This window comes from Blennius ocellaris (assembly GCF_963422515.1).
Source record: "Blennius ocellaris genome assembly, chromosome: 2".
Lineage (NCBI taxonomy): Eukaryota > Metazoa > Chordata > Actinopteri > Blenniiformes > Blenniidae > Blennius > Blennius ocellaris.
Window position 1 is genome coordinate 13,895,473 of NC_137651.1, and position 60,948 is coordinate 13,956,420.

General features: G+C 42.0%; 3 protein-coding genes across 4 annotated transcripts in view; 1 reads left to right on the forward strand and 2 right to left on the reverse strand.

Moving 5' to 3' along the window:
* Positions 1–8,528, reverse strand: part of LOC308140411 (programmed cell death protein 10-like) — a 9,152-nt gene extending 624 nt beyond the window's left edge. Inside the window, exons 1-9 of one of the 2 annotated variants that reach the window (XM_080510186.1) lie at positions 8,471–8,528; positions 8,253–8,299; positions 5,990–6,185; positions 4,074–4,127; positions 3,668–3,785; positions 2,825–2,951; positions 1,175–1,253; positions 997–1,079; positions 1–667 (exon numbers count right to left, since the gene is read on the reverse strand). The exon at positions 1–667 is cut by the window's left edge and continues 624 nt beyond it. In XM_080510186.1, coding sequence (XP_080366312.1) covers positions 586–667; positions 997–1,079; positions 1,175–1,253; positions 2,825–2,951; positions 3,668–3,785; positions 4,074–4,127; positions 5,990–6,079 — 633 coding nt within the window. In that variant the 5' untranslated portion in view covers positions 6,080–6,185; positions 8,253–8,299; positions 8,471–8,528 and the 3' untranslated portion in view covers positions 1–585. The other variant, XM_080510185.1, reaches the window with a different exon arrangement.
* Positions 8,529–20,860: 12,332 nt separating this feature from the next.
* Positions 20,861–29,548, forward strand: serpini1 (serpin peptidase inhibitor, clade I (neuroserpin), member 1; the record flags this gene model as incomplete). The annotated part of the gene is made up of 8 exons (XM_080510160.1): positions 20,861–21,128; positions 21,892–22,122; positions 23,208–23,402; positions 25,213–25,417; positions 26,243–26,340; positions 28,747–28,833; positions 28,979–29,068; positions 29,371–29,548. The coding sequence occupies 8 exons, from the start codon at positions 20,861–20,863 to the stop codon at positions 29,445–29,447; spliced, it is 1,251 nt and encodes a 416-aa protein (XP_080366286.1). The 3' UTR covers positions 29,448–29,548.
* An 11,975-nt stretch (positions 29,549–41,523) lies between these two features.
* golim4a (golgi integral membrane protein 4a) lies at positions 41,524–60,314 on the reverse strand. The gene is made up of 16 exons (XM_080510123.1): positions 59,782–60,314; positions 53,080–53,154; positions 51,870–51,919; positions 51,571–51,624; positions 51,227–51,377; positions 50,827–50,909; positions 50,557–50,640; positions 48,199–48,420; positions 47,839–48,099; positions 47,414–47,727; positions 46,269–46,345; positions 46,070–46,140; positions 44,882–45,091; positions 44,665–44,733; positions 44,486–44,584; positions 41,524–42,889 (listed from the first exon to the last, which is right to left on the reverse strand). Exons 1-16 carry the CDS (start codon positions 59,966–59,968, stop codon positions 42,734–42,736), a joined length of 2,163 nt encoding a protein of 720 aa, XP_080366249.1. The 5' UTR covers positions 59,969–60,314; the 3' UTR covers positions 41,524–42,733.
* Between the last annotated feature and the right edge of the window lie 634 nt (positions 60,315–60,948).

The following is a 60,948-nucleotide window of genomic DNA, read 5'->3' on the forward strand; positions in this document are numbered from 1 at the left end:
ATAAATAAACAAAATTTTCACATATCTGCAATTCCTCTGTCCAGCTTTCTCAGCCATGTTTATTTTATTGGGAAACAAAATTGTACAATTTTCTCAGCAAAGAAAAAAAAACAATATATCTAAAGATGACCCTCCACTTCTTTTGCATAATTTTTTTTCTTTTAGAAGACCATTGATTGAGTCAGAGTGACAATATATCAACTCCAACAACTGTACTTCACAAGACTTTTGCAATTACCCAAACTTTTAACTTCATGGGAAATGATCACTTTTATATAATAGGGTTTTTTCTTTTCTTTTTTGACCAACAGAGTGAAGAGGGAAATGTATGAAAGAATGAAGAAAATATCGACTTAGGAATCTGATAAAAGGAAAACATAAAAGAGAGTTTAAAAATCCCTGGCAATTACTGTCAACCTGACTTTCTTTGAAACTCGAGGTACCTGATCTTCCCTCAAAGCCACAGAATTATAAATTATACAGCCCCAAAATAATAAAACGTCTTTAAAAATTAGAAAGCCTTACATCATGTATTCTCTAATGGAAACGCGTGTGCGTGTGATGTGTGTGTGTCTTCTCAGGCAGCTACACCATGGTCTTGAAGGCCTGCTGGATCATGTTGGTTTGGTGGATGAGCTGGTTGGCGCTGACAAACACGCTTATCGCCCTGCAAACAATCGTGACAGAGACACAAGGACACACACATGTCAATCACAGGGCAAAGAAACTGTGGCAGCAATATTGGGATTGATATCCAGGAAACACTTTGATCTGGCTGGAATGGGGAAAACCAGGCTTCAGAAAAACACAAGCCAGCGTGATTCCACAGGAAATGGGTCGAGGGAATTATTCAGCGATAGGCAGACTTGATCAAACAATCACCATCTACATGATGGCGTGTGTGTGTGTGTGTGTGTGTGATATGAAACACAGAGAGGTGAGAAACAAGAGGGAAAACTTTCACCGGAACAGAATAAACCAGAAACGGTGTCATACTTTCCATCTTTGAAGTAGACTTTGAGAGTGTCGCTGAAGCTCTTGGAGTATTTCACAAACTCTTTCTTCTGCTGTTCCAGTGCCTAACCAATAAATACAGACAGGCTTTCAGCTCCACTTATTTCACAGCAAGTGTGTTTGTGCGTAGGCATTTTTTCATCCTAATGTATCTACTTACCCGTCTGTTCTGATATTGGTATTTCCTGATGGTAGCATTAACTGTGTCTAGCAGCTCCTTGATGGCACTGGCAATGTCTCTGCGGATGGCACGTGCAAGTAGAAGCCCATTAGAAAGAAACTGTATCACTAAATCCGTCTGTTCTTGCTGGGCAGTGGTATCCTGAAGCCGCAGTCCTTTCATCCTGCTCATTGTCTCCCTTTCTCGCACAAACACACACTTTCACCTTCAACTCCTTCTCCCCTCGCATGCACTCGAAACCGGCCATTTCATAACTTTAATTTCTTAGCATTCCCTTTGAATTGATTTTATTTCTAAGCCCTTCGCTGGGTAAGTAACTTAAGCAGTGACTCACTAAGAGTATTGAATTCGATCAAAATAATGGCAAAGTGGGCCAAGAAGATGAAACATCTCTCACTTTCTCTCTTAAGAGTGTGTGTGTGTGTGTGTGTGTGTGTGTGTGTGTGTGTGTGTGTGTGTGTGTGTGTGTGTGTGTCAAGGACAGAAAACAGCACATGGGGGAGCGCAAAGTTTTGCCTTGACTGTTGCACCAAATTTTTTTTACATTTCAAGTCAACCTGGGTTAAAAACTATACGAATGCAGCATCTGTCAGACTGCAAACAAAAACTCAAAATTGAAAGGCTCCTTTAAGTAAGTGAACATTTGAACGTTTGCGACCATGTTTGACAGTGATGCATTGTGGGCGCACCTCACATGCTGCCACTATTGATGAAAGCAACAACTTTTGAAAGTCATTGTGATTCCCTGAGATACAAGAAAGGTATAAACGCTAAAGCAGAAGTAGCCCACACACCCTCACTCGCTCATCAGGGGCTTTACAACTTGTCCTGAAGACATCTTCGATCAATAGTGGTCAGTACGAACAATATGTAACAATTTGAGATTACTGCCTTTCTGAAAAAATGCCACAAAAGTGATGCGAAGAGTGTGATTTGGAACACAATTGACAAAATGATCACAGGTGCCATCAAACAGTGACACATTAAAAACAAATTGAGATACACATTTAGATATATGCGTTTCCTTCCCATGTAAATCACTATTAACACTGAGAAAAGAGGAAACAGGGGGGAGAAACTGAAAAAATTTAAAGAAGAAAGAAAAGAAAAGGGAAAAGAAAAACATTTTGAAAAAAGAAAGGAGAGGATAGGAAACAAGAAAAATGTAGAAAAAAGGAAAAAAGATCACATTATGTTTTTCTTTAAGCCTCCTCATATTGATTATTCACTGGCATTCGGGATCAGAAGCATTCAGTTTCTAAAACTCTAAAGTTTCTCAAGGCTCAAACCATAAACATTCCACAGAAGTGTTGCATCAAAATTCTAAAGTGTCACAAAAAAAACCCCCAAACATAATAAACTTGATGGAAACGCTTACTGACCAGCTGAACAAAACAAAAAAAATCCCCTCCCCTTGTACACAATTAAAAAGTAATTAGAGCACAGTTACAACAAGCAGTGAATCTTAAGTCATTAATCAGCATTTGTAAAGGTTGGTTAAAGTCCCCTTAAGACAATTTGGCTGGCACTATATTAAATTAATACAAGAAGTCTGATTGAAACTTTTATGAAGCATTGAACTCGACTTTGACGCACACACTGGCTCTCACACACAGCCAACTGTCTTACTTGATGGTTTGCAGCAAGCCCACTCTGTCATTGATCTCATCGGGTATGGTGCTCAAAATGTGTTTCAGAGCTCGGGCCCTCTCGTTCAGCTCCTGGAACTCCGGCTCTCGCCTGTCAATCCTGAAGTCTGGAGACAGAGAGTGTGAAAGAGCTGCAGACGTCAAATTCATTGGTAATGAGTGTGTCGACACACAAGCAAATAGGTACAGGGGAGCCCAAAATGAAGCAATTAATGACTGTGGCACGTGTGTGTGTGTGTGTGTGTGTGTGTGTGTGTGTGTGTGTGTGTGTGTGTGTGTGTGTGTGTGTGTGTGTGTGTGTGTGTGTGTTGCACATGTATAAAAGTGAAGGCAGGAGCAAGTGCCCACACTTTAAAGTGACAGCGCTGACTTTGTTAAGTGAAGGCAGGATTAAGGGAGAACTTGGGATGTGCCATGCAGGAGGTACATTTAAAATTCATCCAGGGTGTGTGTGCGTGTGTGTATGTGTGTACGTGTGTATGTGTGTGTGAATTCATTACTACCATCAATCACTGTGCCCGGCACAAAGAATTCAATTACAGACAGAAACGGGGAACATCTGAGAGCAGGAGGAGGAGGAGGAGATGATTTGTGATGAAACAGCTCCCCCTAGTGGATAGTTGGGCTGACGTACTATTGTCCGGGCGTTAGAAACCAAAATGAACAAAAATGAGAGATGATGATCCAGTCCGCTGAAACGTGACGGTTCTGCTTTCCAGCTCGTCTTCTGTATTCCCACAACGTTTTTATTGGCCCTCTGTTCATGGATCTGATGTGAATGTCATAATGCAACATATGATCTCTGAATTATGGAGAAACCTACCATCTACATCCTCCGCAGCCATACGGAGTAAAGACTCGCAGTAGTTAATCTTTAGGTTCCTCTTCTCCAGTATTTTCATGACAATGTCCTGAGTCAGACCCGGGTTCCCCTTCTCCGCCTTCACACACACACACACACACACACACACACACACACACACACACACACACACACACACACACACACACACACACACACACACACACACACACACACACACACACACACACACACACACACACACACACACACACACACACACACACACACACACACACACACACATTACCACTGCAAACCACTCGGCCATTTTTATCCAGGTGATGCTCAAAGAAAAAGCTATCACAAGTGAGATGGCAGCTTGCTCCTATGAAAAGTTAAACCAACAAAAGAAAAAAAACTTTACCTTCACAAACGCTGCTCTCAAGGTTTGTGCTGCTGCTGAATTGACTTTCTCCAACTGAAAGTGAGAATACACAGACACACAAAGGTAAACCAGCAGCACAGACCAAGGCACACATCCAGCTTAGGCCTTATCACAGCACCTCGGGTCTGGCCTCAAATGTAATTCATCGAAAAGTACATACAAGCCAAAGGATCGAACCATATCAAAGAGGGACACTGTGGCGCTGTGAAAAGCTGCGTTGAGTCCCCTTGATCTGTATTATCCTTGTTAACTCCAGGAGAAGTAAAGCCCATTCAGCTCCACCGAGCTGAAATTTGTTATTAGACGTTGCATCACTAGTTCAACTTCAGAGTTCCGTCCGTTGGTTTGCACACAGCAAAACCAGGAGGCTTAAATAACTTATTTCATACCACTGATAACACAATAAAAAAAAACACAGCTGACCCTTTGTTTTTTTTAAACCAGCTGGAGCTCAGATGTCATATATGTTTGATTAGTTTGTAGTGCATAAATGTCCCACTAGAAAGCAAAGGAAGCTACTTTGTAATACACAAATAGAAGCGCAATTAAAGCACAACATATAGGTTTGGCACAGTCATTACATGAGTGACTAATCACATTGATTATGCTTGATTGTTCGATTATTTATATTCATCCATCTTCTATAGCGCTTGATCCAACTACATCATAATCGCATTCACAGCATAGGAACAATTTAAATTCACAAATGAACTTCAAAAGCACTTTTTTTTTGGGGGGGGGGGGGGGGGGTTATTAGAAGAAACTGTTTTCCATAGATCATGTCCAGAATCAAACTAGGGATTTTCTCATCATTGTTTCTAATCACCCTTCTCCATATTACAAGCTTCATTCCATGTCAATTTCATTCCCTGCTCCTCGTCGCGTCGTCTCGCTCTACCTTCTGCTGAGGTTTAATGGCACAGGTGGGAATTTAGAACCGATAGCTGTTTACCTCGAGACACTAAACTTTTCAAATCCAACTAACGATATTTTGATGAGCAGCCATTCACGTTAATGTCACAAATTTAGTTGTAAATCCAAACAGAGGCGTTTGGCTGTGAGAGCAATTCGAAACAATTGGAAATGAAAAAGGGCGATCTTTTAAAAAGGGCGATCTTTTAAAAAGAGGCGATTTGAAGCATGGCAATAAATAAGGAAAAAAGTGGAAATAAAATGATTTGTAGAACCCTTAATTGTCAGCTAAATTAGATGATTGCGGCAGGACTCATGTATGCCCATTCTAATTGTTGGGCAGTTGTTTGAATACATTGGTAACACAGGAAAACTGCCATACTGCCATGATTATTTTCTCATTGAGAGAGGAGCTCTGGGGGACATCCTTGTGCTCTGTTTTAGAGTTTAATGGTTCAAATGGCGAAAAAAATAGTGCCATCAAGCACTTATCTAATCTAATCTAATCTAATGAGTCAGAAGCAACCTGAAAATAACCCCAGTGCACAAACAAGCTTCCATGCATTGAGACGTTTTGGGTTTTTTCATCGCATGAAGGAGAGTCAAATAAGTTGGATTCAGTTTGTTGAGCTGGCCATGCGCAAGGCATACAACTAATGGGAAAAGGCAGTTAAACCCTTAATCACAATTACTTGTATAACCTATTAATCATCACGTACAATTTTATGGTTGCAATAGCTCTGACAGTAGTGGCAAAATACCAAAAGCATAAACTCGCTTATTTGGCAAAAGTGTAAAAGGAAAAATTTTCTATTTTTCAAAAGCTGCTCACATGTATGTGTTTTACTTAGACTAACTTTATTTGAAAGACAAGCTTTTCATATGACAACAGTAACACTAAATAAAGACTATAGCTTCGCAATTACATGACTACTGACTATCCCCTTACTATTTTTCTCCACTTCTGAAACTTCTTTACGAACCTCATTAAAGACAGGATACATGATGGTGTACAGAGCCATAGAGACGACTGAGGCAGCATCGGCTTCATTCTTCATGTCTTCCATGGTCATCCTTGACCAATCAATGGCCCTTTGTGCATGTGCTTGTCCACTGAAGCTCGTTCCACTGCATTCAATCACTCACACAGCGTGTGACGGAATGGGATCAGATGAGAACCTGATGGAGAAAGCAGCACGGCAGGTGAGCAAGCTGAGAGAGATAGATGGCGGTGGATAGGCCCGTTTGAGAAAGAAATACCCCCGCACAATGTTTACTGCGAGGTTAAGTCACACTTAACTTCAAACTGTTTAAACTGCACCAGAAAGCTTTATTTGTCAAAGAAGCATCAATTCATTATACAAATCTCCGTGACAATTCCTCCAGAGCACTCTTCATTTTCTACCAATTACATGTATTCCATCCTGTGCTCGTTACTTCCAAGAAAGCCCTTTAGTCACAGACACGATGGCCCCAGAGCAGCCACAGTGTGTGTTTTACCGGTCCTCTGGGTGCAATAGTGACAAATGGGCAAGAGTCCCACCTGAAAAAGAAACAACCTCTCTAAAATTATTGCTGCAATAAAAAAAAAAAAAAAAAAGAAATCAGTGTGATAAAGACTAAGCTTAGGCACAAGGGTTTGTGGTTATTACTGCCCCAGTCTCATCATAAAGCAGCAGTGAACTCTTGCTTTTAAAACAAGAATCAAAATATTCAACATGTCCTCTGTGACACACCACAGTGTGACACCACCAGGACTAGTTCTTCCTCACCCATTGTTCTTTGTGTGGCCGATTTACAGGCCGACATGACGTCAGTCCTCACTCTACAGATCACACAACTTATTATTCAGAGGGTGGGGACGCATACGCGCATACCAGCCCTTTGTTCACATGTGTGACGAGTCATCAACTTCTCGTCGGTCAGCTGCAACAGGGAGGACTCTGACATTTATTATGTGTATTATCATGCCATTGGTTACCCTCCACAACATAAACGCCAAAGATCATAAATGGGTCCAATGTGGTAATCAGTAACTGATTGAGATAAGAGAAATGCAGTCTTCAAATGCAGTGATTGAGACATAATAATCTTTAAAGACACTCTCATAGCTGGAAGGTTGGGGTTCGAGTCGAGTCCAGGGTTTGCATTTTCACTTTGGGCATACATGGGTTTTTTTTTTTTTTTTTTCCAAGATACTCTGGTTTCCTTCCATAGTACAAAAACATGTTTTTGAAGCTAATGTATGACCCTAAATGGCCCAAAGGTGTGTGTGTCTGTGATGGCCTTGCACACAGAGCTGTATGTAGCAGTATAGAGGATGAAAGGGTGAATGGTGCACTTTAAGTCTCAAAAATCAATAAATACTATTCTACTCCAATCTAAATATCAAACAAATAGAGTCATTATCGTGTGAAACCAACTCTTGATCAGACAGTTTGGAGTGAATCTTTCAGAAATTCACGTGTCAAATTTACCAATACCTTTTTTCCATAACAATCTGTGAGCACTGCAAGTTTCCCCCACAGTGTATAAGAGCCATAACAATACATTAGGGTATAAATAATATATATTTTCATAGATAAACATACATATTGACAAACAGAGGGCTAACAAATAATCATAACAACAGCATTATGTTTGGGTGCGCCCGCTAATATAGATCCTGGTATTGTTGGTCTCACTTAATGGCAACACATAAATGGAATAACAAATAAAAGAGCTTTATGGAAAGTGAAATGCATTTCAGGACAAAGGTCTCAGACTACATTTTGAGTCATTTGTGCAGCCAGATATTATTCTAACGGAACTAAATGGTCTATAAAAGCCCCCCCACCCACCCCAAAAAACCACCACAGCAAATAGCTTGTGTGACAGACCACCCTCCAACCGCGTTCAAAGCCATCATGGCACTTTCATCCGCGCGGCGGCGACCCTCGCATCCAAACTGTCAATTATACCAAAACCGCCGTGATCATAGCTAACAGAGGCATTTACGACTAGAATATCATTACCTTCCTGAGGTGGTCAATTTGACAATATTATGTTTGCTGCGATTGCGTTTAGGAAGCAGAGTGGCCCGTTTTCCGACTGTCCTAAACACATCATTTACCAATCGCTGCGGTAATTAGCAGGCGAGTGACACCGACGAGAGGTGATGAATCATACAGTGAAAACAAGTCAGTGTTTCACCTTCACTGAGCAATAACACATTCAAAGCGGTAGTGGTAGCCACACGGATCTTACCTGCTGTAAATGAGGGGAAGAAACGCGGCGTGTAGGTCGTGGGTAACCTTTAAAAGGAGAACAATAAGTTACCTCGAAAGGTAACAAGCTAATGTCAGATTAGCAGTTTAAAGCAGGTGACCGACTTCGCTCTCTCGCACGTATCTTTAGCCCTATATCCAGCAATAAACACAGCAACGACAAGAAGATGTACGAGAAACACACACACACACACACACACTCAAGACAGACGCCTTCGTTGTTTGCCCCGCTTGTTGTGGTTTGTGTGTTATTCAGGAAGTTTCTGACAGGCAGAAGTGTCGCCGGTGTGGGCGGTGTTGCGAGCTTGCTGTTGGTATCGAACCAGAGATTGGTTGTAGTTCTTTCTGTTTCTCTCCTCCGTGATTTATGGCTGTGGCGGCCGCCGCAATGGACTACATATCCCAGACAGGTGCAGGTCAACCGTCTTTGAACCCGTTCGACCTTTCTGTTGTTTGGGTGGAGATGGAGAATTTAAACTTAAAGCAGGTACACACAAGTCAAAAGTATATTTATATTTAAACTCAAATCGAAACATATACGTGCAACCTTTAGAGTTTCAATGTAGGTCAAGATAGTTCACTACCTTCTTTTTTTTATCAAATAAAAATAAACTGCACAATGTAGTTCAGTTTTATATTTAAATTTTTTTCCTTTTTAACCAAATATTACATTAGGTGACATGATGAATTACAAAGAGGTGTGTGCATTTTCTTTGGACATAGTTTTAAACGCTGATAGAAGCGAACAGCGAAACGATGGGCAGGTGTCTATCTTGCTTTCGCGCAACACTCTTTTGGTGAGCGTTGATTGGACCAATCGGTGCGGAGGGGGCGGGGTCTACGGCAAACAACCAGGCAGCGAGCTGCGGAGGAGAGCAGCAGAGAGAGACTGCCGCACTTATCCATCCCTCCATCCATCCTCACCGCACAACGTTTATCGGTAAGACCCGCTTTATGCAATAACCTACAGCTGGTTCAGGCACAACGCCTGCTCTGATTTCACCGTCTATCATCGAATAACACGGCAGGGTAACAAACCTTTTCGTGGTCTTGGTTTTTGCGAGATATAAATAAGTATATCACAGGCTATTTTTGAGTTTTTTTCTACAGAATTACTTTTTATGACCACGGTGTGGGACTGTGAAGATGTTACAGGGAATTTAATGGCATAGCATTTTAGGATTATGACGCCGTAATCAACATGTGTGGGCTTTTAATAAGAGGGCGGGTGGAGGCGCACATTGGAGCCAAACGTATTGGTTATTGTCTTTTTTCCAGTGTGTCCAACACCCGGGGTTATTTATTTCTGTTTGGTGGTCAGGGATTGTTGTTGTCCTTCTTTGTTAAAAAAAAAAAAAAAAATGCCCCAACCCGTTACACGTTGGTTCATGTCCTTGAAACACAAGCAAAGGCGCATTGGAGTGTATGTGAGTGCATTAACGAGGCAGATTGTAGTAGCCTGGACCTACCTTATCATCCCCACCCCGTACGTACACACACACACACACACACACACACACACACACACACACACACACACACACACACACACACACACACACACACACACACACACACACACACACACACACACACACACACACACACACACACACCTCTAAACGAATGAATAACAAGTGATGTGTGTGTTCAAGGTTGTTTTGATTAAAAAATAAATAGACACACAGTTTGAAATGCTGCACATTCCTTTTCAGAAATTATATCAAAAAGGTATCTAATAATAAATTTCTATTATGAATTCTACATTTACACTAATGTTTTAAAGTTATTGTCCTTAAACGAAAGGTAAACTGTGTGGGTCAAGCATTTAACGAAGAAAACAGGAAACTGGAAAAGACATTTTTCTGATGGAGCTGAGATCACTTTGCTCTCAAACACAGATATACCTTTGCAATTAGAAAGCTATTGCATTATTTCAAATACCAGACAAATTACATAAATCACTGTTTCTCTCTTGTCTCATTCTCTCAGTCCATGCCTCATCTGTTAATCTCTCCCTTAAAGATAATGCCTTTTTAAATCCTCATTTAGGCCCATAGTTGCAGTTCCACATTCAGTGAAACAGAGCGTCCTTTTAAATCCTAATCTCAATCCCATATGCATCTGCATCACACGGTAATCTGCTGATATCCTACCGTTTATTCCCCGTGCCTGCCCATGGTGTGTTTGTTTGACTGTGTGCATGTGTGTGTTGTGTCGACTCCCTCAAATGCTGCATTAATCGCATTTCAATAATTAAATGTCTTACAAATCATCCTTGCGGAACACAACAAGCCATGAAGGGAAGAAGCAAGGGCCTGGTTTTGAAAACACAAAACAAACAAAAAACACACAAATACTGCCCTGCACACCCACCAAGGCTGTGTGACACTGTCTGTTGCAAGAGTAAGGGGATATCTGCAAAGAACGGCAGGTTTCCTTTCTAGATTACGTAGATATTTTCTCGAGCCTGTTAAGTGCTTCAGTGTAAACTGGAGGTAAATCTGTCTTTGTTCTGAAATACTGCTCCCTATTGCCCATGGGCTTTTTTGTTGTTGTTTTTTTTGTATGTGTGTGTGTTTTTAATGCAGTGGAGAAAAAGGCTGGTTGTGATCCGCATGGAGAACTGTGAATAAGTTTCAGCTTCCAGACACATTTAAAACATTTTAATGAAGATGGTGGCAGTTCAAATCAGGTATTGAATCGGCAATGTGTAATTAGAAACCCAAAGAAATGTAGGGATAAGCTAAATTGCAGTAGTTTGTTTGGTTTGCCTTTAGTTTTTAAATCCTTAAAAAAAAAAAAAAAAAAACTCCCACTGAAGCTCCCCACCTGTACATAGGCTCAGGCAGGCAGCAGGTTTGTCCTCAGCACACTCTGCTGTCGCAAAGACACAAGGGAGTAGTGGCTCTACACGGCCAGAAAAAGAGCGAGAGAGCAGTGAAGCTCATCCAGAAAAGAGGGCATGTTATACCGAGAGACGGGACATAGAAAAAAAAAATGGATTGTTGATTAAAATTCAGTGAGACAAATCTGAACACTTGACACACAAAGTTAAATGCATTACCTCACATAAAATGAGGAAATATCTACTAAATATGGAATTCTATGTCATCATTCTTGGAGTAACTTGAACCCATCCATCTTGTAAGCTTCAATATTAAAGCTCAAAGCAGCTCCAGTCCAACCAAACTGTGTATTTGTGAAGGTGAAGCACATCCTGGATGTTGGTCAAAGCAGATAGTCACACACGCCTCATATCTAGTTTTTTTGGAGACCAAAGGACCTGAAGAAAAATGCACACGTGCAGAAAAAACACGCAGCTCCCACGAGAGCGTTTACCACTACACCGACATATATCACACACACTTTCTGCACTCCATACATACATATTGTAGTTATTGGGGCGACCGTGGCTCAGGTGGTAGAGTGGTCGTCTTTCGGAGTGAGAGGTCGGAGGTTCGATCCCAGTCTACACTGGTCTATGTGTCGAAGTGTCCTTGGGCAAGACACTGAACCCTAAATTGCTCCCAGTGGTCGACTAGCGCCTTGCATGGCAGCTCTGTCCCATTGGTGTGTGAATGTGAGCGTGAATGGGTGAATGACTGATATGTGAAGCGCTTTGGGACTGCACTCAGTGTGGTTAGAAGGCGCTATATAAATCTAGACCATTTACCATTTACCATTTATGTCCTCAAGCTTTCTTTGGAGTTTTCTTTTAGCTTTCCTGGAGGTTACACTCACGATGGCGGTACAGCTTTAATTGATCTGCTTCTCTCACTCATGCAACAGAATTTAGTCCATTGTACATTGTTTTATGGACATCGATAATATTTTGCCATCGTTGGAGCCCTATGAAATTTATGAATGTGACAGACAGACACACACACACACACACAGACACACACACACACGCTAATGGGGCGTCATGGTCGGGTTTGACAGGTTAGAAACCTCTGTGTGATTTGCTTGTACTCTCTGTACTTCTCAGTACTTTAGCTACCCCCCACCATCCAAAATCTTTCTAATTAGGTTAGATGGCGACTTGAATTCAGCCAGAAGAGATAATCTCCCCTGAAGCAGGTATTCCCAACACGTTACAGCAGCGGTTCTTGTTAAGACGCAGCATGCAGATCCCCCCCCCCCCCTCGCTCATGCTTTACAGCTCCGGCCAAATGGCTCCGATAACCGATCAGTTTGAATTACTCTCCTAATTTCCAGACTCTGCTCAGGTTCAGTTGTTTGGGAGCTGACACGGCATATCCACCGAAGCGAGCACGGACAATCACCGTTGAGTTTTGTTGAGACCCCCTGATTATCACCCTCGGTCATTTTTCACCTTCTCTTCATCCCACCCTCCTCACCTGGCCCACCACCACTCACACACAGGACGAGTTTGATGGTGACCTTTCCGATATTCCACTATCTCCCTGGCCTGTGGTCCATTCGAAAAAAGCCGCCAGTCCTTTCACTTTTACCACTGACCCCGAATAGAGGCCGATCCAATTACAGCTCAAACCTCCGGACCCCGCTCCCACAGCGCTGTTGGTGTATGTGTTTCTAAGTCTGTGTGTGTTTTTTGTGATATAGAGAAAGACAAGAGACAGTGTGTAGTGGCTCAGCCAACCATCTTGCCGGACAATGCAGGACGTCGTTAGATATTGGCTTGGAGTCAGAGCGGCTTTCTGCAGTGAGGCCACCTCTACTCCGGTGTTCAGAGAACCTCCCGCCTCCATCTGTTTGTCCATCTTCTCTGTCTTTGTATCTCATGCTCTTTTGCCAATATTCTAACTGTGTCCTTTTTTTGGGGGGGTCTCTCTCTCTCTCTCTCTCTCTCTCTCTCTCTCTCACTCTCTCTCCTCTCCTCCTCCATCTATTTAACTGTCTTCACACCCCTGTGTCTCTCCCACTGGGTGTCTCTGTTAGCAGGGATTAATAAAGAGCTGTTAACCTCTGCTTGCCCTCAGTGGAGAGTACAGTGAGCATCGTGGGATTTTCAGCAGGTTTCCCATCATGTTGTTTCCTAACGAGAGTGAGCCGAGTTGGAAGCCGAGCCGTCGGTCATTTCTCCTGTGGCTGAACTGCTCGGTTCAAATAGTGCTTAAGGTTATATAAATTATAACGGAATCAATGTTCCAACGGGCGCAATCAGCTGTGTTTTTCAAGAGTTGCTAAATAATTGTCGATAATTAAGTACTTCTCATTACACATAAAAAAACCCAACCCCAACCATTATTGTGACAATGGTCCTTTCACTGTTAATTCTAGGGAAAGTATATAGTTTAGTCATTCTCAGTCAGTCTCAGGCTTCCTAAATCAGTCAGAGCTCCTCATACACCAGTGTGCCTGCATATATCTCGCATCGCCTTCTCAATTACAGAGGAAATCTATAACACATTTCACACTTGATTATTATTTCCCATGCATGAGGAATTTAATTCATTGGCTTGCCCACTTCTTAAATTAAAAGCTGTAAATGAGTCAATCATCAAGTTGTCTGGGAGTCAATTTATACTTTATTCTTTCCACTTTCATATTTTTATTCTCTTCAAACTGGATATAAAAAATTTTTTTATCAGCCTGACATGGGAAATTTACTGACTACTGCAATCATCAAGTAAACAGCTGGATTTTAAATGAATCACAAAAGAATCTGTAATATTTGTATTTTGGGTTTTTTCGTGTTTTGTTTTTTTTGTGTTGTTTTTTTTTTTTAAATACAGACAGACACATTATATGAAATAAATTAAAACCAGCATTTGGTACATAAACACCAAATTGTCACATGTTTATTTACCATCACTTATATAAGTCAAACTTACACTCCTGACAGCGGTAGAGCCTTCAAAAAAAAAAAAAAAAGGCGAAAGTGTAAAGCACACAAATGAACTCTGGCTGAAAACCGTCTGATATAGTTCAAGCTGTTTTACAGTCACAGTTTTGGCTCACTTGAATAAAATCAAGTTATTCTAACACCGACCCTCCTCCCTTTATTTAAAACTACTATCTCCAGTCAAAACGCTGCTGTGAAAAAGGTCAAGTATGAAAGAGCCCTTCACAACAGTTACAGGCTAGTATTACATTTACAGCTTCCTTTGGTCTGCAGATGAATACACATCCAGGGTTGATGTTGACATGACTGGCACATTGTTTATGCAGTTGAAACTGATTGCATATTTGTATGTATATATTTAATAAAAAAAAAAAAAAAATATATATATATATATATATATATCCCAGTGTGATTATGATGGTTATATTGGCGGACGTTTGTCAAATATCACTATAATATTCACTATTTGCCCTGTGTTAGCTTCAAATCTCTGTGTGGCGAGCAGTGTTGCTCCAGTTGCCTTGAAAAAGTAATCCGTTTACTGATTTCCCGTCACTCCTGCACCTGATAATACATATTTTAGCCTTGGCTTTCATTCTTTGTTGTATTTATTATATTTATATCTGACACACGGTTTTAATGTCAGATTTTTACAATTACTGGTATTTATTTACCTGGTTATGTAGTTGTAGTCTGTTGTTGCACCATCTATTAATTATTTGCACTGTCTGCTTTATGCAAACTTTTAATTTCCCCCTGGGGATCAATAGTCTTTGATTGATTGATTCATTCATTCATTGATAATTACAAAAATAGTGTAACATCTCTGCAATTGTGTTGCTTGATTGATGCAACGTTAAGGTTTTGTAATGATGTTTGTTCGTTACGATTCTTTTATGTTTATTAAATAACTTTAATCTGATTATTGGTTTGGAAATAGCAACGCGTTAGATTACTCGTTACTGAAAAAAAAAGTGGTCATATGAGAATAACTTGTTACTAATTAACGTGTTACCGGCGTCACTGATGGTAAGTTTGTTTAACTTACAGTATAAAAAGCCATTGATGTTAGAATATTATTACTTAAATGTTACTTAAATTTTCACTACATTGTTGGTCATTCTTCTGTATCCTGAGCTCCAAAAATTATGCTGCAATATCTTATTCTTCACACTTCACCATTACACAATGTCCGTCTCAGGACAGGTAAATCAAATCAACACATACTTATTCAGTTAAGAGGGTTTTGATGTGAAGTCATTGGTGCTGCATTGGTTGGGGGGGGGAGCAGAGCGGTCAGCCTGATTGATGGATTGGATCCACTGTATTGTACTCGGTAATGGAAGTCTCCTCCCGCCACGGGTGTTTATGCCTCCCTTCCTGAATGCAGTGGAGTCGGAGGATCTTCCCAGTGGTGGCCTTTATTGCTGCCTCCGCTGTGTGGATTTCCTGCTCTGCAGAAGGATTCTCCACATCCATGGGCAAGCGATATGAGGGACACCTGATTCTCATCCCAACAATAAAAGAGAGCAACACTCGCATGAAGTGATTTCAGAGCGATAGTGCAGGTTTTATGAAAATTTAGTCACATTTAGCTTAGGCTTTTGCATTTGCTATGGCTCAAGTCCATTTGCAGCATGGCCCTTGTGGCATTTGGAAGGAAAAGTCGAAACTCATGAATGATAATCGAACTCTATTATCTTTGCACTGCAAAGCCCTTTACACCCTAAATATATTCATGGTGAAAACCATGCCAGATTTCGTCTTCTTTCTTTCTTTTTTTCTATATCCAAGATAATCATAGACATAATTCTCTGCAGTTTATTCTCAGATAGAACGGTTTGTATGAAATGGGAAACTTCCATTTGCACAGAAATTGTTGAAGTTTCAGCAGTTTGGACTGAACTTAGGCTGGTTGAAGAGTTAGATGAACCATAGTGGAACTTTTATCTCTTCATTTTCTGAGAAATCATCACATTTTCTCTTTTGGGGGGTGGGGGGGGGACTCAGAATTGGGTTGACATCACATTTCACCTGCAGGCGTTTTCCCTGAGCCACAATCCTGGGTCCACATCAGGTCCCTCAACATGCTTTTAAAGATTAGCACTGGGCTTTAGGTGTAAGCTTGCAATTTGGTTTCAAATTAGTATTTCACTCTGAGTTTTAGTGATTAAAGCTATGGTCAGTGAGAAAGCCACACCAAAATAGAACCATATATATATATATATATATATCATGTTTTTGTTCATTTCCAGATAGAATATTTGGTACATTTTTTAGAGATATTGTTTTGGGCTGTTTGAATCCATAGGTAATAAAAAAATAGATATTACTCATCTTGTGCTCGTCAGGTGCTTTTAAATAAGAGATCCTCTAAATGTGTGCGTGCGTACGTGCGTGTGTGTCAGAACTGGAGCTGTTGTGCAGAGTTGTTGCACAGAGAAGCCTTACGGGTGACAGAAACCGCTGACTAGAGTAAGAAAAGAGGAAAGAGTTTATCTTCCTATATGGAAGAAGGAAGATATCTTTTTAAGGGTAAAAAATTCTCTCTGTCAGCTTGGCAAAATGAAAAATGTCCATCACTTGCAGTTGCCTTGGTAACCTTGGCTTTCGCTCCTTGCGTGCTAACTTCAAAGCGCTTGTGTGCTCGGTGTGTACCTGTGGATGTGAACCGTGAATGCGAATGTTCATGTTTAATAAATTCCCCTGGCCTCTGAAGCGTGCCGTCTCAAGGTGTTGGGTTTAAATGGCAGTAAGGATTAACGCACATGCCGCGGTTTTCGATGACGTCATGTTTTAATTGTCTAAATGTCAGATCCCTATCTATTCTGTCAGAGAATTAGGATTACACGACGAGATTAAAGGCCGCTTTTAAAGGCTACTGAGTTTAATTGCATGGAATTAATCAAGTTGTCAGGATTAAACTTAAACCATAGGAGATTTTCCAACATATTCTGCTCTTTTGGTCATGAGAGAACATTTTATAGCCCGGTGTTGGGTGTCTCTGCTTACCTGAGAGGCATGTTGGAAAACCCACCTGAGTAGATGGCTGCCAAAGTTGGACTCCCAGTCATCAGTAACCCAACTGGCAAAAAACAAGAGAAAAAAAAGGACCTTTTTGCAGAGAGCATGCCACAACGCAAAAGGTCAGAACGGTGTCACCGTTACAAGTAAAAGCCAGCCACCCATGGTGTTATTATCCACTCACACATGCACACTTGCAGACGGACACGCAGGAGTTCCACACACAATTATCCAGTAAACTACTTTTCCTGGCTTAAATGCATGGCTGCGTCTTTCCTGACGGAAAACAGGGCCGGCTGTCTCAGAAAAGTTCAGCTCCCACAGCTCAGAAGGTCAGGAACATTGGCTCCATTTACATCTCTGCCAGCCGCCCCCTCCATTCCCTCCGAAACTCTTACCTTCTCTGGTTCTCCCGCTCCCTCTCTTTCTCCACAATGTTTGACTCACAGCATGATCCTGCCAGAAGGGGTGAACTCACGCAACAACGCTGTGTCTTTTGAGGTTTGCGTCATTAACGCAACAGGACTGCTTCTGAGGTTTTACCGTAAAAATCACGTGTCTACTTCTTTACTGTGTTTCTATCAAAGGGACATACAATGTTTGAGTCATTCTTATTCCCAGACCCTTTTTACTGGTTGAACATAATGAATGACCACACTAAAGGGAAATATAGAAATACTATAATGCAACATTTCTTCTCTCAGATAATTTTTTTGTCCTCACGAAAATTGCAAATTTTTATTTAAGCTTGCAAGTTTAATCGAAACAAAACAGTTTGCTAATTATTTTATATTTAATAGTTTTTTTCCCCCAGAAAATGTCTACATCTTGAAATTACTTCAGTTATAAACTGATAGGCATTTATTAAACCTTGCTCTAGTCACAGCAGTGTTTTTGTGTATGTGATATTTTGAGGATTTTCACTGTAGTGATTCATTAATCCCCCCCCCCCCCCAAAAAAAAAAGGTTATGTTATGTGGGGTTTTGCTTTTAGGATCTACATCTTAAAATAGCTTGCAATCATAGCACCTATAACGGAATAGCTTTTCTTATAATGTGAAATTGAAACATCAAGTTTCTTCATTGAAGAACATGGAAACCGCACTGGGAAAAGCCTAAATGTAAGCTTGAAATTGGAGCACTTTTCCACGCAAGTGTTCAAATGCTGAAATAATAGAAAAGCACCTGCAGTCGGTTCAGTGTGAATGAGGCGACCACATTGTGTCAAAAAAGCTCACGGCACAAGACACTGAATCCTCCGATTCAGTTGATTCTTTTGTGAGTAATTGATTTAAAAAAAAACAAAAAAACCTGACATAAAATATACATTTCTGACCTGGATTGATCCAAATACAACAGGGAGTTATTTAGTACTATAACAGAGCACTGCCTGTATCATAGATGAATATGAAGTGAATGTCACATATGATAGTTTGCAAGAGCAAGTAAAATTATATGCTGGAGTGTCTTGCAAATATTCCAATCATAATTCTATTTTTTTGCCCCGTTATTCAGGTTTTGGGGCATTGGGAGAGATGCGTTAGGTTGGTCTCCACTCTCCAGTCTATCATCACGCTAATAGAGAGAAATTGAGATTCACCTCTTATGCTCAATTCACCAAGAAACTGAACAAGCCAGAATACCAGTGACTTTGGACATTATATTTGATTAAATTGATATTTCAGTCCATTAATAATTTTTTGCGTTATGAACACAGACGGAAATCTTAAATCCTGCTCTTAAAAATGACATGTGCCTTCTATTACGAGTCCTCACGTGTTTCTGTTCTTTTTATGTCAACCGTCTGATGCTAATTTCTTTCTTTAGAACTATAAATAAAAATAGATATAAACTTTGCTAACAATACTCCGACACAAGTAAAATATTTTTCTTTTGAATTCTTTTCAATTGCTCTCTTTTTTTTTAAATAGCAGGTACTTAGTTCATTTTGATCCATTCTATATTACATTGGAGTGTCAATAATATTATGGATGATTAAACATGTCGCCTAATACAACAGTAGTTTGAATCCTTGACGTGTCATTTATCATTTTTAAACACCAGTGGAGCTGTATAAATACAGGAGTAAGATAAGCTGTGTGCACAGACGCAATATTATTTAGGAGTGACAGATTATTGCCGTCTTTTCGTGGGATGTTTTGACAGATTTGGAAATGTTGCATCTGCCACAGTCGACTGAACCGGTCTATTTCGGGAGGGAAAATTGTTTGTCACATGCCAGAACAGAGTAGAGGGAAGGACAGTACACAACAGGATGGGGCACTAATTTTCTGGCTGCTGCCTATTGTTAATGCTGTTGACACTCAGGTACATTGTCACCGCAGTCACCTGCCATCTCACACATGCAGCATTAGCCAGCAGATTCCAACCCCGCGTGGCAGTGCTAATTGAATCTCTTTTATGCAAACTGCGCCGCAGAACCAAAACAAATGTCTGTGTGTGATTTCACTCTTTATCACTCTCTCTGCACTCGATGTCCTCTGTGTTTGTGCTACATATCATTGATTCCCCTTTTTTCAGTTTGGACTGCACAAAACGGTGTTGCCTGGCTCCAACGGCGATGCTGTTGCAGCGTGCGTACATTCCTCGTTCTTTCCAGAAGGTAAAGAGATGAGGGAAAGGTGGGGAAGTGGAGAGAGGCAAGCGGGGAGGAGGAGATCGGGGAAGATAGATGAAATATGGATAAGAGGAAGGGGAGAGCTGCGATGGCTTAGAAAGATGAGGGGATTGAATGTGGTGAAGAAGAGGTAGGGGGAAGGTTTTCCTTCTTCACCAGTCATTCCGTTCGCACAGAAAGGCTCCACAAACACAACATATTTTGAAGAGGCTGATTTAACTCGGGATGATAAGAATGACCATGAAGTATGTGTATGTGTATAAGTTCATTTCGCAGACGTGCTCTGAACAGTACTGACCGCTCTCAGCATTTCTGTTGTTTCATGTGTATGTATTTACAATATGTTGGTGCACATTCTTGCCTACACACCGTCCCAGTTCCCCGTCCTCACACCAGCTCTTGTGTTTTACAAGATTTTAAATGTGTGTCCTTATACCACATAGCCTCCTGTGTATTTGTGACTTCACTCCTGCTGACAACCAGAAACGGCTATATTTCAGCTGAAAGTGTTTCTTTCTTCTTTTTTTATTTTAAATTTTGCCTTTGCAGTTTAAATTGATTCAATGACTGATGGGTGTCTTCTGTCTCCCTCTGGATCTCCTGCTTTCTTTCCCGGTCCAACATCCTGGCTCCCGCTTTCATTTCTGTCTCTCTTTAAACCGCTTGTCCTTCATCTTCATTTCACTGTTACACAATAATCGTCTCCATCTTTTTCTCCCCACTCTGCAATCCTGTCGTCCCTTTTTGCACCTTTCTGCCATGCCTGCAATCCTTCTCGCTCTACTTTTGGCTCTGTCCTCTTCTCCCATCTTGTAATCCCTCCATCCATCTGTTTTCCTTCCCTTTGCACCTCTTTGACGGCCCATCCATCTTCCATCTCTCCAATCACTCATTTCCTGTCCCTTAACCCTTTACTTCACTCATTTATTTTCTTTTTTTTCCCCTTCACTCGCTACTCTGCTCTTTATTTCCCTCCTCTCTATCCTTTTTTCCTCTCACCATCACCACCATCAATCACCTCATCAGACTTCTCTCCTCTCTCCCCCTCTCTGTATCTTTCTGTCTCACTCAGCTCTCGGTGGTCTGTGCTGCGATGTTGATGCTGGACGTTTTGTCCCCGCTCCTCCTCCTCTCCATCCTGTTGCCGGGCTACGGTTGCCGGGCGGCGGACATTCCAGAGGACACGACATCAGAGTTCTCGGTCAGACTGTACCACCAGCTGCAGGCGGCGGGGGGTCAGGACAACATCATTTTCTCCCCGCTGAGCGTGGCTGTGGCCCTGGGCATGGTGGAGCTCGGAGCAAGGGGGGCTTCGCTGGAGGAGATACGACAAACTGTTGGATTCAGCCACCTGGTGCCAGGTGGGGCTGCTGTGGGGCTGCTGTGGGGCTGCGGTGGGGTGCGGTGCAGGGGGCGGACACACTTTCATAAACACAGATTCACAAGCATCCTGATAAAATGTCGGTGATGGAAGGGGAAAAAATCAAATCAAATCAAAAAGTCTTGGACAAAAGAAATGAAGAAGCAGTTTTCATGAAACTTTCACAGAAACTTGTGTAGCAGGCAGTGTGTGGTTAAATGACTTACTTTAGATCAAAATTACTCTCAAAAGCACTTTTGTACCTAATATAGAACATTCAAGTGAACACAGTTACACATTTCAAAGTGGAAATTAATACAAACACCGCAATGTGGCTTAATCCACACAAAATGGGCCATAAATCCAGGAATAATCCAAACTAGACAACCACAAACCGAACAGGTGTCACAAGAAATGCAAGCTATAAATTGTAATCAAAAACAAGACGATGAAACAAAAAGAAAGGCTATAAAGTAGGATACATAACGGTGATTAGAAAGACAGTCTAGCAACTGGGATCTGATGAGGTGGATCAATGTACACAAACCGTGCAGGATGAAATAACACAGCAGGTTAACACAAATAAACAAAAAATAAGTCATAAAACCAATGCAAAGCTCATTCCGCAAATGACAACAACTGGCAAGAAGCAGATTGCACAAGGAAACAATATACAGCTGCCGCGCATGGCTTCTCTAATGGGATTGTATATGAATGCATCTCTCTCTCTCTCTCTCTCTCTCTCTCTCTCCCATGTTCTGCAGGTGTTGAATTCTCTTTGCTCCAAAACCTGACAACGGCATTAACAGATGATGATGCCCACTACGTGATCCGGTTTGCAAACAGCCTCTTCCTGCAGGAAGGCGTCACATTTAACCCTGAGTTTCTGCATCTGATGAGGAAGTACTTCCAGGCCAACGTGGAAACGGTAGACTTCAGCGAGTCGTCAGCCGTGGCTGAGCAAATCAACAACTGGGTGGAGAATCACACTGAGAGTGAGTTTGAAGGGGGAGAAGAAGCACAAGGACGCAAACAAAGAAAGCAGAAGATTAAAAAAAGGGGATAATATAGTGTGAAAGCACACTTACAGCTACAGTTAGGCTTGACCTATATTTTCCTATCTGGTCACCTGTCACAGGAATTGTTATGCGTTCCTCACTTAACCGCTACTATGAGATGGTTTCTCTTAGTGAGAAGATTCAAAAACTACCAGGAAACAGTGAAATGGAGCACATATGTAGGTTTTTACTGTGGCTTCCAGGACTACAACCATCCAACCACAGAAAGAATTTACCATTTAAAGGGGTTATATCATACAGCTTTTCAACACTTTCACATGGAGCTCATTGAGCCAAAAACGTATTCAAAGTTTATGGCCCCAAATCCAGCTTTCCCTTGATTTTTAACCATTTGAATATTGTGCCATGTGTCGAATTGTGGGAGGGTCAAAGGGAGGACCTACCTTGATTGGGATTGGCTAACCCCCTGATGACACAATATCGAGTATGAGTTCTGATTCGCTCGTTGGAGCATCACACTTTTTAGAAATCAGAACAAACCAGGGTGGGAGATGACAGATTTTCTTCACTTCTGGGATGCCATTCAAAGGTATAGGGATACATATAAAACCATTAGAAAGTGAAATTTGCACAACGTGACCCCTTTAATAACTATCACATGTAAAAACTGTTGAACTTATCTAAAAAAAACGAGAGCCGAGGCACTTATTTATAGCATATTGGACAATTCTACACCCATAAAATAAAAAGTGTTGAAGATATAAGAGGGTTTAGCAATTACACAGCCTAACCTCTTGTGGTGGAAGGTACTTGATTCCACAACAATGGTGAGAATTGAATATTCAACGTCAGTGTGTAATACAGTACAAACATAATATAGAAGACATGGAACCAGAATCATGACACTTGTGAGAAGAAGAGATCTTAAAGTCTTTGATTTCATTCAGAACAATTGTTAGTTGAATTTTCACGCTTCCATGCCTTTTCCACTTTGCATTCGAACATTATTGAGTTATCTCCATCTAATACTGAAATCTAATACTCTTCCAAACGTCCTTTAGGTAAGATCCGTGCGCTGCTATCAGCCGAAGACTTCAGCAGCGTGACTCGTCTCACCCTGGTGAACGCCGTCTACTTCAGGGGATCCTGGAAAAACCAGTTCAGGCCAGAAAACACCAGAACCTTTTCTTTCAGCAAAGACGACGGCTCAGAAGTCCAGACTCTCATGATGTACCAGCAGGGAGACTTCTACTACGGTATGGATGAGAATGATGCATTGCTCTCTTGTGTGAAGTGCTTTTGTAGAGCTGTACTTATGGCTGCTCCTCAGGAGCCCTAGATTTTCTGCTCATTTTTCCTGAAGTTATTTAATATGTTAATCTTTGATCTGAAATATTCATATTTGGAGAGTTATTCCCAGGAAAGGCTTCTCTGCGCTGCTCAGTAAAACTCCGCTGCTCAGAGCTCACGGTTCTCTTCCCTTGCACAAACACCTCTGGTGTGTCGATTTGATTCAGTGGTTTGTTTTTAACAACGATATTTCATTTTTTTCTCAGTGTTTTGACATTGTATGTGAAGTTATGAATGACTACAATGTGTTTCACTGATATATTAAGGGTGACGTTTTGTCTTTTAAGTCTGTTGATTCGATGACAAAGCATGTAAAGCGCGTTGAGATCACTCAAGCTGTACAATGCGCTATTCAACTAAAGTCCATTTACCATTTATAACAGCATTTGGTGTTTTGCCGTCATGTTGAGATGTTAGAATCCTGAAGTTTTGCACATATACTTTTATTTGTGAAAAGATCTCTAGCATTTTTTTTTCTCATCATCTTACTTTGATGCTTCGAATGTGGGTGCATTATTTTAGTGTTGTCCTTATGTATGTAGTAATATTGCGCAGTCACACACACCTACGTTCACACATGCTCACACATTCAGGATAAAGACAGGCTGTGTATGTGTAAACCAGTGTGTGCATCCGTGCCAATTGTGCGTGTTTGAAAGCTGCGAAACAAGGACAAGTCCTCGGGGAGAATGCTGCATTTTGGAGCACAATCATATTGGTTGAGTAAAATACTTTGGGAAGCAACATCCCTTCCTCCTAGCACGTCGCCGTTTCACCCAGCATCAGCAAATCCTTCACAGGGTGTGAAGTTAATGAAGGAGGATCACTTTTCGTACAATAATTTTCCATTTAAGCGACTTCAAAAGAAAAGACAAATTTGTACAAAGGAATGGGTTCAAATCTGGATGTGGTAGTTTCTTTATAATCTCACTCAGCAAAGCCTGAGCAAGTGGGATAATCTTGTGTTTAGAGTTAAAATCTATCTGGATGTCTTTTGGGTATAAAAGGATTATCTCATGCTCACTGAGAAATACACTCCTACTTAATGCAAGTAAATGTTTCTCTCCTTGTCTTTATTAGATGTTTTTAACCAAGAGTTTTGTTTGATCAGACAAAAGAATGAGAGTCTCTTATAGTCCCATCTAATGGCTGTGAAGCCGTCACATTCTAGTCTCTGTATCTCAAAAAATATATGAGCTTCTACTTTGTGTGTGCACATGATGTGTAATGCTGATATTTTTGTTCATGTGTGGGCAGGTGCATTTACAGTTGAAAATGTATTTTTTTTTCTTGTTATCGCATTTGAAATGTTCTTGCCTAAAGACAGTGCCGAGTGCATGTTTATGTTAAAAAAATTTTTTAAAAGGCATTGCATTAACAATTGCACTGGAACCCAACATCCGTTTCGGGATTAATTGAATTTTGCGTGGGATTTCAGCAGAGCACTGCCAGTAATAGTAGGCGGCTATGTATGTAATCCGTTTGCCTACCAAGTGTAACCAAAGGTTTAAAAGTGTTGCATCAGTGCTTTTTAATTAAAGCATCAGACAAGTGACCACACACCACACAATTAAATCAATAGAGCCAATCAATGTTTCTCCACACGCTTCCAATTGTGTATGTTCCTCCTCAGCGAAGCTCACAAACTTGTTATGGGAAGTAGCCTTGCACATCCTGTCTTTTTAACTTGTGTCGTGCTTGTTTCTTCTCTATCAGGCGAGTTCAGCGATGGCTCACAGGAAGCTGGAGGCGTGTACCAGGTTTTGGAGATGCCCTATGAGGGAGAGGACATGTCCATGATGATCGTTCTGCCTCGACAGGAGGTACCGCTCGCTACCCTCGAGCCCATCATCAAAGCCCCACTGCTGGAGGAGTGGGCCAACAATGTCAAACGACAGAAGGTGGAAGTCTACCTACCAAGGTGAGTGATGACACACATGTATATACTGCTGTGCATGTACACAAGAACATATAGACGCTATGATATAATCAGGTTGGCTGTTGTGTCTCATGCAACAACCTCACACTGCACTGTGCTATATATAGGGTGTGATTTGTGGGCGATAAAATATAGAACGGGTAAATACTTTTTTACAGCATGCCCTTTTTTTTCTGTAATTTTGACAGAACAAATAAATGATGAGGAAAACAAAGGAATATATGGAGTTTAAAAGACAGCTTTAGGTATGACAATTACATGTTTATATACAGTATAAGGACCTACTCAGCTGGTTTGCACAAATTCTCTAACTGTTCTCTCTCCTACAATGCATTTTTTGTCTATAAACCCAAACAGCCTATGGCAACAAATTGTTTCCATTAGAATGTCTGTTAGCCCCTAAAAGTGAATCTATGAACAGCATGTTTTCTCAGACTTCAAATTCTCTCTCGATGGATACAAGTTGGTGGTAGTCCTGCTTTACCTGCCCTATTTGTTTTTTATTTCACTAATATTTGATGTGTTTTGTCTGATCTGCTATGTTCAGTCAGTAAGAGAGGGAGATGAATTTGATGCCCCCGCCAATAATAACAAAAATTCAGCAAATAATGTCATTTGGCAAAGAGAAATGGATACACACCTAACCCACCCCACCCATTGAATGTTTTGACTAATTTACTGTAATAAGAAACATTAGCCATTCACTATTCAATCTGTTGTCCTAAAATCCTTAGTAAGTTACATTTCAACTCATTTTGAGTGATTAGCATCATTTGGGATCATTCATGGCTCAAACTTTCTTCCTAGGTTTAAAGTGGAGCAAAAGATTGATCTGAGGAACACTCTGCAGGAGCTGGGAATAAAGAACATCTTCACTAGCGACGCCGATCTCTCTGCAATGACAGGTGACGCGTGACTGCTACCAAAACAGCAGACGCACACAGCATAAGGAACCCACTGTGCACATCCGTAAAATGTTGACATACTTACAAATACACTCTTACAAATCACTCGCAGACACAAGGGGAAAGAGCAAGTGACATTCCTGAAAGGGTTTGGGATGAGAAGTTGATTTAATATTCCTCCTTTGCGGTGGCAGAGCAGTCTTTGGTGCGTTCAATGAGGTAACCAAGGTAACTGGCACAGAGTGGGCAGGTCAGATCTGTCGCACCATGTATGAAAATAGATCCAGAGAGAAAGATAAATCTATCCATAGACGTAGTGGGACTGACATATAATTACGCTGGCATGATCTGCTACTGAAAGCTCCAAAGTTCAACAGAGGGCCAATACAGAGAAATGGTTCAAATTTTGAGTCAATAATTAACTCCTGAATGCATAGAAACTGGATTATAAACAAAAAAAACATGTACAGATAGAAAAGCTCTCAAACTAGAAGTCTTCAGAATCAGAATCCTTTTTATTGCCATTGTTTGTGAACAGGTTCACAAACTAGGAATTTTTCTTGGTGAGATGTGCATTAAACATAAAAACATACACTTGGTTTAGATAAAAGAAAAGCTAAAAACTTTAAGCTATAAGGCTTAGGAATATAAAAATAAATAAGCTAAAAATAAGAGGTAAAATATAAAATATGGTACACGGCAACAATGGACATAGAACAGCAGGAACAACAGGATGGAATTACTTACGGTGCATAAGGTGATGGAGTGATAAAAAGTGATACAGTGATAAGTGGTGCAGTGGATCTTAGAGTCATTAAGTCTTTGTATTGTTCATGAGTCTGACGGCGGTGGGGAAAAAACTGTTCAAGTGGCGGGATCTCTGGGTCTTGATAGACCGCAGCCTCCTGCCTGAGGGGAGAGGGGTGAATAGTCCGTGTCCAGGGTGAGAAGGGTCAGCAGTGATCCGACCCACACGCCTCCGGGTCCTGGAGATGAACAGGACTTGGAGAGATGGGAGCTGACAGCCAATCACCTTCTCAGCAGCACGCACAATGCGCTGCAGTCGGTACTTGTCCCGGTCTGTGGCCCCGGGGTACCACACTGTGATGGAGGAGGTGAGGATGGACTCGATGATGGCCGTGTAGAACTGCACCAGCATCTTGGTCGGCAGCTTAAGTTTCCTCAGCTGCCGCAGGAAGAACATCCTCTGCTGGGCCTTCTTGATGAGGGAGCTGATGGTTGGCTCCCATTTGAGGTCCTGGGTGATGGTGGTACCCAGGAAACGGAAGGAGTCCACAATGGAGATGGGGGTGGGGGAGTCTGTCAGGGTGAGGGGGGACGGAGGGGCTGTGTCTTTCCTGAAGTCCACGATCATCTCCACTGTCTTCTGGGCGTTCAGCTCCAGGTTGTTGTGGCTGCACCAGGACGCCAGCCGGTCCACCTCTCTCCTGTAGGTGGACTCATCACCGTCAGAGATGAGCCCGATGAGGGTGGTGTCGTCCGCAAACTTGATCAGTTTAACGGACTGGTGACTGGAGGTGCAGCAGTTTGTATACAGGGAGAAGAGCCAGGGGGAAAGTACACAGCCCTGAGGAGTCCCAGTGTTTGTAGTCCGAGTGTCCGAGACGATCTTCCCCAGCCGCACGTGCTGTCTCCAATCTCACTGTGAGGCAAGAGCTCAAACCAAACGGCTGCTTCATCAAGGCTGAAGCTATCCTGTAGGCTGTGGTGGATTTTGTCTCATCTTGTACTTACTAAAACATCTAAGGCTTGACTTGTTCTCTGAGGTACAGGGTTTGTTTTGACAGGCAGGTAGATAAAAGGGGTGAGGGGGGGGTGTAAAAAGCTTTCAATCTTTAGGGAAATTATTGTTCTCGATTGTCTGTCTCCGCTGACATCACATTTTAAAAGGTGCCACCTGATGGGATCCCTCTTGTCTGCTTTGCAGTATTGAATCAACTGAAAATAGTGTTTACTTTGACTTAACGTGCTTCACACCAGTGAGTCTGCAAGCCATGGCTCTTCAACCTCTCAGTACTGGCTTCATGATGCTTTGTTTTTCCATTTTTGTTTTACAGCAAACAGTTTTTTTAAGAAGTTTGACCATGTAGTTTATGGAAGTGACACTCGAAGATTAGAATGTTTCAATATTTTGCACTTTATAATATACATCACATAGTACTGTTTCTCATAACGACCCCCTCCCCCCAGCCCCAACTTTCCAAGCTTTTTTCTCCAAATTTGGGTAGACTGGGAGTGAAAATATCTCTTTGGATCATAAAGGTTGCAGAATTGTCCTCCAAAGCTTCCAACGTACATGAAGCTCAGCTTCACCCTTTGGTACACCGCTCTCAACTTTATCATGAAGACGAGGCAATAAACTGTTTCTTGATGTGTGTGTTGTAGATGGTAAGGATCTGTACATTGGCAAAGCAGTGCAGAAAGCCTACCTGGAGGTGACAGAGGAAGGAGCGGAGGGAGCTGTCGGCTCAGGTCATTTTTAATTACGATTTAATATTTGTTAATAATTTGAATATGTTTTTTATAACACTATTTAATGCAGTCTCTTCTGTTATGTGACGGAGACACTTTCAACAAAGAATTTTGATCAAATTCTCTTCTGCTCTTTCTCTCTTAGGAATGATTGCTCTGACCAGGACTCTGGTGCTGTACCCGCAGGTCATGGCAGATCACCCATTTTTCTTTGTCATCAGAAACAGAAGGACAGGTGTGTGCAATCCTGTGCATGTGGAAGTAAAACATACTCCAGTTGGCGAAAATGATGTCGTTTTGAAGACTTTCTTGTTATCCAGGGACATAAACAAGCAAACACAACCTTCCGAGTATTGTAGAACCATTTTATACCATAAGATGGTGCACTGAGTCAATGTGGCCTCCAGCCTGTCCTCGGTTCAACAAGCAAGAGGAAGAAGCAATAAACAAAACAACCATGATTCAAATATTAGATATCCGGATATGTATATAGGCTAAAATGTGATTTAACTTGACTTCATTTGCTTCTTTTTCCAGGGTCCATCCTCTTTATGGGCAGGGTCATGACCCCTGAAGTCATAGAGCCCAACGACCACGACTTTGACTCCATGTAACTGTGTTGTGGGGTCAGTCAGCAATCTCCACCAATCAGAACCGAACGTCATAAATTGCTACCTATCGTCTATCACCATCTTCAGCTGTGTTTTTTACTCTTTATGGGGGAAAAAAGTATATAAACTGAATATTATATGATATATTATATATTGAAACAGGACATATAACGTGTAATGTGTCTGTGTTTTGATACTGGAAGCTTTAAATTCTTGGGTACAGACATGCAAAATGAGGAAGTTGTAAATATTCTCAAGTACAAGTTTGGTTTGTATGTCAGCGAGAACACATGCTACGTAATCCACGCACAACCCCTTTAAGTTCAGCAGCTTTGTACTCACTTGCACCCACACACATGATGCACAAAAAGTATTTACTCCTTCTCCTCCAGATGCAGCTAGTGCAGATTGTAAGCGCTACATTTTAATTACGCCCTTGTACATTTGACCTTGCGTTCTATATATGCTCAATATTTATTGCAGAATAAACATGTGCAAACATTTTGTCCTTATACAATAAACCTTAGTAATATATTTGTTCCAGACAGTATTGAGACATTTTTCACACTGTAGGCACATGGCTAAACTACTGATGAACTTAATATGCCTTATCACATCTGCGTGATTGATTAAGCCCAAGCTGAGGAGACTGTAACTAAGGCGAGTTTTAACGAGAATGGACTGGAGTATACAGGCCCACTGAAAACGATCTGCTGCACTGTTGTGGATGCACATACAGGGAGAAACAGTAACACCAGCTGTATACAGTCTTTTATCCAATAAAACATGAATGTGTTCCCATTAAATATTATATACATCCTTTATTATGCGTCGAGGCTGTTTTTTTATTTACATGTTTCCGTGACACAACACGGCACACCATGAATATGAGGAATTCAAACGCTGCATAACTGCTAACACAACTTTCCAAGTACATCTAGATTTCCACTGAGCTATGTAAATAGGGGATTTAGCGCAGCTAATAAACATATAATCCTTCAAGCCTGGATATTAAAAACAGCTTGTTGTGAAAGTTGGCTGATCAATACAATGAGACCTATATGCAGATACAATTTAAACTATATCACCTTGTATGGAAAATTTCAAACGTATGTTTGCGAGAGTCATTTCCAGGGTGTCTTCTTGAATCGAGAGATAACAAACAACCTAAGGAGAAGGTGTTTTATATTTACTTGTTGCTTTTGAACCTCCGGTGTGGATAAATGAAAGCTTCACAAAGATAACAGATAAGATAGTAAAGGATTTAAACATGAGTTGCACACATATTGAATATTCCCACACAGCATATATACAGCTCTAATACACATGTATATTTTAAGATGTCTTTAAAATTGCTTTGATTTTAAAGACATCATACCTGACACTTACACTGACATACCTTTTTTTCTGTTGGTGCAAAATAAACCCTGATGTTTACAGCCACAAACATGACATTATCACCACACAAAGTGAAAAAGGCAGTACAAGAACAAAACAATTAAAATCTTTTAAATAATGCAGACAATTAGCTGTATAAACAATGAATTACAACTTCACATGACAAGTATTCAAATAAGAGGCGAAGGCAATAAATCTACCAGAAACTAGACAGCGATTTTGACAAGTACGGAAGAAATCGTTTCTGCTATTCTGAGCAGTTCTGAATATTTTAATTTACCTCAAAGAAATATCTAATAGCTTTTTCATTTCTTCAGTGTGCGCAGTGTGTTTCAGCGGGGCAATATCTTAAACACAACGAGCTACATTATTGAGGAAGGACAGCTCATGGGTGTAGGAAGTTATTTTATTTATGACCTAAATTGCTTTCACCAGCTGGTGTGATGTCTACGCCATAATGTCTTCTCTGTGCGCGCTCCCCATATCTCAACTGGGGCCCATGACAGTGTACAGAGTGGAAACAAAGAGAATTGTTACTTGTTAAACTGGGAGGTGACAAATTTATGTTGGTCACTTAAATTCATTATTTTGTCTGACAATATATTATTTCTACTAATGGAGCTACTACTGGAAAAACACTGCCATTCAAAATGATGTCCAATTATAATGGCCTGCAGCCGGTGTCTTAATGCCACCCTATGCATTTGTCCACCTCTGTGCACCACCACCTCACAAGCCTGTGACAGATTTCAAGACTTGAAGAGAGTAATTTCAAGTTTTGTTGAGATTTAGATGGTGTTCCTACACACTGGGAATTATGAAAAGTTTAATTTTCCAACCTGATTTCTTTTCTTTATCTTAAGCCCATTTAATATGCCCCACTCTTTGCAACCCTCTTCTGGATAAATCAGGTATAACAAATTAAAGGACATATTTAAATGTTTCTGATTATTTGTTTTTTATTATAGTTTTTGGCAGATTTATTGTAGTATTTTTTCAGCAGTCAAGATTATAGGATAATTATGTAAAACTGGCTCTGCTTTTGAAAGGTTAATGTTCTTTAAAAAAATACAATTTAAAAAAAGTCAATAAAAGTCCCTGACATAAATGGCAAGGATCAAAAATAAAACGACAAATGTTGTGCACCTAAAATCATGAAATATAAAGCCAGATGGAGAGTTGTATATCAGCATGACTGCATGCTGATGCTGATGCTCCATGGCCTTGTGCTGAAATAATTGACAGCTTTGGGCTGCATTCAGTACATCACAACTGCAAGTGAGCAACATTTTTCACAAACATTTATAGCAAAAACAAAAGGTTTTAATTCCACTAAACACACACTGTATAGTGCCACCCGCCACAGTAAAGCCACAATGTGAGTGTTGCTAAACGCAAAGGTATATGATAATTCCTATATTTGTATATTAATACATAGTTCTGCTATGCTGAGTCATTTACATTTATATCATACTGTTTGCAAAAGCATGACCTGATATTATCTGCACATATATTATTCAGGGTCACTAGAGCTAATAATAAATACTATGGCTACTTTGTTACTTGTGTCAGAGTTAAAAGAGACAGACAAGCTCTTCATTAGATGCACCAATTATTATGAGGATGTAACTGATTTTTGCACACTTATACACATACTTTTAAGCAGATTTGCCTTCCATCTGTTACTTTGTCTTCTGCCATTGATCGGTTGATGAAAATACCTTAATGTGCACAGAGGTTGTATATGTATTATTATTATTATTATTATTATTATTATTATTATTACTACTACTACTACTACTACTACTATTAATACAATTATTATTAATAATAATAATCAAGGTGGGGAAAAAGTCGTATTTGTTTGAAGTTAATTAGTTCATTTGAGGGTTAAATAATCATTTTGAAGGCGGGCTGTGCTTCGGTTTCTCCCTCCGCGGTGTGATACACCTATACAATGTTGCCTAGCAACCGGCTGCAGGCTCGCTGACCTCGGTGTCTTCCTGCGACTCTGGCCGCATCTCACCGACACTGCGGAGCCGCAGGCCGCAGACAGCAACACTGCTCCGTCCCTCACCTTGCCAGCTAGGTAAACAGCAAACTTTCTCCCGGTGAACTCCGACAGACTCCGCGGGCTCCATGGGTCACAGCTGCAGTGCTGCAGGGCTAAACCGAGCCGGTGACCGTGTGTTAATGAAGGCCTGGAGAATCCGTCACGAGGCAACAGGGACATGTCGGAAAGGTAAGATAAAACCAACTCGTGCTCTCTCGCTGCCTTGAAGTGTGTTTGTATACTTTCAATTATTTCTTTCTTTCTTTTTCTTGCCCGTTAACATTAAGCTTATCATTACATATCAATAATAGAAGCTCCATGTCTGGGGTGTTATGGCAAATTCTGCATGCCTGCATACAGCGACCAGCACCTGCTCAGGTGTCTGCTACTGCCATGGCAACGGGTCCTAATCTGTATTGTCAGGCCCAGTTCACTGTAACTCTAACCACTCGGCCGGTGGTCAGGGTTTCATCACACACCAGGGTTTACATTACGAGAGCCCGGCTCCGGGGCTAGAAGATGTGAATGTGGACCCGATGACTCGACCGTGTCTTTTTCTGCTTCTTACTTTTTCTTTCACTCTGTCTCACACACAGTTCCTCAGGTGTGAACACTCTCAGCAGCAGTTTCCCTAAATCCCACTTGTCCCAGTACTCAGACCTCGGAGTTGCGCGGACACCTCTCTCTGTGGACCACAGTCCAGATTCTGGACTAGCGTCTACACCTGTGAGTGACACACACACACACACACACACACACACACACACACACACACACACACACACACACACACACACACACACACACACACACACACACACACACACAATGAGCTGGTAATTGCCATTCTGTCTTCCAGCCCTTTGTGCTCCTTAACCTCCCATCTCAAGTGTAGCATTGTCTCCGTCCTCATACCTCTCCTTGGTCCTTTCTTTCTCTCCTTTCATCCTACAGTCCTTCTTCCTCTCCAAACATAATATTGTCAGTCTTTCCCTTCTCCCAAGCCTTTCCCCCAAAACTTTGTTTTATTGTTTTTTTTCCAAGACCACAGTCAATCACATAATAATATTATAGAAAAGTACATAGTCAGTCAATTATAATAACAGTGAAAAGACAACGGAAAGAGCCAACAGAATGAAACAACACACAGAAAAGCTCTCAAAATGAAATAACAACAATAACAAAAGAACAAACAAAAACACGTCAGTCATTAAACAAACAGAAGAAAGTTCAGATCAAGCCCACCCTGGTCAAACATCCTTTATTTTCAAATCTATCGGTCTCTCTGAGGGAACAACAGCCAACAGCTGAGAGCCAAATCTTTTCCAGTGTCATGAAATATAGGATATCTATTCTCCAGTGAGTATCAGAGCGGTTGACTGGATTTTCAGGTGATCAGTGTAACCTGTCACGCTAAAAGAGTTGTTCAGGCCATAAAGTCCTCTTGGGACTTGTTAAGTGAGGCTGGTGAAGGAGAAACGCCAAATAAACCACCAAGCGCCCTTGGTTTAATTTGCTCCCATAACTGTCTGTCCAAGGCTTGCAGATAGAGGGAACGGAGCCTGAAAGAGTGTATCAGGGGCTGTTTACAGGTTTAGCTAACTGCTTTTAGGTATGTTGGACCAGTTTACATTGAATACGGATCTGCTTTGCACAAATTGAGGATTAACTATTTCAATTAAGAAAGCTGAAAAAAACCTCACCTAATCCTCATTTCCATGCAGCGTTTCTCACTTGTGGTTGACAAAATATGCTATGTACGTACTATGTGTGTGCACAGTGTACTGCTTTGAGCAAAACAGTGAGTCAGTGGAATTATAATGGCCCCATTGTAAAAGAAAAGGAAAGAGTTCAATTGAAACCTAGATTGCTCTTCATAAAAATGTTCAATGTTGAGATATGCCAAACATGTCCCTTGCAATGTGTCTTGGAAAAATTAAGGAAGAGGGAAGACATCCACTTGCTCAAATTGTCACGAGCAGCAAAAAAAAAAACTTGACTTATTTGCTTGAAAAACTGATTCTTGCTGTTAATCTTTAAGGGAACATATTCTATAAAAGGTCTATAAAATGTGTTAAGGTGTAAAGATGGACATTTAGACATGTAAATGTTTTTGTTTTTTTGTAATGTGACTTGTGTTTTTCTGTTTATTATAAAGAAAGTCAGCAAAGCTAAAACAGTAATGCAGTGGATGGATAATCAGCATTGTTTTCATGATTTGCATCAGTATCTTAGTGTTTTCGACTGGTTCAATGACATCACTATGACATCTAAGCCTGTTTCTATTGTGCCCGTTTGTGTTTTTGGTATTGGTTCCCCTTTATATTTTGACAAGGCGTCCAGTGTCGAGCCAGTGAGGAGCTGTGGTCAGCATGAGTGGGGTGACTCTTGTGTATTAGTGTAGAGTTACATTGACAAAGTAAGACTGAACAGGGTGACCGCGGGAGGGTTGAAAAGGTCAAGCGAGGAGAGGAACTGAATTCTATCACTGTATTGTAAACCAGTACCACAAACATGAGCTCAGAAGTCTCGGAAATGATTTACAATTAGACATTAGAAGTACTGAAATCTTTTCAATTAAAAAAAAACCTTTTCACACAAACCAACTGGATTCACTGGTGGCTGGTGGATTTGCGATTTGATCACATACAGTGTGACAGGATACCTGTGATGCTGTAGTTAGTGGAACGATCTGCATTGGAAATTATATGCATTTTAAATATATGTGAGATATCATGGGTGCGGTAGGTGAGAGGTAAGGTGTCGTGATGAGATCATAAAAGACGAGTGGTTTTTCTCCAAGCCACCTGAAGATGTTTCACCTCGTTAACATGTGTCGCAGTATCAGTTAATGGTCTTAATAACGACCCATTGATTCTGGCTCCATGCACTTTAAGGGTTTGCGTTGGACTCGTGGGGGGCTACGCCATATTAAACTTTACTGTGTCGTCGCCTCTCCTGAGTGGTTCTGTGCGTGTGCACCGCGACGTGACTTTTATCTGACTATGCCGAGTTTGAGATGAAACTAATTTGATGGCCGAAAGGAGAAACATAATTCTTCTCATACTAGAAGACTACTACTTTGAATGCAGTCTGCCTCACACTTAATGGTATTCCTCTCACAGTTCTTGAAGGCGACTGGACTTGTTGAAGGTTTTAAGGCCATTTGTCCACCGAATATGTGTTAAATGTCATGAGTCTTGGCGGACCAACACGATGTCGATGAGCTTAAAGTCGTGAGTACATTTCTGACTGGCGGTTGCACTGAACCTCCTCTGCTTCCTGACAGCTTCCGTCGAGTCGCTTCCGGTTCGTGTCGTGGCATCGTCTTGAGCAGTGTGATGTCACAGGTGATCAGCTGAGCTGCCCCAGGGTGAGAGAAGGTGCGTGGTCAATATAAGATGCTGCAGAGACCCGTGTTGGTGACTGTGAATTACAAAAAAAGAAAAAAGAAAAGAAAAGGCTTGAATTCAGAGGCTGTGATTTTAAAAGACTTGACCTTGCTTCAGTTTGGTTTGTATGGAAGACGCAAACAATAACCAAAGTACAAAATTGACACGAAATAATTTAGACATTTTTCTGGTAAATGATGAAACAGTAATGTGAATATCTTTAAATGTTTTGTTTTTTTAAACATATAATCTAAAAGGGCCATCAGACGAGGAGCTGTGTCTAAGAGAGGCTGGTGACAACTCCTTGGAGAGAGGGAGGAGGACGAGACAGGAAGAAGGACAGAGATGGGAAGAGAGACGGCAAGAGAACTGGGAAAACTGTGTGGTAGGTTAGGATCCAATGTGTGTTTGTGTGTGTGTCAGAGAGAGGAATGTTCAAATTCTACTGTCGAAAAGAAGAATGGGGATCAATAGAAGAGAGAAGATTAAAAAAAAAAAAAAAAAACCAGGAAGAGTGATGAAAAGCCTGACAATCCTTCCATCCGTCTATTTCTCAGGAGTTGAATCTGTCATACCAGGACTTGGGTGATCCCTTCCAGCGAGAAAATTTCCTCCGAATCCTCCGGCGGCTCATCCGTGTGGAGAGACTACAACTGATTGACAACTCGCTCACCAACCTGAGTTCTGTACGTCTGCCAAGGTACGAACTGCATCACTACTCACTCACCTGTTGGCTCTACTGGGAGGACACGTCGTTTCTGCTTCTTTCTCCACACGTCAGTGTGAATACATTCTTCCTGATGGAGAGATCTTATTGCCCCATTAAAGCGAACGTTGGATGAAATGATCAGATTGGTGTGCAGGTTCAGAAGCACTGAGGATATTATCTGATCCAGTCAATCAGATAAGGACTGTGACGAGGTCTGTTTGTGCACCTCACATCCAGTTTCACTCAGAGTTGTGCCCGACGGATGTGCTTGTTATCTTTCTTTTTTTGTTTTGAAACTGTAATATAAAACATTTTAAAAATGCCCTTTGTTCAAAGTAGAATCTGAAAAGAAAAAAAAACATGGAGAACTATGTCACGTTATGTGGTAGAGAAGTGTATGGTTTTTAACGACCGCCATTTTTCTCAAAGCAGCTTGTTTCAAATGTGGAGATGTCATGGAACAGACACACAAAGTTCTGGGAAATAATCTGATCTGCTGGTTACTTGGACTCTGATCAGATCATGAACATATCTTTGCCGCTCCGTTCGTATTTTCAACCAAACAGCGCCAGTCGAGTCAGAAAGAAGTCTTTACTTGATGCGATTTGATGCAATCAGATCTGTGTTTAATAGGATTACTAATGGGCCATGTAACCACAGCCACTGTATGGTGCATTGGTGCATGCTTACATCCGATGATGGCGAATTTCAATTACCATTCTTATTAGATTATGAAAGCCACATTAAATCCTCTAAAGCTTTGAGCAAGTTTTTTTTTTTAAGCCAGTTTAGAAGTCAGACATGACAACATTTATATGACAATGTTGCTTATATGCAAAAGTGGGGGAAGCAAATACAAAATAACCACGAAACTGGGAGATCCAGGCTGGTCATAACGAATTACCCCAAACATGATACTAAAAACCACTAAAACACAAAACGAGACACACTTAACTGTACGTGTTGGTGTTGCGATGGCTGCAAGCGACAGGCCCAGCAGAACAGGAAGTGATATTTGCGTTTTCTTTGGACAGGTGCAGAATGCTAAACCTGCACAGAAACCACCTGGTGTGTCTGCATCAGCTGCCAAAGCTCCCAGCGGTCGAGCACCTTTGTCTGTCTGAGAATGCCATCGGCTCCCTGGGGGGTCTGGGCGCTCTCGGGAACAGCCCGCTGCGCTCCCTCAACCTGAACCGCAACCCAGTGACTTTCACTCAGGACTACCGTGCACGGTGAGGTGGACGTGGAAACATTAAGGTTATGTCAGATCGTGTATTACGTTTCTTTAAACTGTCGCTTTGACTCTCTGCTCTCCTGCGTGTTCACAGTGTGTTCTCCTGTTTGCCAAAGCTCGAGATCTTGGATGGGATCCCCAAACTGCCAGAAGACTCGCTGCCCTGTAGAATCCAGGATTCCACCAGGATGTGTAACATTTTCTGACAGCCACAAAGTCAGCTCAACATTTAGAAACCGAAGTGAAGGTATTGAAGATCTCTGTGAAGAAAAGAGGCGAGGTGACATTTCCCCATGGTGTTCAGTGACATGCAGACTGTCACAACTGTTGCCGAAAATCTTTTTAACGCCACAGTGATAATGCGATTTTAGTAATAACAATATGTTTTTCTTGTCAAGTACATATACACTCCCGGTATTTTTTTAACAAGTTTTTTGTAAAGGCTTGACAAGGATTTGAATATTAAATGGAAAATACCATAGTTCTTACCATAGTATCTTTGTTCTTTACTTCTTAAACTGAATGACTTTTATTGTAATGGCTGTAAAGGAGACTTGGCCAATCAGATCACTCCATGACTCATCTTTACCAACTCAGGACCTCTTTCCTGAGCTGACACTTTCACGCTCCTCTTTTGACTCTCCACTGCGCTATACATTATACAAGTTATATTTCCATTACCATGGCCCCCATCAGCAAGAACATAACCCCAAAAGCAACTTTCACATATGTCGTCGCTCTGTTTGCAGCTTTCAAAGCTTTTTAACAGGCAGCTGTTTCTTTGACTTGCATAACATAACATATGAGAAGAGAAACAGGACATCCGCTTTCGAGGCTTATCAAACATTTAGTGTCCAGACTCCCTCGGATAATGGCCCCGTGTGTCCTCGGGCTGACTGGGTAATGACCCGTGAGCGCCATGCTGCAAGTCACACAGATGCAGACGTATATACAGAAAGTGTAATCCACAGCAGAATGACATACACTCACACTGGTGGGAGTGAATATCTACTGAAAGTATCTGTGCTCTTGCTACTGCAAAGTTGTCTTGATGAAACAACCGAACAAATCATGAATAAAACGGCACAGCAAGAGTACACCATGGATGTATAAAAGAGGGTTTCATAACACACACACACACACACACACACACACACACACACACACACGCACACACACACACACACACAGACATACGCTGCCTCATCCCGTCGTTGATTTATTCATACATTGCAGCAGTGAGTTCTTCTTTAATAGTGGTTTCACTTTCCGCCTTGCACCTGCGTCATAAACACACTTTGTTATCTGATGCTGCAGAACACGAGTATGGATAATGCCACACGTGTACCCAAGTAACCGCCTCTACCTCCAAACAGGTATCTGCTATGACGTGTGGCAGCAAGCAGCAGCGCTTCTCTCTGCCCGGTAACGCACAATCAACGTGGCTGATGATTCTCTGAACGAGCATGCAGCCAGTTACATGCCTCATTGGGAAGTGGTTAAGTGTGAAAGATTGTTTGTGCGATTGTGTGTCGAATGCGCAGCAAACTGAAGTCTCCCGCTGATGAATGAGAGATTGTTGGTGCTGCAGAGACAGAGGATAATGAGCTCAGTGGATCCAGGTCAAGAGAAGAGAAGCAGGTCTTTTCTAAGCACCCGCTTATTTTGTGCTATCAGCTGTCTTTGCAGGAGTTCTTCTTGTTTGCCAGTAAAATAGGTGAGGAGTTGATTCGCACCTATTTTAAAAAAAATCCCAGAGCTCAAAGTAAATCTTGCATTGGTTTTAAATGGAAGGTTTGCTAATCGGTGGCAATCGTGTGGGCATTTGTCTCCAGATAGATTTCAGCTTAAGGCAATCGACAAGTGAAAATTATTCATGCTTGGTAATTCACCCGTGAAATGACTGAGCGATTGCAGGAACATAAGGATTGTAGAAGAGTTATTTTCTCTGCCATTGCTTGTCACTAAAAATATCTGTGTGTGTGTATGTGTGTGTGTGTATGTGTGTGTGTGTGTGTGTGTGTGTGTGTGTGTGTGTGTGTGTGTGTGCGCATCTCCCCATGGCCTGCTATTAGCACAGTAATGAGACACCTGTTACTGCCGTACTCCTCCAGCATCCCTCAGTCCCTCTGGGGAGATCAATAATCTCACCACAGCAGAGGGATGATGACAGGAAGAGGAGCAGGAGCAGAGAGGAGGGCATGGCGAGAGGCAGAGAGGGAGGAAACGAGGGAGAGCGAACACATCGAGGATGACAGGAGCTGAGGAGGAGTGGAGAGTGAGTGTGAGAGAGGGGGAGGGATGTTGTGATCGAGACTGTGAGCTGCGGGGACAAATGTTGCTCATTGCCTTTCTCAGTCGGCCCCCTCTCGCTTCATTTTCATTTCATCCTGATTTACCGCTTCATTTCCTATGCGAGAGAGTTCGCGCACAATCTCCTCACCTCTGTTTTTAACCGGGAAGGGCTTGATTAGAGCTGGGATGACAGGATTTATACTTGAGAACTTTGGTGTCTCGCGGTGCAAATGTGAACAACCGAGTTCCCTTGATATGGGAAGTCAACTGAATATTTATTAATCTGTGACTTCTTATTGATACATATTAATTATCAGCTTGAAAGTAAAATTATGTGCAACTTATTACAAATCAGCAATACATGCATCAATTCTTTTTTTTTAGTCATGCAACAGGTGCAGTGAATGATCTCATTGATTTCCTTTACATTAGCATTTATGACCATAAGAGCCAGTTTTGTGATTTTCCACCACATTAAATGTATGTGGCTCTGTAAGACATGTTAAAGATCTAAAATAAAGAAAAGACAAAAAAAAATGACATTCATGACATTTAATGATGTCAATTTAGATATACTTTACCTCATCGTTTTTTCATTTTGCTTCTGGAGCTAATTTGACCAATTTTCCTTTATTTTTTTTTAGCACTTTACCAATTTTATTCATCTCAACTATTTATAGCCGCTGTGCATTTCCTAGTGGTTGGAACAGTTTTAGCTATATTAGCAATCTTAAGCTTTTTATTTTTACTGCTCTTAGTGATTTTATCATTTTTGCAGTTTTCCCTGGGTTCTCCCCCCCCCCCCCAGTAGTTTTAGCAATTGTATTCCTTCATCCCTTTAGCCCTTCATAATTAGACAAATTAAAACATGTCATGGAATGGCATCCAAGATCAAGATTAGACAACTCTGTCATATTTCCTCCAACTGTCCAGAGTTCAGGCTGATATTTTGCATGTAGATTTGGATTTCTTCACAAGTACCGTAATGCATTCATGGGCTGCATTTGTGACTGATCTGAATGCAATTCCAAAATCAGCTTGGAAAAAAACCCATCATCTCAGTTATGTGACCTCAACTTACAAATGACTGGGTCAGAATACCTGAAACAAGGCAGTGATGGGGGCAGTAGTCTGTGTTTACTCTAAAAATGTCACAATCCAGTGAACCTGGGTGTTTCTCAATGTCCGGGATGTTGTGATGGCCGTATTTTCCCTCTGTTGGTCGATAGATCCCGTGAATTTTCAATTAAACACAAACTAATTTACCCATCATTTAATCCTCTTTAATCCACACATGCCTTTTACAACACGGTGTAGTAAAACCAAATTCCCATAGTTTTGTAGCAAATACAAACAGTATACAAATGTACAAATAAGTCAGCATTTATTTTACTATACATCGTACAGTAGACCAAATATGCTGCAAAAAGGTTCCTGGATTGATTTCATGTCAGCAGTTGACATGAGACATGCTGACATTTAAGGCCCTGCTGAGGCACAGTTTGTAAAATAACTCAACCCCCCCCCATAAGAATGCAAAGGCACATGTGAGAGTGACAGAGTAAAGAACAGTTCCCCCCTCCCCGAAAATGCCCTCTTGATTGACATTTACAAAAATACCCAGTGCAAAGTGCTGCCATGTATCAACTGCAAAAAGTTGGTAAACACTTGTGACACAAAGTATTTCTGTCAGCCAGACCAAAAACAAATAGTTGCACCTTTAACGATTGTCATAGTTGTTTCCAGCAACAATAAATAACAGAAACCGACTCGAACAACTGGAATGCAAGATGTCAATTAACAGTCGCGCTCTAAACAATGAAACATCAACATAAAACATACATATAAAGGTCCGAAAGTGAAGACATCAGAATAACATAATTTATCTTTGCTTTCTTTACATATACTCCACGGACAGCAACTGGATAGAAATACATTCTGTTTGATTAAAAACAAAAAAAGAAGAAGAAGAGAGAACTAGACGTACAAGTTGACAGAAATGTAAAGGGATAAAAGAATGTACAGTATGTGTCCATTTCCACAGTGTAAGCTGATCCGACCACACAGTGTTTGGAATCGCATCCCCGTCTGTTGGGGACAAAATCCCAACAATCCCAACGTTCACAACTCTGACCGGATGGCTGTTTTTCCCCCTCGCGACCTGATAGGCTCTGGAGGCAGCTGAAAAGGCACTGGAACGTGTCCGTCCTACATTTCTGCCCTTCGATTGGTTCCTTTGTCTCCGCCGACCATATCTTCCTCCTCCTCCTCTTCGTCCTCCTCGTAATTTTCCTCCTCTTTATTCTTTGCGTCATTTTGATGAGCCGCCTCCTTTCTTGGTCCTTCCCGGTTTTTTACATCACCCTGGAGAGGAATCAGAAGCCGCTTGTTATTCTTTGCAGGAGACTTGCTCAACTGACTTGAATGAGTTTTAAAACATTTGGAGGAGTGTGAGTGGATAATATTAGCAGGAACATCGCCTCCACTGAAAGGTTTTGTACTCTGTAACGTGTCTGTTTTGACTTTTCAGTCAAACGGTGGTTGTATTAGCCGACGGCAGCTCTTTGGGCTTCATATCGAGAGTTGGCAACCGTTTCATTTCATTGTAGTGGCGTGCAAAGCCAAGCTCCTCAACACGGTGTCGGTGTCGAAACCTTTATGGACCCGACTGTCCGCGGGCAGAGGTATTATCCGTCCTCATCGGGACAGCTGGGCATGAATGAGGCTGGAAGCTCATGCTCCACTGAGCTCAAGTTACTGAGAAGGTGAGAGTAAGAAACATGAGCTTTGCAACCAAACCACCTCCTCTGTACACGGTAAAATCCGAATTCCTTTAACTCAGTTGCCGGAAAACAAGAGCCACAAATGACAAAAAGACACACATGCAGCATTTTTAGTATAAAAGGAAGATGTTAAATAAATGACAGCTGTTCTCCGAAATCAGCAGTAGAGCACAAAGTAGTGAGAAGTCATAGGTTTTGAAGAGATTTACACTCTGCACTGCAAGGTACCAGAAAGATTGTCCAGTTCTGAGCAGTTCTGAGAAGTCACTCGTCAAACTACTACGACTATAGCCGATTTAAAAAAAAACCAAACAAACAAACAAACTACTTATTAATAATATATATTATTGACTGGACTTCCATGGACTTAATTCTTTTCAATTCCGACAGATTTAATTTTTTATTTTGGGACAAATAGAATAAAAGGAGCGCAAGTGAAAACCTGACACCCCAGCAGACTCAACATCTGATCTCCCTCATTCATCAGGAGACTCGCAGTCTCACGGTTCAAGTTACCTGCAGACACACACACACACACACACACACACACACACACACACACACACACACACACACACACACACACACACACACACACACACACACACACACACACACACACACACACACACACACACACACACACACACACACACACACACACACACACACACACACACACACACACACACACACACAAAAAGACTAAAACACTCTGCAACTCACAAGAGCCAGTGGAGGTAAAACCAATCATTTTAACAAGGTGAAACAAGTTGTGTGTTACATTAGTGAAACACCCGTGAACAAAAATCCCATTCCTAAATCACACTCACAAGTCGCCACAAATAAACTCACATGATCTTGAGCAGAGGAGCAAAAAGAAAACCACCACCATTTGTTAGTACAAAGAGGTATGAGTATAACAAGTCTGTTTACCAATGTATTTATTTTTAACACATCCTGAATTTGAAGCTTACATTTTCAAGTTGAATTTCAACATAGTGTTTTTCTTTCTTTTAACGACTCCTTGAACAAAAAAAAAAAAAACTGTGAAATGCCCACACATTTGTTTTTGCATCATTTGGCAAATCTGGGGAAGGACTGAAATCATAATCTGCCATCATGTTTCTCCTCTCAGAGGAATGAATGACGAAAATTGTGAAGACGGTTTAACCACCTGTTCTATGTTCTCTTCATGATATGCATCGTCATCTTCCTCTTCTTCGACCCCTTCCTCCTCCTCTCTCTTCTGCCCGCCAGCGATGTCCTCCTGAGCCTGAACAAGAAGACAAGACGACGACACAGTGAATCTCGTAGCAGATCCTTCAGTTTTACTCTCTGCAAATCACAAGTTACCTCATCGTCTACTTCCTCTTGATACTGGTCGTCCAGTGTGTCCTCCTGCTGATCTGGATTCCCAGCCATCTTGGGGGGGGAAATAATAAATAAATAAAAATGTACAAACGTGCTAATAGAACTTGACCTTTAACCTCAATTTCTTCCCTCTGGGGGTGTGTGTCTGTGTGCGAGTGTGTGTGTGTGTGTGTGTGTGTGTGTGTGTTCCCTCACTCACCACCAGCTCCTCCTCCACGGCAGGTTGTTGAGCTCCTGGGTGTGCGTCCGCGTGTTGCGCTGGTGCCGCCGGCTCCTCGTCCTCTTCTGCCGCTTCCTCTTCCTCTTCCCCAACTCTGTGGTGCGGCCGCTCGTCCTCCGCCTCCTCAAACTCGTCCTCCCCCTGGTTGTTGGGGTCGTCCTCGGGGTCCAGCTCACCCGCTTCTGCGCCCTGTCACGGTTGCAGCAAATGAGGACGTTAAATTCACCAGAGAAAATAAATAGTCGGTAAAACAACATTACTACATCCTTGTGCAGTGTCAGCTATCTTCTAAGAGGATTTACTTAAAAAAAAACAAGAAGGCCGTTGCTGGGCTAATCCCCCGCCGGAGGGCTTTATATTTTCTCACAAAGCCAGCTCTAAGGCAGCACACTTGGTACACTAGAGGGTGTTCCATGGGTCCTAGTAGATCATTATGTAGAATCTGAAAGGTCTTCTTCATAAGCTATGTCAAAATACGTCTCCAGAGCCCAAAAGGTGTTTTTATGCACTTAGTGACCCTGTGACCTGATATGCAAATTAGGTCATGGTCACCATGGTGCCCCTTCTCCCCAGGTGGAGTGTCCATGTGTGAAGTTTGGCGACTGTGGGCCCAGGAACTGCTGAGAAATGAGGAGAAATGTTTATATGAAAATACATGTATTGTGCCACCATAATGAGCAAACTTCAGACCCTACCAATCTTCAAGGTCAAGGTCAAGGTCAGGTGATTTGGTGTACTGGAGGTTATCCCTGGAGTGTGTATCATGTGTGTATAAAATTTCAGAGCCCTAGCTCAAAAACCTAGGCCTCCAGAGCCCAAAATGTGTTTTTAAGCACCCTGTGACCTACTTAATATGCAAATTAGGTCAAGGTCACCATAGTATCCCTTCCCCCTCTGAGATGTATCCACATGTGAAGTTTGGTCACTGTGGGCCCAGGGGTTGCCGAGATATAGGTAGAAACGTTCGAACGGACGGACGTACGGACGTACGGAGACTGTTTCAAGATCCCCCTTCGGGGCCTATCGGCTACGGCGGGGGATAAAAAAAAAAAAACCCGAAGTTGACCGAGAAGTAGAGGTTAGAGAAGGTGAGAATGACAGCTGCTGAGGACAGGTAAGAACAGATGGAGGGGAGCAGGACGGAGAGCTGGACAGCTCGACAATCACCTGCTGATGTGGCGCCATTCCGCGATGCACGCCCATTTTCTCCTCGTCGTGCATCATGTGAGTGTCTCCCTCTGTTAACACAAACAAAATCCACTGAACCAGCCAGCTGCCACTGCGTGTACGCCGGACACCCCGAAACATTCGCTCAGAGCGCAGCACACTTTACTGCCAGTAAAATGTCGTGATTTGTCAGTTCCACCTTCTTCGTCGTCAGTGCGGGGGTCCTCTCCTCCGCGGACGATGTCATTGCCGATGTTCTCGTACTCTGACCTCTTCCTAAAAGCAGCCGTGACGACAAAAGACTGTCAGACACCCGTGTCTTGACTGCACCAAAACCAAGAAGTGCTTTTAAGCGACCACAACATCCTTGCGTGTGTGAAAATATATCTTCTCAAACTTAATGGGAAACATTAGTCGCCGCGTATCTTCGCAAAACAACATTAATCCTTGGATTTAAATTAGGCTGACAGATCACAAACGATGAATAGGGGCCAATGTGGTCTCTCCTCAGATGTGGTGTTGGCGCCACCAGACAGTCCTCAAACAGTCACAGGGTCGCTCTGCTCGTCTATCACACTTTCTTCTCTCTGATCTAACGCATATCCATGTCACGAGACTCATTCCAGTTGTGTGAGTCGACAAATCCAGTTAATCTTTGCCATTTTGTGATGTGAAAGTGTGTTTGGATTACCAATAATCTTTAATAAGAACTACTTTAATGAAAAGGTAAACCCAACTTTCAATTGTTGAGTCAATAATGTCTGCTTGTGAGAAGGGATTTTATTTGGTTAGATTAACAGAGTAAACAATTGTAGAGTTGCTCACATGCACGCTTGGAATCATAGCAAGGATTAAACTAAATGCGAAACCATGCATGAAGCAATCTAGTCAGTCATGTTGAGCTGATGATTAAAAGCACTCAGACACAGCCTCAATATGTCCACAATAATCCGGGCTGACACAAAGTGTGATATCCTAAATCGGGAATGAGATTGTATCCTGCACGATAAATGTGCGTATGGTACGGCAGGTGTGCAAAGTGGCCGTCACAACTTCTAGTTAGATTCATGAAAAGTGTTGCGGAGAACTTTTGTAATTGCTTAGTTGTATTGGCAAACAGTTGCAGAACCAGCTGTGTGGTGGAGCCAGTGTCTCCGATCCCCTGGTTTCTATGGTAACCACGGTTACTACGCGTCTTGCAATGTTCATCGCAACACATTCGTTGATCAAGGAGCTGATAGTCGTTTGAGTAAATGTGTTGTGTCTGGAAAAAGCTTTTTTTCATTTTCTTTTTTTTTTTAACATGAGAAGCAACAAAATGAAATCATCCAGGAGTTACGGTACCTCTGGTGCTCCTCTCTGAGCAGCTGCTCCCGCCTGTCGGCCTCCCTGTGCTGCTGCAGCTCTCGCTCCTGCTCCTGCCTCAACTTCTCTTCGCGATCCTTCAGCACCTTGTCTCTCTGGGCCTGCAGGGCCTCCTGTCGCAGGTGGATCTGCCTGCGCTCCTCGGCCCTCTGGGCCTCCAGGCGCTGCTGCTCCTGCTGCTGCTCGTAGGCAGACTTCACGTGCTCCAGCGGGGCTGGCGCCTGGTGCTGCAGCTGGGGCAGCTGGGGCAGCTGAGGCAGCTGAGGCAGCTGCGGCAGCGCCGCATGGGGGTCCTAAGAGAAAACAGCAAAGTGCAAGAATTAGGACTGTTGCTTATGATCCAATAAATGCAATTCAAAGCAGGTTTGTTCAAGCGCACTATGTTACTATAAGCAAGTGCTGACCAGCCGTGGCTGACGTCTCTGTCGGTCCAAGGCGTTCTCATCTGGCTGGTCCTCCTCCGGCTCCTCCTCCTCTTCCTCCTGTTGTTCAGGGTCTTCCTCCAGCTTCTGAGGCTGGCCTGCTTGAGCCATCTCCTCCTCCGCCAGCTCCCTCCTCCTCTCCGCCTCTCCATCCTCGTCTTTGTCCGACAGGTCGTGCTGGGACTCAACAGGATGAGACTTGATCTCTGACTGGACTTTCACTTCCTGAACTTGGTTGTCCAACTGAGAGGGGGAAAAAAAACCCCCAAAAAACAGGGGAGGTTAGAAGATAATTTTGAAATCTACAGGATATTCGCTCTTGGACAAAGAACTGCACTTTACCCTCGACTCAGTGTCTCGGTGCGATTCGTCATCTGCATGAATGGGCTGGATGTTGTTGCTCTGGTCAACGCCAGGCGCATGCGGGACATCGTGGACATGAGACTTGGGACCGAGGGCGGCTGCTTGTGACAGCTGGGGATTTAATGGGCTTTGTCCAGGTGGTGCAACGTTAGGCATCCTTTTCAGAGACTCTTTGAACTGTTTGTATTCATCCACCTGTGCCTAAAAAGAACAACGTACACAAACTCATGAAGGACCGAACAATAAAGCTGTTATGTTGCACATTTCCCACAATACAGAAATAATTCCTCTATGGAAGTCAACGTGCTGGTGTTTCTCTGTCCACAATTTCACCTCCAAGATATGGACAACGAATCACTAAACTCACACTCACAACAACGAGCCTGATAGCCGACTGCTTGACTGCTTTAATTGGTCATTACAAACATTTATGACCGTCGATAACTTGTTGTTCGATAATTAGAAAGTGAGAAACTCATGACCTTTTAATAATGGCCAGGTTAATGTCATGATCGTTAGTGAAACGCTGATGACTTTAAACCAGCTGCCCCCAGAGAAAGCTAATTTATCTATTAGCACTAAAGCAATTAATTACACTTTATAAAAAGGAATTCAAAAATGAGTTGGGGGTGTGGGAAGTCAATGTAAAAGGATAACTAAAAGCAGTGCCAATCATTAAAATAAGTACACAGCATACACTAACAGCCATAACAATATGATCAGTGGCAGGTGAATAACTCCGGTCACTTTTTAATCATAGCAGCTGTTGGCAATCTGTCTTCCTGAAAGGTCAACATGAAAAACTAAGACGGCTTTTCAGGGCCAAACAGTTTTGCTCAATATAAACATGTTGTCTTTGCAGTTTGTTCATGAATTGATAAGAGACAGCTCCTGCTCGACAGCCTTGGATTTCTCTGCTGAGATTTTCTTACATAAATTAATAAAGGTATTTGGCTTTAACGTCAAAGTTCAATACCAAAAAGGAATTTAAATGTCTGTGTGAAACCTGGACTGAGCCCACACACTGCAGGGTAATGGTTATTAGCCCTGCTGGCCAAAGTGCCTTCAAGCACAAACCTGATATGGCGGAAAAAAAAATTTAAACTGACGTTCTAAGTTTGACAAGGGCCAAATTATGAGGCTACACAGGGTCATAAGTAGATGAGACACACAGACTGTGGTTAACTGAAACATTGAAGAAATATTTGAAAGATGCAGAGCCAATTAAGAGTACGGTGATTTACAGGCTGGTCTTCAACTTAAAACCATTCAAAGACTTGAAGGCATGTGTAAAATATAAATATGTAACCACTTGACTTGATCAAGCTTGACTGTGCTCATTTCTTTATCTAACAACTTGCACTGCAAGTGCATTGCCTGCACTCTTCTGAAAGCAGATCCAACAAATCTACTTTGCAGCCACTAATTCAAACGCTTCAAATTTATCGAGAGATTTGAGCATTTCCTGCTAATTGAAGTGACCCACCTTCTAGTTTCAGCTCCTTCCTAGATGTTCTGTAGCACTACAGCCCGGGTATCAAACCAGGCGAGTCAGTCAGTCTCCAAAAAAATCCGTCCTAAAATTCGCCTCTGCCTTTGTCTCGCTTCAGTCTCTCCATTATAGCTTTCTGGCTGATTGGCTGCAGAGCTTTGACAGCCCGGACTAAACCAAACCCCCCCGGAGTGAAGAAAGAGTGTAAGAACGTGCGTGCGTGCGTGTGTGTGTTTGTGTGTCCAACAAGAGACCCTGATAAGAAGCAGGACAGGCTTGAAAACAAATTAGCAAATGCAGACAGACAAAGAGAACACAGTGAGCAAATATTTAAAGCTGCAGACAGAAGGAGAATTAAGAGTGCGGTGCAGTATATTGTCTCATTTTAATGGTCAGTCTCAAAGAGAAGAAACATTATCTCCTAATTGGACCAAAAAAACAAAAACAAAACACAGAAACGTCCCTGGCTTTTTATATACATACATATAAAAATTCAAAGACAATGCAAAGACTATATATATATATATATATATATATATATATATATATATATATATAAATTCAAAGACAATGGTAAAAAGATTGTATTAAGTGTATTAAGTGTATGTAAATCATCAATGCATCACATAAATTCCTGCCTCAGGTGTCACATGGGGTAGAGTTCGCTTGGTTTTCACCTCAGAGATGATTCTATTCTAACAAATGTAGACTTATGGCTCTTACAGACATGATATATGAAGCTATATATGAGGGACTTTATGAAAGAGGCTGAGACAATGTTTCCATCAGCTGCTGTATTCACTGTCCGCAGAGAACTGGTATGACTGGAGCACTTATTCTCCTACCTGAGCTGCAGCCAGCGCACTCTTGTGGTCTTCTAGTGTCAGTGCGAGCAGGTCGTGGGAGGCCTTCAGGCCCTGGTGCTGGACCTGAAACACAAGGGAGCACATAAATGAACCACTCTTCTTCCAATGAAGAGGAGATATTATAAGTATATAAGTTATTTTAATTTCAAATCGTCATCTCACTCATGCGCATCAGGTGGACTCGGGGATCTGTCTGTGATCTCTCTTAGAAAGCATCAACAATGAGAAGAAAGAAGGGAAGTCTCTCACCTGTGCGTCCTGGAGCTGTGTGTGGATGTCATGGTGAGCTTTCCTCAGTTGTTTATTCTCCTCTCTTAGATTATAGGCACTTTCTGCAAACAGCAAAAATAAGGACGTCATTTCTTTTGAGTTAATTCACAACTGCACATCTAACATTTCCATCCTCTGACTATTTTGATTTAATTAAAATTAATCATTCTCGACGCCCTACATTGAAACCAAAAACATCTCAGACTACATAGTGGAGTAGTGATTGGCAAACAGAAAACAATTCCTGGTTCTCGTCTCGGTTTGGACAACATGCAAACTATTGGACAAGTGCAAGGAAACCATTTCTGTGAGATTGTGGCACTTCTTCATTTGAGCCCAACATGTCTTTTCGGAACATGTACTGTACGTCTATCTCTACCTTTGATTTGGGAGATTTCCAGCTCTTTGGTCTGCTGCAGTTTCTCAATGTGCTGCTTGTGTTCGTCCAGCTGCCGGTTGTGGTCCTCGCCCTGCACTTGGTGCTGATCGTGCAGCTCGTAATACTGCCTCTTCAAGTCCTCGTGCTGATTCTGACGCAAACAAGAGAGTGGTGTCATAATCGCTCCCTTTTCACACTTGCACACAACCACGAAACAAGCAAAACAGAGGAAGGATGTGTGGTAAGGTCAAGGACGGTGTATCTGTGTGGAAATGACAGGAAGGCGACAGGATGATACGGCAGGGGTTTATGTCAAAGGGAGAAACACTGATGGTAACTAATACCTTCAACATCTGGTGTTGCACTTGTAAAGAGTTCAATCTGCTGGAGGCGTCTTGCTGTTAAAGCAAAAGAAATTTAAAAGGTTAAACAAACACCTGTGGAGCCACTGTCTTTGCACCTTATATAAACTGTTGCTGCATCAGTTGATAATAGAGGTTAATTATGTGGCTGGTGAATCATAGTCAGAGCAACACTAATTGACCGGCACTGGGTTCATAGAGTTCTTCATAGATAGTCAGCTGCATTATGTTAATTTGCGATTTCGCAAAAGGTCAAACAGAAACCGTAAAGGAAAACGTACCTTCTCCTTGTTTATTGACTGTTGTGATTCGAGTTTATAAACCAGGAAATCTACAAAAAAGATATGGAGGTTAATTTCAGCGACGATACAATATACACAAATATTATGCAACAGATGATACAAGAATAATGTCATAATCATCATCATCATCATCATCATCATCATGAGTGCATGTGAGCATGTTTCACCTGACTCATCAGTTATCAGGACACCATACAAGAGACAGGCAAACCTCACTCTTTGCCCCTGCACATGAAAGATGCCTGTGGTTTGCTCGGTTTTAGTTTCTCCTCCCCGCTGGACCACTTTCTATGTGTGAGGCCCAGAATATCTCAGGCGCTCTGTGTGCTGCTGCTCAGATTACGACGAAGGTGACACGGCAGCTTTCACTACACCACACTGCACTTCCACTCCCTTCTTGTTATATCGTCCCTCGTCCGCCTCCGCTCTCTCCATGTTTTGTCCTACTTTCCACATATTTGCTAGTTTTGCAAGAAAAAAAACTAAACTAATGATGACCTATATAATTTTAAGGTAGCATATTTTAGAAGCTTTCTAATTGAGAGATCCCATTGTACCAGTTCCATGAACACTGAATAAAGTGTGGCATGAAGTGCAGCTATACACGTCAAGAAGACGCTTTGCACTTTGTGACATTAGCACATGATCCTACATCCAGCTTTATCCCGATGATTGCGAATACTGAAGATGGATGCCTTAGGTCCAGACACTCTTAAACATTTCACTATTGCGATCTTTACTTTTATCAACTCGGTCAACTTTTTCAACATTTCGAAATGTCCCAATAAGCCGTTTGTGTCCAGATGCGCACACAAAGCTACGACAGTGGGTTTTGATGTGCCGCTTACATGGACCGGATCAAAAACTGCATTACATCAATTCCTCCAATTAGATCGGAATTCTGTTTACATGGTGCATTTTTAAATTGGATTACTCATAGTCAATGTAGCTGCTGTGAGATGTGTGTGTGTTTTTTTTTGTATATTTTCCCAAAAGCTGAAAATTAAAGAATGAGCACGATGCAAACCCAGCAACGGTTTTTTTTTCTTGACTTTGGTCTGGACCGAGGAATCGCTACCGGAAGTGTGAAGACCGCCTGAGAGTGAGGCTGAAATTTCCTCCCTCAGCTCCTTTGACAGGAGATGCAGCAGGGAAAGTCGAAATTGAGCAGAGATGTCATTTCTCTCACCTTCTTTGGCTTTTTTGTGCTCTAACCTCTCCTTCTGAAGGGACTTCTCCAACTTGGAGCGATGCTCGTATACCACTGAAAATACACAACAAGGAGGGGAAGAGTGGGCATGAGTGAAGCGTCAGAGGACACACAGTTTTAGACGAGTGCTTTGAACTCCATTCAGTGAAATCAAACAGGAAATCGAGCTCCAATACAAATATGCACACTGAACAAAACAACACAAACACGCTCACAGATGCTCAAACGTTTGTTTTTTAAGGGGCACTCAAGAGAGGACATGCAATTTATAGCATGCATGAGAGCAAGGTGTGATATTTATTCAACTGGACTGTGATCCGAGTGCATACATGACAACTCTTCAACAGCACAAGACTGTACTTTATCGCCATGACTCAAGAGAGACCAAAGAGAAAGAGACTGCTTATTTGGTTCACTCTAATATTGAACTTGGTGGCTGGAGTTCACCTCATGCATTAGTATAACCACAGGGAAGCGTGTCATCGCAGGAACAGGTACGAGCAAGTTCTGTCTCAAAGTGTAGCTTTTATTGTTGGAGCTTAGTCAATCATTAAATCATAATTCATCATAATAACAACGGTCCTGAAAAGCTCCTGTCGAACACCACGAGCTGTCCACTACACTTCCTGCATTCATTCTTGCACACGGATCCGTAGTTCACCTTCGCCAGATTTGTCATCAAATTAAGTCAAAATTTCATTATTTCGATGGAATATCAGTCAGCAGCTTAAGGGATAGCACCAAATTCAACAGCGAGCTACTTTCCCAGCACTGCAGGAAAATGAGAACAAATAGCAAGAGTGCAGGTGGTGGGTGTTTTCACAGCCTCTTCTGTTTCTATGTGCCTCTAGAAATCTCCTGATCATGAGATAAACAATGCAAACACAATAATTTGCCCTTTATGGAGCAAAATGAAGAACTACTTTCATTCAACTACTTCCACAACAAGACTCTGACAAGCGCTCATGTTACAAATTGCATACGCCACTCTGGCTCTAATAGCTTGTTGTGGTCTAAGAGCAGCCTCTGATTCAGCCATTAAAACCCGGACTGTGAACATTAAGTCTCGACTTGTTCCTGCCATTGGGAGCTGGGCAGTCAAACTGATGATGTGGCTATTCTTCCCTCCGAGTGCCACCTCAACAGATTCCAGGATAAACTCTTAGCCGCGTCTATCATGTGCTACTTTCACAAGGGCAGCAGAGCACGGTCCAGAGAACTGAGCGAGACAGAGCCTTCATAGACAAAGATCAAGTACATATAGACAAGAAAAGATGGTGTCATAATGTTATATAACTAATTTAACAGACAAATTGCCTATTTTCTCGAGATCCTGAATAAGGAACGATGAATTTCAGTTTGTGTGTGCTTTGAGGGCGATGTCAGAAGATATACAAATAAATAAGTGGCTCATAATAAAAACCTCTGGAATTAAACCTGTTGAGGTCGAGCCCAGAACAATAACATCTCAGCTAAGGATGAACAGAGTTGCACCTTTTGTTTAAATATGCAAATACAGACACAATTATTTACGACAAAATTGCTTTCCACCATGAATTCGGGTGATGAATCACACCCGGGCATGGTAAATTACCTATTAGCAGGAACTATAGCCTGTATTTTGTCACCTCTGATAGAAAAACCTGAAAATAAACTCAACCAAACAGGCTAAATGAAGATGGAGTTTTATTCTGACTGTCGGACCCAATCTTTAACATGCTCAGTGAGTACATCAGCTTCCATATGTGTTTGCACCCGTTTGTACCGAAGCAGACCTTCAGTAAATCTGTTCATCTGCTGTGAAACATGCAGAAGCAGCCTTGATGGATGTCTCCTGTATACGTGTTGGAAAATAATATGCTTGCCTTATGATTAATGCTACCACTTATAACACTGACGGTCAACAATGTCCCACAAGACAGAACTCGTGCACAAACCTTCAGGTTTATTTAACACGAAATTGGTTTGAATTCAACCCGGTCTCACAAATTCGTTCATTTGCCGGTTAGGTTCATTGCATCAGAGGTTTTGGATTGCTCATCGGAGATGGTGAGCTTCTAGAGTCGAGCCAAAGATGAGGCCATGCTGCTATTGGATGAGCTTAGCTCACTGCACACACCCTCTCCCATGGGGTCAGCATGACCAGGCAACATCTACAAAGAAGCCACAGACTCAAAAAAAACAACAAAGTTAGATGAATGATCCTTTGAATTATTAAAATGTACTTTTAACACCATTAATTTACATGGTGCAATTCAAATGCAAACTGGACAAGCTTCACATCAAAACAAATGCACCGAAATTAGGAAGAAAAACAGTTTTTTTTTTCTACTTTTGAATTGACCCTGAATTCAGATCCAGAGGACTGGAATCTGAGACATGAGACTGAAAACAACTCCCACAAACCAGCAATCACATCCTGAAACACTTCCACTCGCACATGGATCCACTCTTCACCTGTCCTTATCTTGTTCAAACCTCAGAGAGCCACGAGAGCGAGTGCTTATTGTCGATGGATTTCCCTTCAGACCAGTGAAACCTTTCCTTTACAGTGCAGTTAAAAGTGCATCCGCCGGGCCGGAACAACGGCGCTCTCTGTAGTGGCGACCTTTACCGACCTGCTGGTTTCAGATGTGGAACAGATTGGATTGGATGGATTGGGACAGACAGACAGACTCCGGGATTTTGTTTGCGATGCGTCAGTGTAGGTTCACACCCACACTTCTGTGTGTACACACGCACACACGCACACACGCACGCGTATTCCACATTGGTGGAGACTTAGGAGAGGTGATCTCAGCTCGATCCAATTATTCAAGGTGTTGCATACATGTTTCATGGATGCTGTTCTAGTTTCGCCTGGCTGCACAACAACACACACATACTGATGATGAGGCTCAGATATCAGGTCAAAGAAGCATGTGTATATTTATCTTTCAACACAGCACTGCAATAGTTTTTATATGGAGCGTGTACTTCTTGCAACATTTATGAAAACACACAAAAAAAACACCCCCAGCTTTCATTCCACAAAAGAACTTAACATTGTCAGGATTCCTACTGTAACCACACATAATCATGCATGTATGTGTAGTTTCCTCCCATTGAAAACAAATCTACATCAAGTAGTAGTAAACGGAGCCGGCACGAGGTGGGGGAGGGTCTGTACGATAAAACTTGTTGCACGAGAGTTGAACAGGCTCTTTGGGGGACAAAGTCATCTGACAATCCTACTTTAGAGACAAAATTACAGAGTCAGAATCTGGACTTCGGAGGGGAAACTGGGCTGCACACATCCAGAGAGAACCCCCCCCCCCCCCCCCCCCCCATTAGCACAGAATAGAACCAGGGATATCGTGCCAACCGCTACATCACATTTGGGACAATTTGGTTTAAGTGTAGGCAATACAACAAGGTGATCCTGACAACTGCCAGCTTGTGGTTACAGTGGGGAAACTGTGAATCAATAAGGCTCACGGGCCCCCAGGCTACAGCCGACGTCTAAATATAGGACAACAACGAAACAGCCATCAACAGTCGCCTGTGGAGATCAAGTGGCAGTGGAAGTTTCAAACAGGCTGTTTCACAGAGAAAGCTGAGGGTGTGGTGCTCAACTTGAGCGAAACAGATTGAGTTAGGCTACGCTCGGTTTATGGAAAGGGGGTCATATTCTATGGTCATTCTCTGTTTCTGAACACACCAAAAAAATCTTCTTAGGTCTTAGAAAGAAGATTTAAGAGCTGAACAACAACCAGGCTAACGCAGGTCAACATGTGTGTGTGTGTGTGTGTGTGTGTGTGGATATACTTTTAAAGACGTTAGAGCTTAGAGGCCATGGTAAACCTGCAGGACACAGCAGAGGATAACAGGCAAAGGCAACTGGTTAGGTGGAGATAGGCTGGGTTGAATTATCAAGTCCAGAAGACTGAGCTGAGACCCGGACACACTCGTCGGCTTTCTGATGTGGGCACGAGCCTCGTTTTGAAAACGTCGGGGGCAGAATCTCCACCCTGCTGCCCGACGCACACGCTCACATCCTGTCAGCACAGCAGACTGTGTTTCAAGTTTGTTTATATGAAGGGAGTAAATCACTGAGGTTACTGCTGGACAAGACCATTTTGTCAACTGTAGAGGTGGAGGAAGCGAGACTGTATTTCAGGTTTTGAGAAACATTCTTCTGATAGTGTGTCTCAACAAAACATAGTCCTACTCCTGTGTGTCTCTACCGCCCTTAAGTAGTCATAAACCAATCAGATCCCTCTATAACTCGAATAATGGTCAAATAATGTTGCTGATTTAACTTGTAGTTCTGCGCTTAACAGGTTTTCATGCTCCTGAAATTAATCAGATTTAGTTTACCGTAATCAATCAATTACATCAATCCATACAACACCTGCATGTTAAAGCACTGCAAAAATAAAACACCTTGAATGCACTACAGTTTGGATACTTGCCGTAAATCAATACACAATCAACTGGAATTGAACAGAAGATGCATTGTTTTACATCATTATTAAATGCAGCACGAGTCACTTCAGATTTGTGTTTTCAGTGCGCTCACGCAATACAGGAATGTCCGCATTTTTCAGAAAGAGAAGCTCACAGAAGAAAGACTTGGCTTGCCCCAAACAATGACAGAAGAACAGGTATGCTGGCGGATCTCCTGGTTTAACGTCGAAGTGGGGTTACATTTTCTTTTCTTCCGAAGACAGACATACCTCATTAAAATGTGAATTTGTGCTACAGGAATAACAAAAAGTAGTGAGACAGATCCCTGTAGCATGAGCACGAGACAAGAGAGTGTGAGACTGAGTATCTTGACTTGCTTTGTTTTAATTAATCTGAATATACAGGTTTATCACTGAATTCCACATATCTGGTGTAAATTCGAATACGTTGAAGAATTTGTGTCCATTAGTTGCACTCGACCCCAGAACATTGGTTTATAAAGCTTTAATACACAATTTGTTATCAGTTTTTTAAAAGCTGAAGATAAAAACAAATCATGTGCGGAATAACGTATCCAGCTGATGGACTCCTCTGAAGCTCATCCCACAATTTCAAAACCACTGTCCTCCAGCTCTATGCAGATGATGACAGTCTATTTAAGCTGCTCCCTTTTACAGAGGTCTTCACAGCAAGTTATTGCAAAAAGCAACACTCAAAGCCACTTCCCTGCATCAATAGTTATGCAGAAAACTAGACCTTCCACTCTAGCCTGACCTTTTGCATGCTTATTGTGTATAGGGTATTATGTTCACAAAAATATATCAATTGCAGGCTCAAAGAAATTGAGCTGCACACCCATGCACCTGAGGGGCTTGGGATTAAAAGCTTTACTTCTATTCAATTTAACATTGTGCTTCATCAGTTTATTGAACACGAAACTGAGGTGGCCGCGCACCAGTTCCCTTGTGTGTTGCCCTGCCCGATTCTGGCAGCAGCAGATGTTCGGGCCGACCTTTGACCTCTGGAGATACGGCTGAGGTGAGCTTTGGGACACAGCAAACACAACCAGGTGTCTGTGTATCAGAGACTCTAAAAGGGAGTAAAACAGTTCTGAGAAGTCTTGGTTCTGATTTCATTCTTACTTGTCCAACACAAACAGATAAATAGATATTGGGGGGGAAGAAAATGTAGAAGGGTGAAAACAAATAAAATGTCTGGAGAACATTTACAACTCAATCTCCTCAGACCGTAACAAGATTAGAAAGTCTCTTAAGGGGAAAGGTCAAAATGAGGTTATTGGTAAATCACAGCTTGGCTACAGTGTTGTTACAGTCCAGTCTGGTCAGTTGTATCAGTGGACTATCTGTGTGGTGACATTCCTGCATCTGACTCACATCCAACATGCAAAAAAATGCTGACTTCTACGGTCGTCAACATTTCACACAGGCGGCAACAACTTTTCAGTGACATGTGAACTGACTGCGGTTACTTAATTAGTTTTTCCATAGGATTGCATAAACCAAATATCTTTAGTTGTTTAAACGAAATAAGATAGTGTATTCAGAAGGTCTGTTTTGTCTGCAAATTAGATTTGTCTGTAAAATGTGACATTTCACATACGATATAATCTACTTATTAAATAGAATAATAAATTCCCTACTGTTAAAAAAATAGGGCATATTTTTGGGGAGAGATGTTAGCAATGCTACATCAAAATTACAGGACAATGAAAATGTGAAAGGTCATTTTTTTTATTTGTCCTTGCCTTGTTTTTTTTATACGAGCTGGAAAAACAAACGTATCAAAAATGTTTCCATGCACTTGAAGTTTTAAACATTAACTTATTTGTTCTTACTCCTTTAATTTGTTCATCCTTTTTATACAAATAATCAATTAAATCTAAATATTTAACAATTGTGTTTTTCAACAATCCTAATAAGTATATGTAAACAAACGGCGCATAAAAACTTGATTTGGTCACACGTCAGCTGAAATAACTAACTTTTTCATTTATTTTGACAATTTAAAGGTTCAAAAAGTTTGCCGAACTGAAATATGATCTGTAACGAGTCGTAACAAGTGCTCAACTTTGCAATCGTTGATGCGAGAGTTTCTCAGTAAAGAGGACAGCGTTAAACTCGGTGTTTTGTCGTCGTGGCCTGGTGTCTGAATTCGCCGAGACGAGCCGTGCCCTCCAGCCGGGGGAAGAGTGAGCGCTCTCCGGGTGTTTACCTTGGAGCTGCGCCGAGAGGGACTCCTGGTGCTGCTGGTACTTAAGAGCCATGGCCTCGGTCCTCCGGAGCTGCTTGTGCATCTCGTAGGAGATCATGCCGCCGTACAGCATCCCGCACACCACGGTGACCAGCAGCAGACACTGGAAGATCCTGCGCTGCCTGCGGGAGCACACCCCGTTTCCCATGTTGGAGCAGCAGCCTCCTCCCCGCGGTGTGAGCCAGGAAGCTCCGTCTCTGCTGCTGGAAACTTCCGACTCAACTTTCCTCACCTCCCGAAGAAAAAGAAGAAGAAACCTTCCCCGTGTCTCCCTCTCACTCCCCGAGCATGTCCACGCGGAGAGGAAGAGAACAACTTGAGTTTTCCGAGCAGCCGACGTTACATGTTTCAGCTCCACTTCCAGAAACTTCAAAGAAGCCGCTCACGGTTCTCTCCCGACTTTCCAAGTCAGCTCTGCCCCGCTGGAGTGCACTCAAACCCGGCCTCCGCGCTGCCCTGTCCGCGCTCCTCTCTGCACCGGTCCTCCCCCCCCCCCCTCACACACACACACGCGCACACACACACACACACACACACACACACACACGCTACTCTCAACCCGTTTCGGCCGATGAAGACAGAAAACTCCAGTCCCGGGAGCAGGCCTCCGGAGCACCTTTAACTTTAGTTACGTGTCAGCTCCGAGAAGCTCCCTCTGCCATCCCAGTGCGACTACGAAGGAAGTCCCTCCTCCGAAGCGCTCACAGTTCCTCCTCCCGCCCTCACTGGTCGCCAGAGAGCTCCATCATGTACCGTGCAGTGATTTCCCCTTGGAAAGGAGAATGTCAGCGGTCACTTTATTAGAGACGCTTCGAGAATCCAGAGGGCTCCAGAGCCAGAGAAATCATGTCAATAGAGGGTTTGTTTTAATTATCATTAAAAAACAACAACTATATATATATTTGAATTTTTAATCGACATAAGTACATGTATTATTATTCCACAATAACATAAAACATGAACTTTTCACATAATTTGATTAAAACTGTGAAACCTCCAGTGACCTCCAATGTAGTAAAACCTGACTATGCAGAGGTCACAATGTTCAAAGGTAACCACATATCAAAGGGTTTGTTTTAGCTATCTTTGTTTTATTCAGAAATCATTTAAAAACATAGAATTAGCATA

What these genes read in the sequence shown, in the direction of transcription:
- golim4a (XM_080510123.1), bottom strand. Translation starts at nt 59,968, where the DNA reads ATGGGAAACGGGGTGTGCTCCCGCAGGCAGCGCAGGATCTTCCAGTGT. An exon ending in CCTCTCGGCGCAGCTCCAAG is followed by an intron (nt 53,155 to 59,781) that starts GTAAACACCCGG and finishes GTGTATTTTCAG; the next exon opens with TGGTATACGAGCATCGCTCC. An exon ending in TGCAACACCAGATGTTGAAG is followed by an intron (nt 51,378 to 51,570) that starts GTATTAGTTACC and finishes TGTTTGCGTCAG; the next exon opens with AATCAGCACGAGGACTTGAA.